Source organism: Rhipicephalus microplus, chromosome 10 (genome assembly GCF_043290135.1).
Source record: "Rhipicephalus microplus isolate Deutch F79 chromosome 10, USDA_Rmic, whole genome shotgun sequence".
Lineage (NCBI taxonomy): Eukaryota > Metazoa > Arthropoda > Arachnida > Ixodida > Ixodidae > Rhipicephalus > Rhipicephalus microplus.
Genome location: NC_134709.1, coordinates 62219826 through 62291914, shown reverse-complemented (window position 1 = coordinate 62291914; position 72089 = coordinate 62219826). Strand labels below are relative to the sequence as shown.

Here is a 72089-nt window from a genome sequence, read left to right as displayed (position 1 = left end):
GAATGAGAAATGCATATATGTCACTTTAAAATCTGCACAACTTTACGAACTGGAGGTAAATGATGCCACACATGACTTCTGTGTCATTATTATAACGTTTAGATATGTCGTTTACCTTCGTCATCTATTCACGTGGTGATACCAAATTTAATATCTGTAGAGCCAGATAAACGGCCATGAGTACGCTATGAGCGTGATATGTTGGCATGTGCTTACACGAGATGCGAGTCAGGATTATCATATTTGTACCAGTAATATATTTCGTCATCTATTGTCGTCACGTAAGATCGAATTCGCTTTATGTGGAGCTTGCGAAACGGCAGCGAGTGCATCATGAATGGCCCAATATACTCTGATGTAGCGCTGACATGCGCGCACGCTGGGCACAGCGACGCTACGTTAGCAAAGCGCGAGCATTCTCTAGTCTTATATCAGGCGCGACCAGCGTCCGTGTGCGCGGGCCGACGCCAACTGGCACGAAATGCGACATGCTGCCTTTCGCGCCAGTGCGTTACCCACGCAACACTGCGTGTCCCTCATTTCGTGACAGAGGGATACCGGACGCGCTGAAACACGCATGCGTCAAAGCAACGCAGCGCGGCGCGTGCCTGCGAGGATATGGCAGGACCGGCGCCTGGCGTGGCAACGCCGACGTGACGCTACAAAATGAACGCTGGTGAGCACGCGCACCGCGTCTCGTCGAAATGTTTGGCGCATTGATTGTGGCATGTAGTCATGTTCTCACATGACCCGCATCTCAGTATCATGTTTGCACTAGTCACATGCCTTCGTCATCCATTGGCGTCACGTAATACCAAATTTGTCATATTGATACGTGTATGGAACTGTCGCCCCGACACAGCTGAATTGGCACCCAAATGAAGAAGACGACAACGTGGTCGTAGTGGGTTGGACTCTCGAGATTTCCCGTTGGCCTGCTTGACTGTGCGCTCGCTAAGCCGTTAGCAAGACCAGCTCTCGGTGAATAAATCTTCCCCGTAACATCTTTTGGTGGAAGGCGCTGGGTCTTCACACAACCCGGTTCTGGAACTCCGCAGCGGACGCCAGCTTTGTCCAGCCGCGATGCCTGAAACTGGCACTCAGGCCTCGCCATCCGCGCCGGCTCCATCACCTGTGATTCCCCCCCCCCCCATCTTCTCAACCCTGGCACGTTTTCCGGGACGGACAGCACGGACGTCGAAGAATGGCTCGCATTATTCGAACGCGTCAGCAAGCACTACAGGTGGGACGAAACGCTTATGCTGGCAAATATTCTATTCTACCTACGGGGTACGGCACGCGCCTGGTATGAGACGCATGAAGAAGAATTAACCAGCTGGGACACATGCAAGCAAAAGCTTCGCCATTTGTTCGGTCGGTCAGTTGCTCGTCAGAAGGCAGCCAGGCAGGAACTCGCGTCGTGTGTTCAATCATCAACGGAGTCGTACGTCACGTACATCCAAGACGTACTGGCACTGTGCCGGAAGACTGACAAAAACATGTTCGAGGCGGACAAGATCACCAACGTGTTGAAAGGCATGGCTGATGATGCTTTCAACATACTAATGTGCAAGAACTGCACCACTGTCGACTCCATCATATCTGAATGCCGGCGATTTGAGCAAGCTAAAAGCAGGCGAATCACCCACCACATCGCGAGACTACCAAACACTGCTGCGACTTCGTCTTGCGAGGATTCTGCAGCGCCCCGTTCACTTGCGCCTCCTGCCAATATCGCAAGGATTGGTCGCCAGGAGCTGGAAGCCATGGCACCCTCTTCATATCAGCCCCCTGCGCAAGACAACTGGGCAACAATCTCGCTTATTCAAGCCGTCGTACGTCAGGAGTTTGCTAACCTGGGCGTCCAGGTTCCCCAGCCCGCCAGACTTATGCCGCAGCCCATGAGCACTCCCGTCCACAACGCTGACCACCACTCTGCTCCACTTGTCGTTGCGGCAGCTTCGACTCCTCGGTTTCCACCACGCTACCGAAATCCATCTGAGTGGCGCACGCACGATGATCGACCCATCTGCTTTTCTTGCTCTCGAGTTGGGCACACCTCCCGCAATTGCCGCAACAGGTGGTATTTCCGGCCAAGCTTTCGTAATGTAGATCACCGTCAGGACCGCGGACACTATTCGCAACCCGGTTTTCCTAATGACAATATTCTGGACCCTTCAGCTCGCTGTTCATTTCCACGCTACAAACCGTCCTACGCTGACGTCGTCGCCTAGAGAAACTGGTCTAGCCGCTCGCCGTCACCTCAGAGTCGGTCGTCACGCTCCCCTCAACGCCGCCGCTCTCCGTCACCGGCTTATTCTGCCCATTCCCCGGGAAACTGACGAGTACAGCTCCTGGAGGTGGCGCTGCGTTGACGACTCGGAACGAAAACCCTCAACCGGTTACAAAGTCAAGACGCAATTTACTTCGGGTGTTCGTTGATGGCCACGCCGTTTATGCTCTAATTGACACTGGTGCCCAAGTATCTGTTCTGAGTTCTACACTTCGATCTCGCCTGAAAAAGGTTCTCACACCAGCTATGTTCTCTACTGTTCGAGTTGCCAACGGAAGTCGAACATCGGTGCTTGGTATGTCCACTGCCTGCGTTACTGTTGCTGGCCACCACACTTCCGTTCTCTTCGCAGTCCTCAATACTTGCCCACACGACGTCATCCTTGGAATTGACTTCTTAACTGCCCACTCCGCCCTCATCGATTGTTCTACTGGTATTTTACGGCTCGAATTGCCTTTGTGCTCTGATTTCACTCCTCCAAGTCGCACTCGGCTACGATCCGTGGAGTCTCTACGGCTACCGCCCCAAACTGCTATGTACATTCCTCTGTCGCCCTTCCCGTCCGTTCCTGATGGAGACTATCTGGTAGCTCCCCTCATTGATTTGACCCTTACGCACAACATCGCACTACCACATACTATAGTGGTTGTTGCTAACAACACGGTGCTACTTCCAGTTCTGAACTTCTCTACGTCGACCCAAGTGCTTCCCCAAGGCATCACTTTAGCCGATCTTTCCACCCTTGATGAATGTTCGATTTGTTCTTTTACACCTGACACTAAGACCATGACGAAATCTGTCATCACGTCGCAAAATAAGGCGTTCCTCGACAAAATGATATCCAGCGACCCCTTACCTTCCCAAGTTGCGGCGCTCCGGGGTGTTCTATTTTCTGTTTTCTTACCTGGATATCTTTGACGTCGACGACCGTCCCCTGGGCCGCACAAGGGCCGTAACCCACCGCATCGACACCGGCTACGCCAGTCCACTCCACAAACGCCCTTATCGCGTTTCACATGCTGAGCGCCAAGTAATACAGACGGAGGTCGAGAAAATGCTGAGTAAAGACGCCATTGAGCCTTCATCGAGTCCTTGGGCCTCCCCTGTGATCTTAGTTAAAAAGAAGGACAACACCTGGCGTTTTTGCGTCGACTATCGCCACCTGAATCGGATCACCAAGAAGGACGTTTATCCTTTCCCTCGAATCGATGATTCGCTCGACTGCCTCCACGGCGCCAACTATTTCTCGTCCCTTGACCTTCGATCCGGATACTGGCAAATTTCGGTCAACGACCGCGACCGCGAGAAGATAGCATTCATCACACCCGACGGCCTTTACCAATTCAAGGTCATGCCTTTTGGGTTGTGCAATGCCCCGGCTACTTTTGAACGTATGATGGACTCTCTTCTTCGCGGTTTCAAATGGTCGACCTGCCTCTGCTATCTGGATGATGTAATAGTTTTCTCACCCTCCTTCGAAAGCCACCTGTCTCGTCTCTCGGCAATTCTTGACGTTTTTCGTTGCGCTGGTCTCCAACAGATTAAACTACTCGGCCACCTTGTTGACGCCACTGGTGTTCAACCCGACCCTGACAAAGTCCGTGCAGTCCAAGAATTCCCAATTCCGCGTTCCACACAAGAAGTTCACAGTTTTATTGGGCTCTGTTAATACTTCCGTCGCTTTGTCTTCAATTTCGTGGATATTGCTAGGCCCCTCACGGATCTCCTCAAAAAGAATGTGGCCTTTTCTTGGTGAAGGGAACAAGAACATTCCTTCGCGCCGCTAATTACCGCCCTCACATCACCACCTGTGTTGGCTCATTTTGATCCAGCGGCTCGAACAGAGCTTCGCACCGATGCAAGCGGCCATGGCATTGGTGCTATACTCGCTCAGATACAGAATGGCACCAACCGTGTGATAGCCTACGCTGGCTGCCTTTTGTTGCAAGCGGAACAAAATTATTCCATCACTGAGCGGGAATGCTTAGCCCTCGTTTGGGCTATTGCGAAATTCCGTCCATACTTATACGGACGTCCGTTCGCAGTCATCACGGACCATCATGCGCTTTGCTGGCTGTCGACGCTTAAGGGCCCTACAGGAAGACTCGGCCGATGGGCACTTCGATTACAGGAGTACACGTTCTCGGTTGTTTACAAATCTGGAAAGCTGCACAGCGATGCTGACTGCTTATCCCGGCCCCCTGTTGATCCACTTAGCTTCACTGATTTGGAATTAGATGCCTGCGTTTTAGCCATCACTGACTTTCTGAACGTGGCTGACGAACAGCGCCGAGATCCATCGCTGCTCACCATCATTGATCGCCTTCGATCGCGTTATGCTGACCCTTTTCTTAGCAGATACCTGCTCCAAGACAACGTTTTGTACCGCCGCAACTTACAACCCGACGGCGCGGAACTTTTACTCGTCGTACCGCATCACCTGCGAAAGGATGTTCTGCGACAATTCCACGGCACTCCAACTTCTGGTCATCTAGGAGTCTCCAGAACTTACGACCGCATTCGACGACGAGTATTCTGGAAGGATCTGTACCGCTCTGTTCGCCGTTACGTCACATCTTGTGACCTCTGCCAGCGCCGAAAGAAGCCTACGACTCCCCCTGCCGGTCTACTTCAACCTATTGAAGTACCAGCCGAGCCATTTTATCGAGTGGGGTTGGACTTGCTAGGCCCCTTTCCTACTTCTACAACTGGAAATAAATGGATTGCAGTGGCCACAGACTATGCCACTCGGTACGCAATCACTCGAGCGCTACCAACCAGCTGCGCAACTGACGTTGCCGACTTCCTGCTGTACGACATTATTCTCCAGCATGGCGCTCCGACTCACCTGCTCACAGACCGTGGTCGCTACTTTCTATCTCGTGTGGTTGATGATCTACTCCGATCTTGTGCTACCCGTCACAACTTCACCACATCTTACCACCCTCAGACTAACGGCCTTACAGAGCGACTAAACCGCACATTGACGGACATGCTTTCCATGTACGTATCTACCGACCACACTGATTGGGACATAGCTCTTCCGTTCGTAACCTTCGCCTATAACTCGTCGCGTCATGAAACAGCGGGCTACTCCCCTTTTTATCTACTCTTCGGACGTCATCTCCTACTGCCCTTCGACACACTGCTTTTATCAGACCACCCATCCTCCACCTCGTACGCTCAGGATGCAATCACCCGTGCCCTCACGGCACGTGCGGTAGCGCGTGCTCGGTTATCGTCGTCGCAGACAGCACAGAAGTATCTTTATGACCGTCGACATAGAGATGCCGTTTTTTCTACGGAATCTCTTGTTGTCCTGGGGCTCCCATCTCGACGTGTTTGCCTCTGCGAGAAACTACTATCGCGATACGCTGGGCCCTACCGAGTCATTCGTCAGGTCACACCTGCGACCGACGAGATTGACGCTACCACAAACTCATCCGCGGCTGCACCCAGAACGGAAGTAGTCCACGTTTCTTGTCTCAAGCCCTACAACGCCGACTCGCTCATTTAACAGGCACCGAGACGGTGCCTTACGGGCCGGGGTGATGTTACGTGTATGGAACTGTCACCCCGACACAGCTGAATTGGCACCTGAATGAAGAAGACGACAACGTGGTCGTAGTGGGTTGGACTCTCGAGCTTCTCCCGTTGGCCTGCTTGACTGTGCGCTCGCTAAGCCGTTAGCAAGACCAGCTCTCGGTGAATAAATCTTCCCCGTAACAATATGATAACCTAGCGAAACGGCCGCGAGCACATCATGAGTGTGGCATGTAGTCATGTTGTTACACGACACGCATGTCATGATTATAATGTTGGGATGTGTCATTCACCCATGTCGTCCGTTGGCGTCGCGTAATATCGAGTTTGGTACATGTGAAACTAGCGAAACTGTCGCGAGCGCATCATGAGCGTGGCATGTTAGTCATGTTGTTATATGACACACCTGTTATGACTTCATGTTAGGGTCTGTCGCTTGCGTTCGCCATGCAATCATGCCACACCGCACCAGTTTTGCAATATGCCGTGGGAACAAAACCACTGCAATAGCTGCAGGACCATGAAAGGTAAATCATGATATTTATGACATACATGTCATGATTTTCATGTTAAGACTAGTCAAATACGTTCTTCATACAGTCATGTTATGACAAGTCAAATACGTTCTTCATACAGTCGTGTTATGCCATACCAAATTTGCTATTGATACCATAATCGAAACGGCCAAGAGAGCTAAAAGTCGTAGGCGGCTAGATAGATAGATAGATAGATAGATAGATAGATAGATAGATAGATTGATAGACAGATAGATAGAGAGATAGATAGATAGATAGATATATAGATAGATAGGTAGATAGATAGATAGATAGAAAGATAGATAGATAGATAGATAGATAGATAGATAGATAGATAGATAGATAGATAGATAGATAGATAGATAGATAGATACGCTCAAAGTCGCCGAAGTTCACAAAGAAATGCTTCGCATTTGAAAGCTGGCTTCACGATTGCTTGCAAAGCATTGATGGAGCTTCCATTCTTGAGAGAAAGAGAGAGAGAGAGAGAGAGAACATTTATTAAGTAAAGCTTGTTAGGGAAAGTGGGAGGGTCCCATATTTCAGGAACCCTCTAGCCTGGACAGCCCGCTGGTCTCGAGTGACGAGTTGACGCTGGTAGACCAGGTCTGGCTGGGAAATTGCAGCATCCAACGCTTCAATGAGGAGGTCTTGGCCCACATATGGTTCAGCTGCCTGTAGCCTTGGGACGCTTACTTTGCACTGCAGTAGGAGGTGCGCCAGAGTGTCTGCCACATAGCAGTGAGGAGAGATGTAGGTATGCAACGGTGGCCTCATACGGTGCGATATACGCTGTGGTTGAACTTGTTGCTTTAAAGGCACCTGTAGTCGGTGCCTTCGTCTCCTGTGAGTTTTGGATGTTTCGGAGGGTATGACGTACGTTCGAGCCAATTAATTTGCAGTAAATCAGGATAAGTTATCGGTAAGCGTTCTCTTTCTTCTGCTTCTGTGTTTGAGTGGGAGGTGTATCGAATCTCGTACGGCGATGCCCGGTTTACGCATTCGCGGGCTGCGGTGTTTCCCGCTTCATTTCCCTCGAGATCTTCAGGACCCGGAACCCACATGATGCATGTGTAGGGGGCAGGATTGTCCACGCTTTTAAGTAAATTAATCGCCACAGTGAAGACCCCGCCTTTCAGGTAGTTCCGTGCCACTGTTTGTGAGTCGGTAAAGACTCCGATGGAATGCTCACCCGTCTGGGTGGTGAGTGCTATTGCAGCACCGTCAGCTGTTTCCGCGCGTATGACGAGGATGGCAGCCGATGCTAGTACCGTGAGCTTGTAATCTTGATGGTAATCGTGAAGGCTTTACGTCCCGAATACTTGGCTTCCACTGCAGCAATATTTTTGCCGTTCAGAGCATTTCCAATAAAAAATCGAATGATCCCACGTATACAGTGCGAATCGACGATATGCGAAGCACAAATGTGGAATGGTTATATGGCACGTTAAAAGCAGTTCAACGTTACGAGGCGGATGTGAATCATGCCGTTCAAGACTTCTATTTGATGATTATCATGTTTGGACGTATCATTTGCCTTCGTTGTTCATTCACGTCCCGTGAAGCCAAAATTGGTATATGTGGAGATTTCCACAGGGACGAAAGAAACCTATCAGCCCTCATTGTATTCATGTGTTACATCACACGCGTATCAGATTATGATATTTGGACGTGGCATATACGTTCGTCTACCATTCTCATCACGTGTTTCCAATTTCGGTATATTTGAAACGACCGATAAGCACCATGAGCGTAGCATGTAGTCATGTTTTACACAATACGTATGCCATCATTATCATGCTTGCATGTGTCATTTACCTTTGCCGTCCGTTCGCGTCACGTAATGGCGAATTTGGTATTTGAGAAGCTAGTGAAACTGCCGCGAGCGCATCATGAGCGTGGAATGTAGTCGTGTTCTTACATGACACGCATCTTATCATTATCTTGTTTGCAGCAATTATATATCTTCGTCATCAGCTCACGTCCTGTAATAACAAATTTGGTATGTGTGAAGCTAGCGAACGATCGCGAAAGAACTATGAACGTTACAGGTTGTCATGTTTTACATGAGACGGATATCGTGATTATCATGTTTGCACGTGTAATTTACCTTTGCCGTCCGTTCGCATCACGCAATGCCAAATTTCGTATATGTGAATACACTGAAACGGCCGCGACTGCATCATGAGCGTGGCATGTAGTCATGTTCTTACATGACGCGTAGACACCTCCGCAGTGGCATAGTGGCTAAGGTACTCGGCTGCTGACCCACAGGTCGCAGTATCAAATCAGGGTTGCGGCAGCAGCATTTTCAATGGGGGCGAGAATGTTGTAGGCCCGTGAGCTCAGATTTTGGTGCACGTTAAAGAAACCCAGGTGGTCAAAATTTCCGGACCCCTCGACTACTGCGTCTCTCATAATAATATGGTGGCTTTTGGACGTTCAACCTCGCATATAAATTACATGATATGCATCTCATCATTAGCACGCTTGAATCAGTCAGATACCTTCGTAATTCAGTCATAAAGTAACATACTATGTTACTCCATGATCCAGTCATGTCCCGTAATACCAAATGTGGCATATGCGAAGCTAGATAAATGGCCACGAGTGCATCATGGGTGTAGCGTGTAGCCATGTACTTACATGACACGTAACTTATGATTATCATATTTGCACCAGTCATATACCTTCGCATCCCCATTAACGTCGCGTAGTACCAAATTTGGTGCATGTGAAGCTAGCGAATTGAGCCTGAGTGCTGCATAAGCATGGCGTGTAGTCACGACTTACATGACATGCATGCCATGATTTACACTCTAGGGTCTGTCGCTGATATTTGCCATGCAGTTAGGTCATATATTATCAGTTTTGGATTATGCCATGAAAGAAACCACCACAAGAGCAGCACCATGAAATTTAAATCATGACATTCATGACATACATGTCATGATTCCTTTGATGTTATGACTGGTGACTTATGCTCGTCATACAACAAGTTCAAGTCAGACCGATTTCGGTATCGATACCATTTGCTAAGGCACGTTGCCGGGCTAGTTGATTGGGGTTCATCATTTATATGTGCACAGCGAACCACGATAATGACACAAAAACGAGACACACATACACACAGCGCTATGTATGTTTCTGTGTCAATCTTTTTGTGTCCTTGTCGTGGTGCGCTATACCCATATAAACGATCAGTACCATGAAGCAAACGGCCAGGAGAGCTAAATGTCGTAGGTGGCTAGACAGATAAATAGATAGATAAATTGATAAAAAAATACATAGATAAATAGATAGATAATTAGATAAATAGATAGATAGATAGATAGATAGATAGATAGATAGATAGATAGATAGATAGATACGCTCGAACTCACCAAAGGTTGCTAAGAAATACTTCACATTTAAAAGGAGTGCAATTTCGTCAACAGCCTCAGTCACCCTCACTCATAGCACCCGTTCATCTATACCGAAAATAACTCTGACGCCCGTTAGTATTCCTTGTAGTTTTGCGCGTTCCCCACTCACGCTTGTCCCGCGAATAATCGTGACCGGCTAAAGGTAAGACACGAAGTGCGTTGCGTTTCCCTCTAGTCGGGCAGTGGTGTTCTATAACTCCAACGTGCCATGAGTAGTCGACTGTAGTTCAAGTTTGGCGTCCAGTCAGGCACGCTCTCTGGATGTCACATCGCTTTCACTGGTTCTTATGTCACCGTTAACTACTACGGCAAGATCTTGAGCGCAACGGTTTGTTTAATCAATAATGACAGACGTCAGTCGACGGGTTGGATATATATGTATCGATAAGCGTCAACGTATATGCACCGTTTCTAGGTGGTTCTTTAAACACGAATATACATTGCGCAAGCACTCCTAAATCAATAAGATGTATATAGTTATAGGTTCTGCAAGAACACGTTTTACTTTTGTGTTTTACCAATTCTTATGACGGACGTGTAAATTATGCTTTCTTGTGTTCAGGGTAAACAAGGGTGAACTTACTAAATAGCGTCATTTTTAAGTGCTTCTGAACCACTAGGATAAATATATAACATAACGACATCGTCCAAAAGGTGAAGGTTACGCTTCTACGTTGTCTTCAAAGAGAGATTCACAGCTAAATCTGTGAAATACCATTGCTTGATTTCATCCGGCGCTTATGAACGGCAAATTGTGTGCTGCGAGCACCGGTACATCAGAATTTCTGCTAGGAACACCATGAAGCTGAATAGTACCTGGATTATCCAGAACTGCGCGAAGAATCCGAAGAATTCGAACTGGAGAGGCTTGGCTGCTTGAACGTCTGAGCAATCGGAATTATCATCTTGAACCACTTCGCTCTCTTGAATAGCGTTAAAAAACCTCCTTAATGGGCGATACACTGCTAGACCTTTATGCATGAGAAAGCCACTTATACGTGCTCTATAGTGTTCCTTAAACGCTCGGACTTCTGGGAAATGATTACGTGACTTGCACGAATGTGCAAGCGTTTCGTAGCAGACACGATCGCGTCTCCTAGAGCATCGAAGGCAGTCGATGATATCGTACCTCACGAGCTCCTTTGGATCTCCACGTTTAAACGATGCTTGTAGCTTGGACATCAGTGAGGCTGCCGACGAGCTGTTCTGTCTCAGCTCTTGTTCTATGGCAGTGTTTAAAGTAGCACATGGTGCGACCTCGTTTCTGTCTAGTGCATCTTCCAACTTTCGCAGTGTGTCTATTCGGTCGCCGGGTGCTTTAACCGTGATCTTCGACGTGAACTCACTGCGGAAGTACGAGGACAGAGGGAGTATCGGAAGGAACCACAGGAAGTAGAGTGCCACTGCGATGACAGCTCGGCGTGAGATGGGGCCCAGCAGAGGAACCGAGGTTGCAAGAACGGCAGCTAGCAGCAGCGTGACGGTATCGGCCATTCTCTGATAGGTTGGCAGCTGACGGTCCTCTATTTTGGCTAGCACCAGCGCAACAGAAGAGCAAGGGTGGACGCGAAGAGTGGCCAGGAACCGTAGAACACCTCAGAGAGCATGATGACACGATCGTCATTGATTCGAGAATAGAAAGTTTCGTGAATGAAAGCATTATGTGGAATGTCTGCATCGAGAACATTCTCCTCCTTTAATCTGGTAGAAAGAAACACAATGTCCCAGTTGTTATAAACAAATTCTCTCTGCCCGCTGCCAAGCATAGGAGTATACAGAATATTCAGAGAAATGTTCGTTTGTCGCAGACACCCGAGGAAAAACTCGATGATCTTATGGTCACAAGAGTGATTTCCACCACCATAGTAACGGCCAATAAGGCAGCCTACTGTCAACCGCTGACCAGAAAGGCGTTTCTCATTAGGGCTCTCTATTCTCAACTTCGATCGTATTTCTTCCATTCACGGATTATGACTCACCAATGACGTCAGGGGTAACACGATGCTTTGAATGAAAGTGCCGTTCATCTGCAGGATACCGGCAACTTGACACGCTGTGAGACGCGAGCTGGAGTCAATTTGACGAGGCCGGTTCACGTGTTTGAACATGACATAGAGCCAGGACACGCACATTCGTCTAAGCCCCTTCGAGTTAAGAGTGTGAAACGTGCGTTCGAGGTGAGATAATGGATCAACATCCACCACCACAGTTGTTCTGCCTTCGATTCGGTTCTTCAGTATGTAAGAATGGAGTCCTGTGTTCGCGAGGCTCCATGTTGTAACCGTTCCTTCGAATAGGCGCAAGAAGACAGCGTGATGTTCTTTCCAGTGTTTATCAGTCACCAGCAATACATCAGATCTTTTTGCGGACAGAGATGAGAGCGTAGAACTCTCTTGGTTTTTCAAGTGCCCTCTTGTAGCAACAGCAGAGAAAACCCGAAGCGTCACGAGCACCACTGCCGTCATAATGACGGCGGAGAGCACGGCGTTGGCCATTGCAGTGTTGTCGGTAATCGATCTAGGAGAAAGCTGCCTAAATAGGTCCTTTTTGACTGCTGCGAAAATAGCTCTGACGTTCACTCAATCTAAGATCAAGATTTATCAACTGTTCATTGAAGTACGCCAGTGAACTTTTTCTGCGGCGACTCCGTCTATGGGACCAGGGCAGCAGAACTTTGCCACAAGCAACAACGTTTTCTGGCAAGAAGATTGAGTTATGCCTTGGTGCAAGACGTCCGGTTGCTCTCTACAAGACATGAAATTTATAGGAGCCGCTCAAGGGAAGAGTCGGCATGGGAAGCACGTCAACCACCAATCTCGTCAACAGTGATCTTTTTCGCAGATTGACAACCAAGGAGAAAGTGTAAGTACAGTACCACACGGCTCGTGATCCGTGACGGTATTCTGTGAAGTTTCAAAATATTGTTGCACCCTTTCAAGTGAGCGCTGTGCCATTTCATGCAGGCTTTATTGATTCGTGCTTGAAGCGTTTTTTTTATACGGCAAGTGAGTACTTCTGGAACAAGAAGTGGCCATGAGTGATTCTATTTGTTTCAGCAGTTATCTAAATGGACTTGACGCAAGACTCAATGATAGTCTATCCCCTGTGAGTGATCAATTGTAGAATACTTGAGCAACATCAATCACGTGTGACCACGTTGATTACATTAGAGGTCGAAAAGTAATCAGAACTGTGAGATGATCCCTTGACAAAACGGGCAGGTGAGTTCAACGGCACTTGTTTCTACTATTCAAGCCTGTTGATGACCACCTGCCCAGTGAAACATGAAACGCCATCGGTGCGCATCTCGTTATTTCGGTACGAATGGATTACTGGGGATACGCGGTGTAGCAGTGAAATGCACACGTCTCACACAATTCTTGAACCTCGACTACGGAAGCGCAGCAGAAGCTTTGTGAACGATGATAGAGCTATGCATCGATTATTAAAGTTTCATGTTTCACTTGATCGCTTCGCTTGTGTAAGTTTTCGTTCTTGAGTCCCTGTGTGACGGCCCAATAGGTTGAACCACGGATCACCCTGAAAGCGTCCTATCAATCAATATCGTGCTTGGTTTCAAGTGGCGTCTGATTGTCTAATGCATGCCCTGATTCATCATTACAGTTCTTTACTTGCCCCAGCTTACGAGATCTGCTTTTGTTATTCTGTAATCACTGCAGCATATTCCCAGCTGACCCGGCTACACAGGCGTATCGAATGAACGTTTCAGCCAATCGAATTGATCCATCGTGGTACACGCGTGTCCGAGAAAACTGATTCATGCGAAAGCAACATCATGTGCTTGGGAGCTGCGTTAAGGTCTTAGGAGGTGATCATGAAGACACTTAAATTGCAGAGACGAGTGCAGCTAGGTTTGCCTTCTCGTTTTGTAATGGGCTCTTCGCAAACATTCTGCTCTCTCTAATGAAAGCCACGTGGGCACACATGAGTGAGTCACCTTGCCTAAAATTGCTCGGCAGCTCACGCTCAGTGGGCTGGATTAACTTTAGATCTCACGCCAAATCACTCAAAGAAAACCGCAGACACGAAACGGTCAACAACCATGGTATTTTTTTATTCTCGAAGGACCAACGCACCATGTCGAGAGAATGCTGAAAAAAGGTTTCAGAGAAGGTTTCACGAATTGACATTCCTTTCACAGACTTTTGTTTAACTCTCATGAGATGTCGACGTGAAATACAAGCTGTGTAGTACAGGAATGATATTTCTCCTTCATAACGGTTTTCGTGAAAGCCGGCCTATAGGAAGATAAAGTCTTTCCCACGCAAGCTGCTCACTAACATGCATTGTATAACGGTGTGTTGTTCAGAAGCAAGCAAGTGCATTAGTGCTGGTGCTACAGTGCATGTGCATTAGTGCAAGTGCCACAGTGCATTACTCAAAGTTCTTACTGCAAAACATCAAATCATATTTGTCGGTTCTGCTGGTGTAGATACAGTGAAGGCGTGATGTCGAGAACTCATGATCGGCACACTGTAAAAGATGACTGTTCTTCAGACAAAAAGAAGGGCAACTAAAAAATTGGCCCCGTATCTGCATATAATCTGCAAAAGTCGTTGAAAGACTGTAATCTTGTGTGTGGAGATAGTAAACAAAACATCTATTTGATGTTCTGCACAAGAAAATTGGTGAATGTTATTCTTGAGGCGCTAGGTTAGAGAGCCTCGAGCGTGCAGCGAAGGCGAGCGCATTAAGTCACGTCACACGAATGAGCGCATCAAGTCAAATGGATGGATGGATGGATGGATGTGGCTGTACCCTTTAGATCGGGCGGTGGCTAACGCCACCAAGCCGTAATACCTATTGAACCAAAAGCTATATTTATTTTTTTTTACTTAAAAAGTGAGTTTGAGGATTCGTACTTTGCAGTGAAGAGTTCAATTTTCACTCGTGCCTTGACTTTAGCCACCAATCAGATAACCTCCTTCTAGTTAAGTCTACCCGCTTAAAGTTTATTTTGCCCTCCCGGTCCCTAAACCCCAGTGCTTTGAAAAACTCTGCGCCATCATCCTGAACTATAGGGTGAAGCCCTTTACAGAACAATATCAAGTGTTCGGTAGTTTCTTCTTCCTCTCCACACGCACTGCATACTGTGTCTACCCCTTCGTATTTGGCCCGATATTTCTTGGTTCGCAGTACTCCCGTCCTGGCCTCAAACAGTAGAGAACTACCCCGAGTATTATCATAGATCCTTTCCTTGGCAATTTCCTGCTTAAACGTTCGGTAGATCTCTAGTGCGGACTTCTTAATCATGCCTATTCTCCACATGTCAGTCTCCGTTTCCTTCACTTTCTTCTTAACCGATAGTTCTTTTTGGTTTGGCCACCTGCTGTTTTCTAAGTATTTACCAGTCAACTTCCTGGTTCGCTTCCTCCATTTTGTATCGACATTCTTCATGTACAAGTAGCTGAAAACCTTCCTAGCCCAACGCTCTTCCCCCATTTCTCTCAATCGCTTCTCAAATTTTATCTTGCTGCTAGCTTCCCTGCCCTCAAATGATGTCCATCCCATATCACCTTGTACTCCCTGATTTGGTGCATTCCCGTGAGCTCCTGAAGCAAGCCTACCTATTCCACGTTGCTTAATTTCTAATCTTGCTTGAACTTCCAATCTCATGCACAAGACCGCATTGCCGAACGTCAGCCCAGGAACCATGACCCTTTTTCATATTCCTCTCACAACATCATACCTATTGTACTTTCACAGTGCCCTATTTTTCATGACTGCTGCATTCCTGTTACCTTTAGTCATCACGTATATTTCGTGTTCCCTCAGATACTCGGTCCCATTGCTTATCCATACGCCCAGATATTTGTATTTATCTGTTATCTCTAGCGTGACCTCCTGTATTCTAAGCTCACTACCTTCGTTGTCATTGAAAATCATGACTGCTGATTTTTCCTTACTGAATCTAAAATCTAACCTATCTCCCTCATTACCGCAGATGTCCATCTATCTCTGCAAATCTTCCTTGTTGTTGGCCATTAGCACTATATCATCTGCGTATATTAATGCTGGTAGTGCCTGATCAATAAGTTTTCCTTGTTTGACTGAAGAGAGGTTGAAGCCCAGTCCACTTCCCTCTAATTTGGCCTCTAATCCTTGTAGGTACAGCATGAATAATAAGGGTTACAAGGGGCACCCCTGCCTAAGCCCCCGATTTACCTCTGCAGGCTTGGAAACCTGTTTTTCCCACTTCATAACTACCTTGTTACCTTTATAGATACCCCTTAAAAGATTAGTGACTACATGTTCCACGCCTAGTGTGTCCAGTATTCCCCAATATTCCTCTAGAACCACGCTATTGTACGCTCCCTTGATATCCAAAAATGCTAGCCACAGGGGCCTGTGTTCCTTTTCTGCTATTTCGATGCACTGCGTCAGTGAGAACAGATTGTCTTCCAACCTCCTGTGTTTCCGAAACCCATTCTGCAGCTCCCCCAGCACCCCCTCATCCTCTATCCACGCCTGCAGTCTTTCCTTTATAATCTGCATCGCCAGCCTCTAGACCACTGATGTCACTGTTATAGGACGGTAGTTGTTTATGTCAGCTTTGTCCCCCTTTCCTTTATAGATCATGCTCATCCTGCTAAGTTTCCATCCATCGGGAACTTCACCATCGATTATTATTGTGCTCACTGCCTCTCTCAAAGCCTGCTTAGACTTCGGTCCTAATGTCTTTATCAGCCTAATTGGAATGCCATCTGGGCCTGTTGATGTACTACTAGGAACCCTTTTCTCAGCCCTTTCCCACTCTCGTTGTGAAAATGGAGCCATTGCACCACTTGATTCGTCCTTATCTATTGTGGTGCATAAAGTACTTCTTTGTTGAAATTTTTCTGTCACCCTTGTTCTTATATATTCAATAGCTTCGTCCCCTTCTAGTCTAGCACCTTGAGCTGTAGTTATGAAACTCTGCTCTAGGCTCGTCTCATTTCTTAGGGAGTTTAGATGGTTCCAAATATCGCAGCGGCCTTTCTATCTTTTTTATGTACTTCTGCCAGCCACTGAGCTCCCTTCCTTCTAATCTTTTCGTTTATCAGAAGGGATGCATTCCTTCTACAGCTTAGAAAGGTTGCCCATTTTCTTTCAACATCATCTGTCGGTTCACCCCGCTGCTTAGCATATCTGTGTTCCCTAGACGCTTCCTGACGTTTTGCTATGGCTCTCTTAGCTTCCTCATCCCACCAACTTTTGGGTTTGTGTCTTCTTTTCCGGGGTGACTTGTCACGCGTCTTAGCAAGCTCTAGCTCAAAGTGTCTAATTAGATTCGTGTATGTCCACACTGTCTTATTATCCTCCGTGATTACTTTCTCAATTTGTTTAGTGGCTATTTCATTTTGCCTTTCTGGATAAAAATTTTTCTGTAGTTGCTCATCTTGTCTCCTTCCCACTTTCACTGCTCTTCCAAAACTTAGCTTGATACGTTTGTGATCGCTACCCAGACTTCTGGAGCTACCTTCATCTATGTGCATTCCCCTGAGCTTATCTTACATCCTATGTGACATCAGTGCATAATCTATCGTCGACTGAAGCCTTCCTACCTCCCATGTTATTTGCCCTTCACACTTCTCGGTACTGTTGCAAATGATCAAATCAAGCTTTTCACACATATACATGATCATTTTGCCTGTCGGGTCTGTATACCCATCTATATCTTCTATGTGCGCATTCATGTCTTCTAGTATGATTATCTCGCACTCTCTTCCTAACTCCTGAATGTCCTGTGATATACACTCGACCATTGTCTGGTTTTCCTCTGTGGCCTTTGCTCCCGTCCACAAGTACACGAAACCAAGGAGTGTCATTTGACCTGCCACTTTCCCTTTTAGCGATAAATGTTCCTTGCACTCCTGCTTGACCCTTTGCCAGTCTGTACTTTTATGAATGAATGCCCCAATACCACCCCCCTTTCTGCTGCCTTCTGTTCTATTACAATATTCCCACGCGTAGTCTGGATTGTTCGGAGGTTGTTCCATGTCCCTGAGATGTGTTTCTGTAAACCGTATACCATCGGCCTCTCTTCCCTTAGCTGTTCTTCTATTTCTTCCCACTTCAGCCTGTTCCTACCACCCTGCATGTTAATATACCCTATGTCTGAATTGGCTCGGCGCTCGTGGCTACGTCTATTTATGCCCCGGACTCTACCTATCTTAGATATTGGTGCCACTTTGGAATCGTATCTGTCCATACCACCTGTCGAAGAGTCTCCCTGGTTGTTTTCCTCGTTACTAGCTATCCTGCACCCCGAAGGGCTCGCTTGCCCCCCCCCCCCAAAAAGCTACTGCGCGTCCTGCAAGTCGCCAACCCACCTCATGACCTAGCTGCCCATTGAAGTGAATTCTCTCTCGTTGAAAACCCCCCCACCTATGCACCTCTCTGTTTATTTCCACCACCTCAAAGCCTTTCTCTCGACTCATCCGCCATATCTGTTGGTTTGCATTGACCACCGCTCTTTGCAGGTTGCTATCACGCACCGGTACCTCCGGTATCGTGCATATCACTACCTGTACCTTAGGAGAAGTGGCGCGCATGTCATCGACGCCTTTCGCCAGTATGGCTGCTAGTCCTGCTGCATCTTCATTTAGGACATCGTTTAAACTGCCTGAAATTATCACGAGGTTTGGTCTATCAGCTGTCGTTTTGAGCTTTGCGCTCGCTTGCTTCATGACTGCTTCCAGTTTGCGTCCTGGGAACGCCCCTTCTGCAACTCTCTTGTCACCTCTTACCCTCTCTTTGATGGCTTCTGTGCATCGATTCAAATTCGAGTCCCCGGCGATTATCACATGCTGTGACTTTTCAGCTGAAGCGTTCTGCACCTGGGGGCTACTTGCACCTGTGATGCCGGCTGCTTTGTTCCCTCCCTGCCCCATTACTACCTCGCTGAAGCTGGGCCTTGCGACAGTTGAACCGGCTAAACCTGTTTTTTCCAAACTTGCTTGATTTTCCTTCTCCACCGTTCTGGTTGCCGGTTCCCTACTGTTCTCTCGGTAGGTCGCTTCTTTGTTCAGCTTCTCTAGCGCTTCCTCGGTGGACTTCAGTCTTTCTCCCATTGCGCTCGTTTTCTCTTGCTCTGTCGCGAGCGCAGTCTCGAGCTCGGCGATTCTCATCAGCAGTTCACTCTGGGCAACAATCATGTTCTCCATTTTTTCCTCGACCTCACATTGCCTACACTTCGCGTCAGCCTCTTCTCCATCCGCTTCTACGCTTGGGTCCACTTTCAAACCCACTCCACATCCTGAACACTTTACAGTCTTTTTAACCGTGCCTTTCTGACACCAATTGCCCCTATACTCGATAATTACTAAACTCGAGCCCTGCACTACGGAAAAAATTAAAAAAAAAAGAAAGTCTAAGCTCTACCACAAACATTTGCGTGTTCAATGTACGCGCACCTCCCCCACGGGGTGGCAAAAGAAAAAAAAAACACAACAAAAAAATTCAAACACACACACCCGCACTAACTAATAAATACCTGGTGACTGGCCCCGAAAAAGCCGTACCATAAAATGAGTGCTACGAAGGTTTCAACCGCTGCCTTATAATTATAAAGACAAGCTCAAAACATACAAAAATACTTATCTGCGTAGTCGATCCGGAGCGCTCAAAAAACACGTCCATCTTGACAGCCCGAACTGCCCACGTGAGACATCACACATGAGACATGAGCGCCATCTGGCAGGTTTCTTGGAAAACGGAGCGCGTGGCTCTGAGACGGGTGCACGCGCCCGTCTCAAAGGTGACAAAGTGTAGAACGCAAGGTGACGTGTAGGTGTCTTCAACGTCTCGTCTTAGCAATGCGTTGGAAACACTCGCCTTTTCGAGCAAGCGTTGCATGGTTAGCGCAGCGTGATAAGCGCTATGGTCCTAAAATTACTTATGTATGCCTTTTCTAGTAGAAGACGCACATGCAGAATATATACGGAATGTTATGGTGCCCCTTGCATGCGCAATATTTGCGTTTTAATTGACGATTGCACAAGTATGAACGCTAAAGCTTGAGCAATATTGGTGGGCGCTACGGATGTGGTCGGCCGTTTCAAGAACCCAGTGCCGTTAAAAGTGGACAAACAGACAATTGTAACGACAGACAGACAGACAGACAGACAGACAGACAGACAGACAGACAGACAGACAGACAGACCAAAATTTTTTGTCAAAGGTGCCCAAGAAAGACCATTGTCTTAAAAAAACCTTTTCGCATTCAGTGTAAAATGACATATTAGGGGAACATTCTCCGACACCCAGTGCCCACGACACCGGAATGACTGACGCAGCGTTTGCTCCAGTAACGTTGACCCCATTGGCTTCGCGACTCTTCACTACTGGTGTGACGTAACCCGCGGAGTGCATTTGGAAAAGTATGCAACTGGTGCGCTATCATCACCTAATACAAAAAGAGCCGATGGTGTGTTGATGTCCCCAAAACACTGGAAATGAACTATATGCTTGCTTCAGACGCCAATGCGAAGTGAACAGTGAATACGTGGAGCACTGGGAACAAGGTGCTACGTTCTTATTCAACGAAGGATGGAGGCAAGGCGAAAGAACCATAATAGTTGATGCCGATCCGGACTCTCACCTCGGTAGCGTTTACTTTACTGCGGAAATAGCGGGGTTTACCAAGATGCCCGCATCATGTTCCAATGATGCTTCAAAACGTACCCTTCAACCTGACCTCAATCGTCAAGCATGGTTCGCCTTCTAAATCATGCGAAGTTGCCGGTATCCTTTAAATGAGGGCACACACATTCAAAGCATCGTATGGCCTCTCACGTCGCAAACTAGCCGTAACCTTTGAATGAAAAAAATACGACCAAAGCTGCTGATATAGAGATGTAATGTGAAACGCTTTTCTGGGTAGCCTGTAACAGCAGCCTGCCTCGCCTGCACTTCCTGATATTATGGTAGACATTCGTAAGACTACCAAGACCTGGAACAGTCTTCATTATTTTTGGCAAAAAGCGATTCTCCTAGTTTTCTATATATTCTAAAGTCTGGACGCATGAGGAGAGAGACTGCGCATAATGACTTCAACAAAGTGTTCCCGTCCAGCATAATTAAGATGAAGAATGTTCATGGTCAGGACACTGCCGATGTTGAGGTCATACAGGAAAGCTTCTAATCTCTAATGAACGATGATTGTGTCGTTAAGCTCTGTGAAGTGTTCGACAAGCCTTGACCACTTGCACGTAGGCACGTCGCTGTCGTGGCTCAAACAAGTGGCGGAGATTGTGAAAGATAAATTCAAAAAGGACCTCTTCCCGGGTTTAGCATACAGGATTCCTCACGCTGTTTGTAATATAGTCTACACAGGTGAAGTCGGTGACGTTGGAACAACAGTTAAGCTGCACAGCTGTGTTGCAAAAGCACAGCACGTGCCAACAAATGTGCAGTGTCCACGAGCCATGACATTGACTTTGACAGCACCAAGATAATAGAAAAAAATAACAAAACAGGATGACTTTATCTGGCATCCCTTCAATATCAGGCCGCCGATATTAAGGCTAATCTCAACTCGGGTAATCGTGCCTCGACATACGTTCGGTGTTTACTTCACAATGAAGCTCATACAGCGAAAACCTCTCAAAGCCTTTCATTATTTGTGAGCAATTTAATAAGGACCCTGTGGCAGGGCTGAAACGTCACTTTTTTAATTTTCTTTCAACAACTGGTTAGTGCTTGTCGTTTCTCGCAATGAATTTTACAACCAGATCGGTTTCTGTGGAACCCTGGACCACTGTTAACCTATTTCCAGAAGAACTTTAAAAGTGTTCACAAATATGGACTCCGGGAGTACCACGGACACTAGGTTGATGTTCATCGTACATATGCTTGCAGACGGCTCTTCATTGTCGTAGTTTTTATCACCACCACAAGATATGAACAAAGCCTTCAATAGTGTGATAACGAGTATTATCATCTTCATATTATTATCGAAAACCCCCGATGATCGAGATATTCATAGCAATGTTTTACGGCGTCCCTTATATTATTATCACGCGTTTGAGACGTTAAACCAAAGATAAATAAATTCAAATATTTTCAACGCTCTCAACATTAGTATCGTCAGCATCATACTTGCTCATAGCTCCACTCCTTTGTCAGCTCTCGGCTTCCTATATCAATATCTCTCATCCACTTAAGCCATCAACAACGCATTTATCCTCATTTTCTACGATTTTATCATTGTCATCATCATCACCATTTGAAGTGCATTTGCTTGCCCACAGTTGTGCTTCAACGTACATATCAGCACCGTTATTATGGTAGCCGTGTATCATTAACCCTGCGTTCATCGTTTTCTTGACATCAAGCGCTTTCATCATTTATCAGCAACGTTGAAAATGCCGTTTTTCGCCCCCGTATCTCCGTCCATGCGTTTGTCATTGGTGCTATAAATTCAGTATATTAGGTTCAGCTAGGCAAGTTCGAAATCAAGTCATATATGTCTTCATCATATTATCTACATCTCGAATAAAACATAATTTTAAAACGTCCAAGTCGTGTTTATCCTTTTACGGATATGCTTTGTGCAGACCACTAGGTGATTGATTGATTTATATGTGAGGTTTAACGTCCCAAAACCACTATATCATTATGAGAGACGCCGTAGTGGAGGGCTACGGAAATTTCGACCACCTGGGGTTCTTTAACGTGCACCCAAATCGGAGCACACGGGCCTACAACATTTCCGCCTCCATCGGAAATGCAGCCGCCGCAGCCGGGATTTAAACCCGCGACCTGCGGGTCAGCAGCCGAGTACCTTAGCCACTAAACCACCACGGCGGGGCAGACCACTAGGTGAGTAAGTGGGTCGTGCTAGCATGCGGTGCTCTATCGAGTCCCACTAACTCGGTATGCCTGCCATTCAGAAATGTAGTAAACGCAGGGACAACATAACCTTCGAAATTTCAGTCACTCACAGTGCATCAACATATGCATGAAAACAAGATGAACGCAAGATATTTCTCTCATTTACTCGAATAAAGCGAGAAGATCAAAGAACTTAAGCATTTTAAGGGGCCCTGCAACTCATTGAGCATGGTACGAAAAACGTTTTCGAGGGGTACGTCGAAGATCCTGAGAACCGGTAAGCCTGATACCGGGCAGTACGTTCCCTGTAATTCACTATGACTTCTCAAAGTGAGCTTAACATTGTTTTCTCTTCTCTTTGGGGACGATCTCCAATGGTTCTTTCATTACCTATGACTCAAAGGCACACCGCATATAAGGACCCTATATTTCCAAGTCTGAGCAGCACACAAGCGAACGTTTAGGGAAAGTTTCACTGCATCGGAGATTCAGTGAGGCGAAAGGGCAAACCATCGAGCAAACCAAGAGGTGCACACAGCAGTCCACCTTTGAAGAAAACAGCATCGGAGTGCATGTCTGCCTTCCTGTGCCACCACCAGCTGCTACGAGTTTATCGCAAGAGCAGTGGGCAGCGAAAGCGCTGCTCGTTCGGCGCGTTATCGGCTCGATTCGCGATGGACGACCTGAAGAGCAGCAGCTGAATGTAGCGGCCGATGAACGAGCACTACCCACATCACGCACTCCACTTACGCGAAAGCCGTTCCACCCGCCGGCGGGCGATGAAGCGTGGCTGACGAAACACACTCCGATGTGTTTTTTAACAGCGGACCACTGAGAACATTTATTAACCTGCATTTTTTATATGACGGTGGGCTAACCTGCCGAATGTAATGCATCTCTAGTGGCACACTAAGTAACCTACAATATAACAATCCATCACACCAACAAAATAACCAACAGGAGAAGCGATAATGCTTTTACAAGGTACTGTGAAAGTGGTATCGCCTACGTTCAACTCACCATGAGTGGTCCATTAGCAAATACCCGCGGCGTCGTGTCCACAGCCACACACCAGAAAACACTTGTTTATGCACACCGCAAAACGCCAAAAAAGACTCGCTACTCTTGTCTGTGCGCTGGCCTAACCTTTCCTGCCATGCGGCGGTACCACGTGGCGTACCCTTGATCCAAAGACGAGCGTCCTAACCATACGGTGATTTATGTACAATATATAGCAGCGCATAGCAAAGCCTTGCATAGTATTCGCCTCGAGATCTTTGAGTGGCTCCCTATCACGCGTGACGTCACCAGAGGAACTGGGGTCCACACGACTGCTGCTCTGTTCGCAGGCGGTCGCTACATGATAGCTGCTTGACGCTGCCAACCCTGCCAGCCGTTGCTCTTTCTTTTTTTCGAGGTAATGAATGATAAGTTGGACAGGTTCATATGATGCGATTAGCAGTGAATGTTCAATGAAATGGCTTTGATGGTCCATCACTCCTGGTGTCACCTGCCAGCCATCGATGTGTACGCTACTACGTTTCACGCATGGCGTGGACTTCTTGGCATGATGGTTCTACGTCCGTGCATGTCATATTCGTATTTCTTGCTGACCCGTTTTAAGTGTGAATACACTTTAAAAGCGACCCCAAACCATCCACTGCCGTCGGCGGCGTCCGCAGTCTTCTCTCTATCTTTAAAACAAAGGGGACTTGGCGGGCCGCAGCGCGACGCTCTAAAGAATAAGCCACGGACGCGACGCTGATATCGGTGTCAGTAACGTGCCTTATACCCCCTCCCCCTTCGCTCGCTCCTCCGCTCTCCTCGCTCGCTGCAGCTGCGCGCGCACCGCTCTCTCGCGCGCCCACCGTCTCTCTCAGTCTCCCGTCGAGAGTGGGTCGTGCGATGGATGTCCTGGAGGCAACGCTACCATCAACAATGAATGCAGTACAACCGAATGCCGGCACTGCACCCGTCGTTGGAGGTGACGGTACCGCGGTGGTTTCGCCGACGTTGGAAGACAAGGCGGCGCTGCGAAGGGCTCGTGAGACCGAACGTAAGCGGGCGAAGCGTGCAGCGGATGCCGAACTGCGTGCTCGCGAGGCCGAGTGCAAGCGGGCGAAGCGTGCAGCGGATGCCGAACTGCGCGCTCGCGAGGCCGAGGACAAGCGGGCGAAGCCTACAGAGGATGCCGAACTTCGCGCTCGCGAGGCCGAAGACAAGTGGGCGAACCGTGCAGCGGATGGTGAACTGCGCGCTCGAGAGGCCGAGATGAGGCGTCAGCAATCAAGACCCGAACGCGGCCCAAGAAGCGGAACGACAACGCAAGCGTCAGGCGGAGAAGGGCGATGAAGGCCGGCGTCAAGACGCCGCTCGCAATCGTCAACGGCGAGAGGACATTCTCGAATCCGTTCCAGCTAGTGAACGTGCCGCGCGGGAGAGGGTGCGAGCCCTGGACTTTGCTTGACCGGACGCGTCGTGAAGTGTAAATAAATAATACTTCGTATATAATGTATCTGTGTACAAATGCTTCATGACAAACAACACTTAAATTCATTATTTACACTTTTATCATCATCATCAGTAATAAAACTCCCAAGCATTTCCCCGAGGGTGAACATGGTTAAGTGCGAATGCACGGGGTGATGCTATGAGGGGGAGTAAAGTTAAAATCCGTTGGCATTCGCCAGTGAGTTACCGTAAACTCCCCCGTGTGATCAAATTCCGATTCCCAGGAACCATTACACCATAAAGGCACCATAGTGTGATTAATAAATATAATAGTGCGAATTAATAAATACCCATCATAGCATCACCCCGTGCATTCGCATTTAACCATGTTCACCCTCGGGGAAATGCTTGGGAATTTTTCGGCCATGGACTGCAGCGTTTCGGCTTCGGCTACTCTGTGTGTGTGTTGCAAATAACCTTTGTATGCAGCATGTTGTACCTGTTTGGTTGCCCAATGTTGAAAAACATTGAAGTTGAAGGGGTGAGATTTTTTTATTTTCCGAATGCTTTTCACCACGCGAATCAGATTAACGATGCAAATCGGAATTTTTCTAAGTGAATAACGATGCAAATTGGAATTTCGCTAAGTGAAGGAAAGAATTCGACGACAAAGTGAGTCTAATTCATGACAAAGTGTGAATAAAAGGGGATATGTTTTATTGGGAGAAAGATAATAATTCTGCTGTGTCCTTGCAGTCTGCTTCGTCAATCCCAACAGAGAAAAGCAGCTGATAAGCTCCCAAAGCTGGGATTTTGTGTCAGCTGATATCCTACTTGTCCTTTTTGAACATAAGTGTAGCTTTGTATAATGGAAGTGCTTGCTCTCTTTAACACACGCACCAACAAACACACAGTGTAGTAGTATGAATGTAGATATAAGCATTGGAGAAACTTGGTTGATTCCATGCTGAATGGTTGTATCTTCTGTGATCTCCTATGGCAGCGTAGCTGTCGCCAATCGGCTCATCATCCGCGAGACGAAAGTTATAGCGCGAGAACAAAACAACGACACAGAGACAAGAAGGACACGAAAGACTGCCACACGAAAGCTGCCACACTTTATCATCCGCGATCTTTTGACACCGTGTATCTCTCGCCGAGTGGCGCCTGTCCTCCGATTCATTCGACCGTGTCCCCTAATTTTCACATCTCTCCTCTTCACTCGTGTGCGGCGAGTGCTTCGTATTCTATATATTTTCCTGTCTACTATTCTTGTTTATCCCCATCCCCTACAAGCAGCTTAGCCGTGTCGTATATAAAGCATACAGAAATTAGCTCCTTTTTCCTTTCCCTCAAGAACCACTACTGCAACAACAACAACAACAACAACAACAACAACAACAACAACAACAGCAGCAGGAGCAGCAGGAGATGCAGGCACTTGAGCATGCTTGCGGTGGAGGCGTGAAATCACAAAGCGGCTGCGGCAGCACCAGCGAGACCCAGAGTTGAGAGATCGCTGTCACACAGGTCCCGTTAATTAGGGAGGCGATCGCCGGGATAATTCCAAGGGCCGAAGTATCGGCCCCCCGAACCGCACCACGAAAGCGTGGACAATTCAGAAGCGGTCCTTTTTGGCGCGCCAGCGGACGCCGGCTGTGGCCCAAAGAACAATTCAGAGCCGAGAGTTGATAACAAAACACAATTATATTCTCAATAATGGCCGATCGAAAACCATACACAAGAATGCACACTCCACAATAGATGAGGACAATATGTCACCAATCAAACAACTTACTACACAGTACAATCAGCCACACTAGAAACAACGGACACAGACAACAATACACACTACAATGCAGTCGCATGCATTGAACAACCAAGACACTTAAAGACGAAAGAGATAGAAAACCTATTCAGTCCAAAGTTCTTGGAACAAAAGGTCTGGGTGATACTCTTCCGAGAATCACTCACTCAAAGTCCAGCGTTGTTGTCGTTCCGCAGCCCCCTGAAGTTTCTCTTCCGGGAAACCTCGCCGAAGTTTCTCTTCCAGGAAACCTCGCGTCTTCAATCGGCCACTCTCCAAGCTTCAAACTTCTTCGCCGGAAACACGTTGGCTTCACACACGCAGCTGTTGCCACGCGTCTTCGCTCGATAGCGGTAAACACACACTCTTGCCTGTAGCTCGAGTCGTCACCCCTCAGGTGGAAATCCTCTTCTTCTCCTGCTTTGTCTCTACGGACAAAACCTTCGCCTACTACACGGCGGAATCCCTACGCGCTCTGGCGCTAACTTCCGTCTTCTCCTCCGAAGTTTCTCTTCCAGGAAACCTCACGTCTTCTCCTGCTTTGTCCCTACGGACAAAACTTTCGCCGACTACACGGCGGAGTCCCTACGCGCTCTGGTGCTAACTTCCGTCTTCTCCTCCGAAGTTTCTCTTCCAGGAAACCTCACGTCTTCTCCTGCTTTTCTCTACGGACAAAACCTTCGCCGACTACACGGCGGAATCCCTACGCGCTCTGGCGCTAACTTCCGTCTTCTCCTGATCTCTCATCTCCGCTGCTCGGTTAAATACCTTCCGCGCGACATTCCAGAAAGTTTTCGTCATTTCGTCGGCGCGATACGCAGCGAAGGCTGGGGAGAGCCGCGAGACGGTACGAGGGCCGTCCCCGACAGATGACTCAACCCGGCAAAACACACCCCTTTCCTTCTAGAAATTTCCAGTGCTTGCTCGGCCGCTGTTGTGGGGTGCGGAGGTTCATCGGCGAAGCCACGCTTCCGAGGGGAGAGCGTCGCGCGCCCGGGGAGCCTTGGATGCTTGTTTTCTCTTTCTTATTTTTTTTCGTTGACCTCGCCGCGTCTCTCCCACGCGTTATCGAGGAAAGTTGGCGGCGCGCCCATTTTGAGCGCTCGTTCTGTGACAATGGCGAAGCTTCCAGCGCCGTCAAGCCGACATAACATGGTCCGTAAAAGTCAACAGACCTGCCAAAGTTGTAGCTTGAAGTTGATGACGCAGGAAATGTCACCATGAACGTGTACGGTGATAAATAAAGGGCATTTCTTTACATAACTTTAAGTCAACCCATGACTGCTTCACCCAATACTCAGGGTTTCGTTCACGGGGAGATTAGTGCAATTTTTCGGAAGTGTAAACTGCTACTGCTCTGTCGGACAAGTTGACATGACCGGTATGGCAGAGAGGCGGCTCCACCTAATGACGGGTACCGGAAACTTAAAAAAATGGTGTGTTTATGTGATTGCAGGCGTCGCACGACACAACATTGTACCCCTAACTGTATACATATTTTAAAGGTGGCGATAGAACGACACTGAACAATTATAGACCTGTCTCACTCATGTCGGTATGTTGTAAAACTTTTAAACATATAGTGGCAAAAATATTCGGGAATTCTTAGAACAAAATGAATTATTGTGCCCCTTTCAGCATGGATTTCGCGGTGGCCTTTCAACAGTCACACTACTGGTTGAAACTATACATAACTTGTGTATAGCTAAAGTTTCCTGTATGCAAATGAATGTTACATGTATCAATTTCTCAAAGGCGTTCGACAGAGTTTCACACCGTAAGATGCTATTCAAGCTTCGCAATGTCGGTATTAGTGAGACTGTTCTCAGTTGGATCAGAGCTTATCTAAGCAATCGACCACAAGCAGTTAGAGTGGGAGATGCTATGTAGGGAAATCGGGAGGTGTATTCGGGAGTGCCTCAAGGATCTGTATTGGGGCCCCTACTCTTTCTTTTATACATAGATGATGCATTATCAGTTGTCCAACTACCAGTAAAAATTAAGCTATTTGCAGATGACTGCCAAATCTATTGTCCGGTATCATGCAGCGAAGATCAAGTGAATATCAGTGCTTACAAACCCTAAACTTATGGTGTTCTAAATCGGATATTGAAATTAACATTAAAAAATCCACTTACACACCCATTACAAAAAAGAAGGAAGTGCTTTCGTTTGCATAAAACATTGGGGATAATATGCTGATGAAAGTCTGTAATTTTAAATACTTGGGTGTAACTATAACAGATAAGTTGAGCTGGCATCCTCATGCCGTGAACATATGTCAATCAGCATGTCAAAAATTGTGCTTCCTACGAAGGAAGTTAGGCCGAGCGACAAAAGATGTCAAGCTGCTTGCCTACAAAACGTATGTGCGTCCGAGATTAGAATACGCTAGCGCTGCGTGGAGCCCACATCAAAAGGTCTTAAAAAACAAATTAGAACGCATTCAGAGAATGTCAGCTCGCTTCATCTGCTCCAAATATCGAAGAAAGGATTCTGTTACTGAAATGTTAAAAGAATGCAAATTAAAATGACTAGAATTAAGAAGGCGGAAACAAAGGTTGAAACTTCTTTTTCAGATCCTGCATGCCAGGGTGAAAACAAACAGGGATGATTATTTGAAGCATTCTTACAAAAGGTTTCCAATAACAACGTGCACTACATTCATACAACCAATTTATGCTCGAACAGATATCTTCCGATTTTTATTCTTTCCCGGTGCTATTAATAGGTGGAATGAATTACCGAACAATATGGTGCTAATAAGAACTTTGAGCGATTTAGAGGTTGCTTTTGATAGGCATTTTGTTGAGAATGTATAGTTTGCAGTCTTTATGTATGTGTTTCCTTAGAAACGTTTCATTGGTCATAGAGATCATGTTGTAAATATATTGAGTGAAAAAGCATGTCACTGTGTTTCTCATATACTATGGTACATGTTACAGAGTTTATCTTGCAATTTTTCAAATATTTAATTTTGTGCAACTCATTTCTTCACCTTCCCTGTAACGACCCTAAAGTGAGGGTTAACAGTATGACAAATAAGTAAATAAATAAATAAATAAATAAATAAATAAACAAATATCAAAACCGGAAAGGTATTACTACCACTTTTGCAACAGTAATCTCGATGTCTTACAACGCCAACGATGATTGTGTGCAATTTTCCGAAAAATTTTCCCTTCGCACTGTTCCTTGCTTTTGTTTTCTCGTTCTCATCATTTTCTTACTTAAGGCTTATTTTTTACTCCAACTGTGGCACTTGTGTCCCTCTTTGAGGATCCTTCATTTTCCGTAACATCATTACTATTCATTATTACATTTTCTTGTTTTCATTTGTTAACTGCCTATGAATGCTTTTTGCGAAATAAGGTTTTTGTTATTTTCTATATTATATTCTGACAAATGAACAAGGCCTGGCTGTACAGATGCAGGCTGGGATTGATAAAAAATAGTTAAATAAAATTTCCAAGACATTCAAAATTCTTTAAAATCTGCAGAGAAACCAAGGTATATAGTTAGCATGGGCACTACCTCAATTTTCTGAATACCTCCAAATATCTTGGCATTAACTTTACTGAGAATATAAAGTGGAATCTTCACATTAAAACCATTTGCGCTAGGGCATTTAGATGGTCGTGATACTAAAAAACGAACTTTCGAGCCCTCACCAAGGCACTCTAAATTAACCGCTTATATACCACTCGTCAGGCCATTATTGAAGTACACGTCAGTGAGGTCATCCTACACTGCACCTGACATAATTGAGCTTGAGGCCATAGAAAAAAATCAAATACGTTCGTTTTTTCTGAATATGATCGCAATTTTTCTCCTTCATCTCACGCATGTGCTTTATAGTTAGAGCCACAGGCTTGTCGGCACACGCTGGAGGGTATCACTTTGCTGAATATAGGATTGTACAAGGCTACAGTTTCATTTAGGTTCCTTTCTCTTTACGTCATTTCCCTAGGCGTGCCACACGCCAATCACATGATTTAATATATTGTTACTTTTGGGTCATTACTTAATTGATTTACAAATGATTGTTTTCTCAAGAATTGTTGACATTCGAAACAGTCTAGATGGTTCATCGCGAGAAAAAAACCTCATGAACAGTTTGACGCAGAAATGCTGAACGACGTATTGTGACACTTTTATTATGCATTTTATTATTGTTGTTCAACTTACTAACTCATGTACCCTCTCCTGCTATGTTTCGTCTATCACAGCAGCAGTATTTGTAAATGATGAAAACAAATAACATGACCATTCGCGATACGTCTGCGCGGTATAAAACTGATATCATCACCACGAAGAAAACGCGACACGTACGCTGGGCTCGAGCCACAGGGTACAAGAAGAAGAAGAGAGCGACTACGCCATGGCCGCACCACAGCTGGACCCGTCTCCGATGTACGATAACGAAACACCCGTTACATCTGGGATGGCGAAGACGCCACCCTCGAAGCTTCATAAATCGTCCCGTGGGGTGAGTTTTCGCGTAATGCTCAACAGGGCTTTAGGTCTACCCTTTTCATTTAACCACGCGATTGGGTTTCCTGATCCTAGCGTTTCCTGATCCTCGAGTCTGGTTTTACAATTTAATGTATGCTAGGGAAGGTAAAAAAAAAGATCACTGCCGAAGCAAGGTTGCGACGAAATGAATGACGTCTAATACGGCGCTCTTATTGGCACGAGTGCTTGAGTGTGACGTAGAGAATGACGTAACTGATGGAGCAGCCAATGAAGACGTCTAGCGTTTCTCGTCGCGAATGGTTGTTAGTTTCGCCAAGCTATACACAGCTTTTGCTGTAAAAGGTGTAGCTGGGATAGAAGCGTCAGTTGTCGAAACCAATGTAGACAGCATACTGGCGACTAGGCGGAACTCGTGAACACTTCAAAAACGTATGAAGTATCTGGACGCAGCGGCTTTCACAAAAGAAAGGCTTGAGTACCATGAACTATAGAACCATAGTCTTGAGTACGCCACTCGTTTTCTGCGAATGCGCAAAACGTTTGAAAACTTACGTATGCACATTGCTAGAGACACCCCACTCACCCTAATAAGGCATGTGTACATGAGATCACTTTGATAGCACACGTTATCTCTCTTCAGGATGGCCCAACAAGTTAAGTAGGGCGCCGTTGTGATACGGTGGTTGAGGTGCTCGGCTGCTGTAGCAAAAGTCACGTGTTTGATCACCGCATTTCGGTTAAAGTGAAGTTGTATAGATGCCCTTGTGCTGTACGATGTTAGGATACGTTAAGAACACATGATCAAAGGCTTTGACACTTTTTTCTAGGCGCGCCTTGCAATCATAGCGTGGCATTTGCACGTAAAGCAGTGCTAAGAATATTATTACGACAATATTTGTTATCATCATTATTACTAAGTTCGAAGTTAATGACATAAAACTTCTCACCTAGTCAGATAGTCGGACAGTGCTATGCCGCCCTTCACTTTTTGTCTAGCACAAACATGAGGAATTGCCTGTCAAATGCATGGGTATTACAGCAGGTGACGTGAGGGAACTGAAATGCATGAGACGTGAGCCACCCTCCTCTGTTTACTCTGTTTCAGCAAAGATCTTCTCAACGCACATATTCCAAGACAAATATAAAGGTATGTGAGCCGAGCATTTTTTAATGAAAAGGGAATTAGCGCTGCAATACGAACTCCAGCTTTAGATGGTGGGGGCAGACCCACATTCATTTTTGTGTTTTCCTGAATCACTTAGTGACGCGAGGTAGCTTGCTCATTCTCGTAGGTGCTGTAGTAACATGTCCATCATACATAATTAAGAGCAAGCGTCGGCAACCTTTTGACGCGGAGTGCCTAGTTCCGTGAAACTGACTGGCCAGGTGCCACACAGAAAATTCTGTAGGAAGGGAAGAGAATTTGCACGCACAACGTCTAAAATCGATGAATCAGCACTAATGGGTGCAATCGGGCTGAATACCACGCTTATCTTTAGCGAACACCTTATTTTAGGTCAAAACTGCTATGTCGACCTTCAGAGAGGCAATGGCAAGGTGGGAGAGTGACGCCTTGCCGAAGGCTGCAAAACACAGCCACGCTTGCGTCCCATCTGGGTGCCGACTCCCGATCTACACCATGGTTTCCACGCTTCGTCACGGTAACCGCAGGAGTTGTGTACTCGGCTACTTCTCAAATGATGGCGAGTCGACGTTTGTGGAAAGCGTGTGGTAACGGAGAAAGCGTGTGTTATTGTGGTCAATCATTACACGTGAGCCGTGACCACTGTGGCCGTGACCCTCCCGCAGAGGGTGGTTGCCGCCTGCAAGATCTGGAATTTATGGCCTATGGACAATTTTCGAAGATGTGCTTAAGCACTATTTACACTCCGCAATCGCTAAGCTAATCATAGGGCAGGAGGTTCATAGGCATAAAAATAGCTGCAGTAACAAGTTCAAAAAACGTTCACTTTTTCAATTTTTTAGTTTCAATTTATTTACATTCACATAAATCATACATGCTTGCATAAGTATACAAAAGGAGTTCTCAGAGGAGTTGGCTGAAGGGGGTCCTCCTAGATGAGCTAGTTGGTTCGTGAATATTGTGATAAAATAGCACAGATGATGGGATGAGGAATGTACAAAACAGTGCTGTATTTCGTAAATTCTTAGTCCCCTTGGCTGCACCGGTTCTCCACAACAACACATCCAGCTTTTCTATGACGTTGTCTGTTTTACATCTCAAAACACGTGCGAAGTACGCAAAAACATTTGTCGCAAAAGCCGAAGATATCGGCTCCCATCAATTCAAAAAATTTTCGTCTGACGAACCCAGGTGAGAAGCCCATTGATATCGTCTAACGAAGAGTCGTCCCCGTCTTCCCTGGCACGAAGACCCGTGAGGGCCCCTCGGCACCTGAAGGGGCAGCCACGTCCTAACGCTAGGCAACCAGTGGAAGTTGTGTCCCCATATCAACCACGGGTGGCCTCTAGCATCGACAGTGACGAGGTTAGTCGTTATGGCTGTGCCTTTAAGCAAACCTTGGGGAGAACTGCGAAAAAAGGGACATTTTGTAAACACTGAAGTGCGCTCGGCGACAGCCTGTGGCCATTGAGACGGGGTTGGTCTGACTGGAACGCGATGCGTGATTCTCCCTTCTTCCTTGAGTGGGCGGATTGTGGCCTTATTACGGGAAAGGTGCGCGTGCTGGGAGCCATTATAGATAAACTGCACTGCTGCAACGAGATGTCGGGCTAAGGAGCGTTGCCGTGCGCGCCGTTAAATCATTACGAGATGGCTGAGAGAGGGCAAGTGGAGAGACCCTTAGTATTCTCAACGATTAAGCATTTCGTGCATATTATAAACCAGCGCTGGAACACGCGACCCCGGTGTTAACCACGGGCTATGGTTGATAATATTACCTTTCTTGTATGTTCTGATGTTTAGATCACTATCTTTCAGAAATGTGCGTTCTATACTATATATATGAATTGGGTGATGTTAGCTTGGAAGACTTGAGGCACACCTAAAGGTTTTATAGGGGTGGCGCTTTATCCTGCGGTTTGGCATCGCAAGTTTAATTTGCTGACACAATCAAAACAGACGTTAAGGCTTGTGCGGAAGCTCTTCGAGGTAGCGTATGCCTGCATTCAGGGCACGGAAATATACAGCCGGTCATCGGGAGTGTGGGGAACTAATGATTTTCACTTTAATATTTAGGCTAGTGATGAACTATTGCAATAGTTTCAAGAATCAGTCCTAAGCTGAGAAAGTGCTTTCAATAGCACTAAAAGATAAAAGGAAAATAGCCTGAAGATACCACATTGAGAAATCAAATAAGAGGATGGGTCAATACATTGTTGATGGGGGATCTGTGATAATTTTTTATAGCGAAAGCTGCAGTGAAGTCACGACTGGGGTTAATTTTGGCGCTGCAGTCTGTCGCCGCATCCTCCACCAGTAAACTTAACCACCATCACGTGACATATATGGATAAATTAAAAATATATAGAGGACAGACTGCCAATCTAAACAGGGCCATCTGCGTGGCAGCGCAGCTTAGTTACGCCTGAGCTATCCAGCTGAGCTACCACTCAGCTACTCCGATGCTTGAAAGTGCTCTGCAAACTGACCCTGTGTAGGCTTGTTACCGGGCAGGGAATCACGTTAACATGTGTGAGAAACCCTTTTAGAATGAGAATCGCTTAACTACCGATTCATAAAACGCTCCAACCCTTTACAGAAGCCAATGGCGGAATCCTTCATTGTCGTCAGACACAGCATCAGCAAAGTGCAGAAGATTCATTAAAACAGTTTAGCGGGTATGCCACTTTTCCAATGAGTGGCGAATAATCGCATATAGTGGACGCGATTCTCCACTGCGCAAAACCATGATGGTCTTGGCGTATCGGGTACCATATGCGCTTGCAGTAGTTATCCCAAGAGTGTTGAGAAAAAGACTCTAGAAAGACCACTCTTCAAGCTTTCGCTGTGGCTCTGCTGCTGTCGGCGGTAAAAACATTGGTTAAAAAACAAGACAGGTGTGCAAAGACCACCCCATAACAGGATGACACCTACAACTAGCAGGTGGGGATGCCAAGTACGGGATCCCATAGCCGTCTGCTGCTGCTTGGTCTCCTCGAAGCAAGGCCTTTTGGACCTGAAGGCAAGAACAGCCAAACAGGGCTGCCTCCCAGTCCGCCCGGGTAGGGGTGGGGATTGGGGGTACAGCAGGGTTGCAGCAGCAGACCCATATCATGTGGTAGATGACCGAATTAACACTTCTCCTCACAGTATGAGCAGCTGCCGGAAAAGGCGGTATTGGAATGTTTGAGTCCTGCTGAGCACAACATAGTGTTCGTGAGGAGTCTGAGTAAAAGTGGCTCCTCCTCTTTGATTAGGCTTTTGCATGGCGTGGATAAAGGCTGTGGTTGGATTGGTAATTTTGCACAATTTCGCGTAAAGAATGCGCTATATTCAATTCAAGGTCATCCTGATCAGGGGAGGCGAATGGAAATGCCAAATGGGAGAGCGTGCGGGCGGTGGCATCGCCTTCCTCATTCCTTTCGAGTGCCATGTGTTGAGAAACCCAGACTATTCGGCGGGGTGCAGAGATAGGTCGTTGCATTAGTCCATAGGCTAACAAAGTGGCACAGCCATTTACGATGCTTCGACAGGTGCCACGAGGGTCGGAGATGATGGTCTGCGATCTGGGGTGACAAGCTGCTAATGCAAGCACCTTCGTCCGCGTGGATTATGTCCCGGGCTCAAAACGTGATCTCATTAACTGTTTGGCTCTCGCTTACGACAGCGGCTGGGTACCATCCGCCATAGTGCGGGCTGGTGGCGCCCACCTAGAACGCACCGAGTTTCGATCCATATTAGTGGACCAGCGCCTCCCCCCACGCCAGGCGCTGGCCATTGTGGTCTTCTTTTGTAATATTGTTTTGAAGAGGGCGCACGTGATGGGTGCTTCGCGTTTCGCGGAAGCATCGCTGCTCATTGAGTCTGCATTAAGAACCGTTGGACGTTGTATAGGATGTTTAATACTCAGATAAACGCATAAAAAACAGCGATTATTACTATTGGTGCACGGACATGGAAGTTATTAGCCTCCGAATTTCAAAACCACAGCAGTCGTCTAGGACAACGCTTCCTATTGCGCTAACCTTAATGTAGGTATCAATCACAATGGGCCCTCTATAGCGATATACGCGAGGTCTCACCTTATGTTGATTTGTTTCCGCATGCCTAGTGTAATTTCGCATGTTTCTTACATCTATTGTCTAATATACGGAATCCTAGTATTTATGAGGAGAAAAAAATTGATTTTATAAAGTTGAGCGCTTAATACCCTGGCCAAGCTTGGTCCGTGGTGCATTACACGACACTTATTGGTTAGATTAACCAAAATGCCAGACCAATGTCATCGCTTCCACGTTGTTAAACACCACTTCCGAATACAAAAATAACATTTGTGCATCACCATAGTACGAAATCAAACTCGTTTATCTAATGAAACGAAATTAAAACAGCCTTATTTTGAGCGTCGCCACTTGCGAACCTCTTTGCTTGCGAAGCGATACCGGTGAATTCCCAATTATAGAAGTGACCCAAGCGACACGCTCAATTTGTGCTGCAGGGTACCGTAAAATAATGCGGTACATAGCCTCTTGGAAGTAGGGAAATTGGAAGCTCGGTAGATAGATAGGCAGTAATGCTAGCTTGCATGTCTATTTCTGCGAACATATGAGATTATTTGTGAGAATGTTGCTCTGTTTTGTCCAACCAGGGAACGCATTGCACTAGAGGCAACAATGGATGTGCAAGCGTCAAACAAAAAAAATTTACACGATCTCCCACTAAAGGAAACCACGAGTAGTATGCAATGCCGTACGTGGGTTAAAGTTCCTTTCATCACGGGCACCTTGCTAGATGGTAGCGCGTCCTCTAGAGTGGAGCACATCATAATTTCGCTGTATATAGTATTTGTTGTTGTTACTCGACACCAACTCTTGTTGGAACACGGCACACGAGAGCACGTCGACTCGTCGCGCGTCTGCAGAATCTCGTTCCCCGATGCGCCATCACGTGATTGTTGAAAGAGTGTAAGGAAGAAAGGCCCCAGCGCTTTACCGAGACCCTTACACAGGTTAGAACGTGCTAGCGCGTGAACGCGTTCTTGCAGTGCTTGGGTCACTGCTTGGGCATGCGCAGTGTTGCGGTCCCGCCACACACCACCGAAGTGAACTCCATCATAAGCTGCTTCGCGTCCAAAAGTGATTGAGCTCGATTCACTCCAGTGCATAAAACCAGAGCCACTATCTCAGCAATACTGAGTGTATCTTGTCTCACACTTTCGTAGAATAACAGTGCTGTTCACTTACCAAGCCTGTGCTTTTATAGTACGAAGCCATGTAGTCAGTGATATCGCTTCTTGCTAGAAAGCCCATTAAAATTCCCGCTTTCATTGAGGTTTACGAATCTTACTTGTGACTGTGCCATGGTTCGCATTTACTGAGCAAATTTAACTGCTATTGCAATAAATTTTTAGGCAAGAAAAAAGTCACAGCTTTGCCACAAAGACGAAGTACTGAACGTATTAGCAACAAATTTGAAGGTCACGCACAGAATGGCAAGCAGATCGAAACGTGCCCCACGTTTTAACGCACAAAAGACACACAAAACGTACTCAAAGGTGCAGATCAACGCGAATAAGCGTCTCGGTTGTTACTTCGTTATGTCTGAAAAGCGAACCCTTTTCGCAAACAGAGGTTGTGCAACAATTTCAGTCACCTTTGTGTGCCCCATAACTACAAGAGAATCGTTCCAGTGTGAGCCCTACGCCAGCCAAGATGTATGATCTTCCCCGCCGGGAGATAAGGGTGCGCAAGGGATCGTCCACTCCCCTTCCCTCCGCGGGCCTAAGCACGCGTGAGAGCCGCTGTGCGCTCATTGCGCCATCTTGCTGATAATGCTGAAAACACGATAGCTTCGCCCTCCCGAGGTGCTCGCCAACAGCTGTAAATGGTAGATATAAATAACTTGCCGTTTGAACGTTGAAGTAGGTACCTTTTAGTGGCTTACTATATGTATGTTCGTGGTGATGCTGCGACCCTTAACATACATATCGTAAGAAGTGTACTAGAGATTTGTGACGCCTTTGAAGAACGAGTAGCAATCATGCAGATAGATTTACAGAAAGCTTTTAATTAATTTGTGAGGTTTAACGTCCCAAAACCACAATATGAAGTCCCAAAACCACCAGAAAGCTTTTGACCGTGTCTCCCATGAAGTATTGTTCAGTGTGTTGAAGCATGTGGAAGTTGGTGACGTAATTTTTGATAGTTCGAAGATGGCATATTCACAGTGTGTAACGCAGTTGATAGTCAATAAGCAGCTCAGCGAAGAAATTGAAACACTAAGCTCTATCAAACAGGGATGCCCGGCCTCAGCATTGTTATTCGCCATCTACCTAGAACCCTTTTGCTTATCAATCATTCAACACTCAAGTGTGCAAGGCTTTCAGTTACAGAACACGGAGATAAAATTACTCGAATATGCTGACAATGTGGCAGAACTCTGCCAAGATAGACAAAGTATATGTGAAATCGTTTACATGGAAAATAAACTTTGTGACATGACGGGCAGTGTAATTAACTGGCATAAAACAACTGCCTTTTGGTACGGCAATTGGGATGTGAGGCCCGAGGTATATCTTAACAGAAAATGGGAAAGCAAGCGCCTAAATTACCTCGGTGTACCCTTGGACAGTTATCGCGACAACGCGGATTACTGGAAAGGTGAAGCAGAAACCCTAACGCAAAAAACAAATGCCTGGGGTGGTCGGGGTCTGTCTATATTCACACGTGCGACTGTATGCAACATGTTTTGATATCGAAAATCTGGTATGTCATGCAAGTTATCTGTATGTCACGCGTCAATGTACAGAAGCTTCACAGGATTTTTGCTGTGTTTGTGTGGAAATCGCCGTGGGAACGTACAAGCCGGTCTAATTTATTTCAGTCCGTTAGCAATGCGGACTCGGTTTATGTCATTTATTTATTAGACAAGTTGTCTCTCGGTTTATTTTCCTTCGCGATCAAAGAAACGAATTTCTGCAAACAGTGATAAAAGTAAGGCTGTCATCACGCATCCCGGATTTCGTTGTGTCTACAAACAGTGATATGTGCCGATATGTGACTGGTTTTTTGAGAGAAGTTATACCGTCTTTTGAGTTTTTGAAAGTGCGCTTTTAGCTGGAATATTTTGCCACTGTTATGCGAAAAAATCTGTACAGGGATCTCCGTGATGTCTTGTTCCCAACACCTTTGTACAGATCTATGTTCAATGGAGGACCCGGACAGGATGTTTTGAAAAGGGTCAAAAGGATGAAAGTAAAAACAGGGGCAACAACTTTCTTTTTTTAAATTGCATTCCGGGACTCTCTCCGTAAAGCAGTAGCTAGCGGACAAGGGAATCGATGTACCATAGACAACCAATTGTTTACTTTGTAAAACACCTGAGACAATAGACCATGTGTTTATTCATTGCTGGGACGCTGTCTTTCATTGGGACATCCTTCAAAGAGCATTAAAAAAGATTTCCCCATTACAAGTCATGGCATTCGTTCTCTCTGTGTGGATGATGATGACGGCATACCATACGACATGGTTATGTTAATTAGCCTTCACAGCATCTGGCAGACCACAATGGCTTACAGACATCTTGACCAGAACATACGTCCTGTCCGGGAGAACTTCATTGCAAATATCCGGAATATCAATGAGGTGTATAAACAACAAGAACCTCCCAGCTGGCTAACAATGTTAGAGGAATCGTGCGACCTGAAAAAAATTTAATGTGAGCACTTGGGATCAAACATTGGTCCAAGTGTATTTTATCATTCATGTTTCTGTGTGAACACCTGTAAAGAAAAACAGGTAATAAAAAAACCTTTTAGTGGCTTAGTGGTTAACGCCTCTTATTGACGACGTGGAGGTCCCACGTTCGATTCCGCGTTTCGGAGTCTTTATTTCTGGATTTTTTTGTGTCTTGCGTTTTCATATATATAGAAACGAATACATATACGGTGCATGACGTTCGACACCAACTTCGACGTCAGCGGCATTATCCAGGCGAGAGTGTCTATATAGCAATTTTCGCAATAACAAAGAAATCATGGATTGGCAAATCCGCACTTCTGCACTACCGCATCACGGCGCCATGACAGACTATATTTGGCAATGCATGTGCAGCCCTTGCTGTTTAGGTCGGTACTACCATATGCACTTTTCTTTAGTGGTGGTAAGGAATTTTGTTTTCCAAATTCAGAAAAGGATTTTAGAATTCTTGCTTCCCAACAGCAATCAAAATATAAAGAAACTAAGTTTTCTTTTTTATCACTGACACTGATGCTACGAATGAGTGCGCTGCTATCAAACTGAAAATAATAAGGGAGCCTAAAAAGTGCTAGAAGTAAACGCTCCTTTTTCTTGTCTGTTAGTTCCTGCCAATAACGTTTTACTAAATATCGGTCTGCCATGCGGAATACCAGAATGAGACACACAACCCAAGTTTACCATTCGCGTACAGCTCCTGTCGGCGAGTTTGTTCGTAAATCGCCATCCAAAGCGACAATATAGCACTGGTGTGGTCATCCACCACGAAAGAACTTGAAAGTATGCTAATCAAAAGCACCATCTCTGAGCCTATCCTGAGAGCGTGGTCTTATATGTCACCATAAATTGTGAATTTCGTTTTTTATGCCGGTGAACGCTGTTGACGCCAAGTCGAACATGATATCCATATATCATGTCGTTTACTGCAAACGAGACTGGCTCTCTTCGATGTAAATATTTCAGTGTAAGCAGAACGTGTATCCAAAACATATATACGACAGATTATCAGATTGTGCTCGCAAAAAAATGCCGACGCGATGATACATACACGGCCAACGATACGAGATCCGCTTTAAGGTTAGAAAAAAAAAGCCTTATATATAGGTGATTGTTGCATGAGTATAGATGTTCAGCATCCGGTGGCACTGTGAACGGAGATGGCGCCAGCAGTTGTGTTATCAAGTGGAGATCAAGCCAGGATGACATCACGTCGTAATACCACCGATGACTTGATGATTGGCGTCGTATGATGAAGTGTTCAATTAACACCATCGCCTGGTCAAAGCGGGACCGATCGCAAAGGCAGTGTCAAGTCTCACGAGATGCAGAGAGCTTCAAAAAAGGAAAAGGGGAAATAAAGATAGGTAAAATATTGTGGCATCTTTCGCTAAACGGAACCATGCGTGAAAGCGAAGCAGCAGAGATATGGTGAACGGCACCCACAGAAGCCCATCTACGTCGTCTTAAGCAGGTGCGCCAACATTAAGAACCTCTACTTGACTAACGCTGCTGGTAAGCATGACTATAGCCCTCATAAACAGCCGGCCCCACCACGTACAGGCGTGAGACATCAAACGTCATACCGTGCTATCTAAAGCAGGCGCGCTCTGTCTCATAGAAGTGTGGAACGCCGCATGACCCACGACCAAGGACTACATAGTGATCGCGTGAACTGAGGAATCGTCTTGTTTCCTTCGCCGCTGACTCAGGAGGGATTAGGGGAAGATAGGGGGGGGGAGAGACGGAGAGGAGATGTGCATGCGCAGTGGGGGTGGATGCCGCCACAGGGAGGGAGGGACACAGGCTATGGAATACTCTACTTCGCATCTAAAACGCCATCTCCTGATATGGTCACTGTAATTATATGAAAGCTGTTAGGAGAGGTTTCTTTTTCATCGGCGTTTTCATTGCAGTTAGCTATGCGACTATATTTTTTTCAATTGTATTAACGCATTGTTTCTCCCGAGTCCAACCCAACCTCTTACCATGGCGACATTCTAAGAGCTGTCTCTTGCGCTTTAGTCGCAGTCATACGCAGGTCTCCAGAACAGTCGTTGGTGGCAGCTGCTGTGGATGCTGTCCTCAACAGTTTTCATCACAGCACTCATCCCGATGGTCGTGTTCTTGACGTTCTTCACGCGCCCGGGAAGGGCATTCCCGACCTCCATGGTCATCCCTGGTGTGGCTACAAGGGTCACCGGCGTGTCCTCGCCTTTTACCATACCGAAGGTGAGACAATGTATAACGTGACTTTTTGGTGGAGTGGCAAGAACAGGCACGTATTCCGTGAACGCGAAAGCATTAAAGAGTCCGTTTCCCAGAAATTCCGCTGTGGGCGTTGGCGTGTGCGTTGTTGGTTGTGAGTGGGACTCATCTTGTGCGTGACCGTGAAATCGAAAAAAAAAGATTTAAGTAAAATGAATAATAAATATTTCTGAGTCAGAATGGGGATAGATCTGGGTTCGTTAACGTAGAAAGCGAATGTTATACTAAAAATATAGTGAAAATGACTTTCTGTGTTTGAAAATCTAGTGAAAATCACGTTCATGTTTTAAAAACACACAACACACGCATGCTGAATGCTGAATACATGCTTCACAGTACATGTAATATCACAGAAATATTGTGCTATACAACATTGCATTATCGTGGGGCATAAGAAGATGTGATTGTCATAAGAACGTCAGAGTTTAAAGCCAGTCACTCATTAGAAAAGCCACATACGTTACTGAGCGTATTATATGTTTTCATATCACGCGTGCAACTGCTCGTGGTAAAGCATACTACCTAATACACAGTATGCAGACATATGCCAAAGCTTCTCTGACACAAGTCATCTTCATGTTTATCGATTAGATTGCAGAAATGCCAATTTAAATTTCTCGAGTAACATGATACAACAAAAGAAGCACAGCATATCCATAGAGTGAATGATGACTAAGGTGAAGCGTCCATTCATATGTCCGTGTGTCCATCCGTCCGTGCGTCTGGACAGACAGGCGGACGGAGGCACAGACACACGGATGGATAGACCGACGGACGGAGTGACGGAAGCACGGACACACGAACGGAACGACGAACGGACAGATGGACACGGGTGCACGCACGCCTGGATAGAGGGAAGGGCAGACGTACAGACGGACGGACCAACGGTCGAATTCCGGGACAGTTGGAAGCATAGAGGACAGACACGCAGACGGATCTACAGAGGCACAGACGGACGCATGGATGGACAAACGCAGCACGAACGGACAGACAGGTGAACGGACGGATGAATAGAAAGGTGGACGGAAGGATGAACCATCAGACAGATGGATAGAAGGATGGAAAGAAACTTGGGCAGACAGATGGAGGGACGTACGCACGGACGGACGGAAGCACGTACAGATGGACAGATGGACGGACGGGTGAACAGACAGACTTACGAACGCTTGGTACTACTCATCATCATTCACTCCGTGAATATGCTCTGAAAACAACTAAAACCATCTAGTTATATTATTCCAAGGACATATGCACACAACACCATCTATTGACCAAGTCATAAACTAGAGGTGGTACTGACTACATTTTAGATAAATACGGAGGAGGGAATTATTCCCGACTCAAGAAGCTTCGCCCCTAAATGTATGCACCAAGGGGTTGAAGTACGGGGCAGGATTAGCGTAAGGATGTATTTTTTCTTCTTACTGTGACATTGGCCTTGCTGACTTAGAGCCCGTGTTCACGTTCACTATAGAATGCGTTGTCTGACAAAGCGATGGGCAAGTAGGAGCCTCGTAAGGCAGAAGACGGGTCACGTGATCGACGGCGGAGACTGTAACTGAAATTCGGAATGAATCAGTTCTGTACGGAACACATTACATTTTATTGCAATTTTTAAATTCATCAATTCATAATATGAAACTGCAACAGTCTGGGTAATTAAATTATATTTTCTGGTAATTGAATATCTAACAATTGCATCTTGTTGCAAAGTGAGCTGTAACCAGCAGTGCAGTAAGGAACTAAATTTGCGAAATATAGGATGACCAGGAGGGGGTGGAACTTTCTTCGATGAACGTTGTCGTAACACCAGTGCATGTGTTGCCAGGTTAGTCCTCTTCGATGCCTTCGTTTTAATTACTGCAGTATATTGAACCGTTCTCCTTGGCAATCAATATTGCCGACAACGAGCACTTTTTGTGTACTTTTTATGTGTCATTACCATTCACGCACCACTAGATTTTTGTACGCGACATACTGAAACTATGGTATTATAATAACGGCTTGTCGTTTTTTGTTTTGTAACAGACATCTGCTGGTTTGCCTCGTGTGACCGTTGACTCTGATGAGGGCTTTCTTCTGCAACCGGGAGAGACAATACAAGATTTCTGCAGCAAGGAGATGGAACTGGACGAAAGGCCCCCTGCGCCGTCGGCCCCGGTGCCCACGGGAAAGTCTCTGAATACGACCACAAAGGACATACAGCAGCGACCAGTCATCTGCGTCTTTAACGCTAAGTGAGTGTCAGATTATGCATTAAGTCAGCAATCAGACTTGTATTTGGGCCCCTCGGACTATTTCCTAACCTCACGTCAAAAGCCTCTCATGCCTCCTTCTCTTCTGGAGTTCCTTGAGGGAGCCAGCATTTCCTAAAAACTTCTGGAACTGAGGTGGCATAGAAAGGCTTCAGCCTTTCTTTGCCAGCAGCCGCCTCAGTAAAGTTCATCGTGTGTCTCACGTCTGGGAAAAAGATTACGTGTGAAATATGGACTGGAAGCTCAATTGTAGGCAAGAATGACAATATTTCTTCGCATAGCGATGAATATTAACGCGCACATGTTTTTTTCGCGATATGGGTCTCAGCTTTTTCCACTTATTTAACGTTCACCTGTTATACCTGACAAAGACAGAATGGTCGGGAAACTTTAGACCTCATTGCTTTCAATGATGCATTTCAATGACCTGGTTTGTGAGTGCAAGTAATAAGAATAGTTTACAGCGTTTTAGACGTGGGTGAGACTAATTTTCATGACAGAGCCGCGTGAAGCTTATGAAAATTCTCTAGTTTGGTCCTATGTTGCCTCCAATATTCTTCTTTGATTGCATTCCGATCGAGGGCGTGTTTCTAACCAAACAATACGATCTTACAGTATCCGTTCACAAGAATCCAAGTCCTGATCGGATGCAGACGCATGTGGGCGAATTCTTAGTAGTGTCAGAGTGCGGTGCCTCGGGGTTGAATTCATAGTTGTCGCGAATGGTTGGAATATTTGAAGATTATCGGTTCCTCTTGATCCTAACTCGTAAGTTCCATTTTCGGAGTGATCATGTTTTTTAGACATACGAACCAGGGTCGTACAACAAAAAGGGTTCTTTTGAAGCTGTTTGTCCTACGCTTTAAAATACTCTTGCTGCAACAGCCAAGGCACCAGCTTTCAGGTGTTGGTCACACGCCGGTAATACGGAAGATTACTAATCTCAACACTGGATGTAATTCGCGGCAAAGAAAAGGAAGGTTTCCTAGGCATACATTGTAGCACATGCAGATGGTAGAATGATAACGCATACGCTTCAAATATAGAGTTTTTGCGAGCTTTAACTACGTACGCGACACGAACCGCCTTAGCATGCCCTCAGATACTGTTTGATATGCGATCAAGATTACATTCTTAGCGCGCTAACTTGAAGTCCATGCTGTTGCTTTCAGATACTGGCGGCTCCAGGACACCTACCTCCCTGACTTTATCCCGGTCCATTACTGCACGGCGATACTCTGGTATGGCTATGCTGTAGACGTGAAAGACGGCAGCATCGTGTGGAAGTACCCGAGTGCAAAGACGTACAAGAACTCCTTGCTAGTAATGCTTTACAACGGCCAACTTTTGCACCGGGGCAACAACATCTCTGTGTACTTCGCTTTGGGCGGAGCGCGCGAAGACAACGCCAACTTGTCTTTAATGGTCGGTAACCCCGAAACTCGGCGACGATTGGTGGCGTCCGTTTGGCTTGAGCTTAACAACCCGTTTCCACCGTGGACGGTAAGATTCATAGTATACTTGCCCTCATACTTGCTAGAGTGATAAGCTATTGTCTACCCAGAAACTGTTGTGCAAGGTTGTGGCATGTTCGGGCAGCCTCACTAACCCATGGACGGTATGAATCATAGTTGCCAGTATACCTGCCATCATATTTGCCAGAGTCATACTCACCAGTGTGACTCATGACGTTCGCTTCAGATCTAAAAGACGTACACAGATCCAATGGATAAGTGATTGCGCGAACTTCAATCGCGACGCTGTGCATCAGAATCAGTTTAGCGTCATACTAAAAAAAACAGTCGATACCTTCCAGGCCTTTCAGTAACAAAATAATGCAAATAACATTATCTAGCGCTTTACGTGCCCGGGCCTCTTCTATTTTGCCTGCATCAAAATGCGACTGCCACGACCGAGATCGAGTCCGTGACCTGCGGGTCAGCTTTTGAGCACCCTAACCGCTACGCCACCGTGGTGGGCAAACATAGATACACTGTACAGTTACAGTGACTAAATTTGTTGTTCCTGTAATGTGTTACCTAAATAATTACTTCTTTGATCTCGTAATTTGCTAATGATGAATTGATTTAGGAAAACTACTTTCAAGGAAGTTGTTCATTATTTTTATATACGCGTTCTAATGTAAAATAGAATGTCCGCTTTTCTTAGGAAAAACATTTTGCTAAGATGTAAGAAAACAAACAGAAGTTTCGTACGAATTTTAAACTTCGATCGTGGGAACGAGCGAAATACACAGAAAAGACAAAAGGAATCTGAACAGAAATCCTTCAACAACGCTTCTGGAAGGCCACAATCCTCACATTCAAACCAAGCTGATTCAACAATGCCCATACGCTTTGCCGACTATGAGACTGATAATCAGCATGATGGAGCTGTTTGAAAATCATAACATTATAACCGGGGGAGGAAGCTTATTTAACTGATGCCAGCATGGCGGTCACTTCAGGTAGCCAACTTTTCTTCGTTTTTTACTCTTTTGAAGCACGTGAGCCCTACGTGTCAAATTTTCGACGGCTCATGCTCTGAAGCATGCACCGTTCTGCATATATATATATATATATATATATATATATATATATATATATATATATATATATATATATATATATATATATATATATCTCGAACATCGCAGAAGACGCTGCCACAATTCGCGTTCGTAAAGCCGCCAAGCAAGTAGCAAGAAAGCCGCGCCATGGAACGCCGTCCTGCACTCACCACGATGCTACGCCACGGGACCGGCACGAGACTCGAGGGGCAGAGGAAGAGACCGACGAAGTGGGAATCAGCGAGCAAGAGGCATTTTAGGCTGACCATTTTTAGCTTTGACTTTACGGGCACAAGTTCGCCCTAAATAAAGAGTTTATATAGTACCAGGTGCTATAATTATTTGTAACAATCTGGTGGACGTGCCGGGTATGATTCCAAGCCCACCACAGGCAAGGGAGAGAAGCCCAGATCCCAGAAGATTGATGCCAGCAGAATTGACACCTGTGCACCAACGCACGAGTCGGCGACTACGTGGTGAGCAGCCCGAGTTTGGCCCCCTAATTGACCCATCAAGACCTGTCGAGACCTCAAGCACAAGCGTCACTGCGATGGCCACCCAGTCGCTGCCATCTCCATCTCACCTCATTGTGGATTCGCCACGTACACCAGAGGTCTTCCACGGTGAGACCTTTGAAGATGCCGAGGACTGGCTTGAAGGCTTCGAGCGCGTTGCACGATTGAATGGTTGGGACGAAGCCCGAAAACTTCGTTACGTTTACGTCGCCCTGCAAGATTCGGCACGTACGTGGTTTAGAACCACGAAGCATCCTTGCCGTCGTGGGACGACTTCCGACGAGAGCTAATCGCAACCTGTCCGAACACGGACCGCAAAGAGAAGGCAGAGGCTGCTCTTCAGGCAAGGAACCAACGGAATAAAGAGAGCGTGGCCATGTACATAGAAGACATGTCGCGGCTCTTCCGCCAAGCCGACCAAAACGTGGCCGAAGAGAAGAAGTTGTGGCACCTAATGCGCGGAGTAAAAGAAGAGATTTTTGCAGGCCTGGTGCGTAATTCACCGCGAACTGTGGCGGAGTTCCGGTCCGAGGCATCGACCATGGAAAGGACACTACAACAACGTGCGCGACTGTACAACAGAGAATTCAGCGTCTCTTCAGTCAGGGCGGAGCCAACAACCCTCCCCACCAACGTTGACGTCCTCCAAGAAATGGTGAGGGCTATTGTTAAGGAGGAGCTCCAGAAACTGCAACTCTCCAAAGTCCTCCAGTGATGCCATCATTCGCAGACGTTGTACGTGAAGAAGTGCGACAAGCAATTATTCAACCGCAGCCTCAGGTGCCACACCACACGCAACTGGAACCTCAGCCAAAGCTGTCGTACGCGCAAGTTGTACGGCGAGACATGAGACGCCCGAGCTTTGCACAAGCTCCCGTTATGCCACCGACCTTTCCTCGCAGTACGCCACCGCCGATGCCAGAAGCCAGACCCCGCAAAAGTGATGTATGGCGCACGGCAGACCGGCGGCCCCTCTGCTACCACTGTGGGGAGGCAGGTCATCTTTATCGGACATGCCACTACAGTCGGGTCGGCCTACGTGGCTTCCCAGTGAATGCACCTTGCCCTCGTAACGGTGAGCGCCCTTTCGAAATCGAAGAATAGTTATCTTCGCGCTATGCATATCCAAACACTCAGCGACATGAATCGCGGTCGATTGCACCAATGCGCCATAGGTCGCCGAGTCCACACCCATCATCTACTTTCCCGAGGCGTCGTTCACCAAGCCCTCGACGGGAAAACTAGAAGCAGTGACCTATGGAGGCAGGGCCGCTGATTTTCAGAAAACTGAAAACCCTCCATCGCTAACCGGATCAGTCGACGACACTGACACAATGACGGACAAGCGCAGTTATGGTGACGTGACATCCGAGCTACAAGTCAGAATCGACGACGTCAAAACCATAGCGTTATTAGACACAGGTGCAGACTACTCAGTAATAAGTGGCATGCTCGCAAAGAAGCTGAAGAAAGTGCTCACTCATTGGACCGGACCGCAGATATGCACCGCCGGAGGGAATTTAGTCAGCCCCATAGGAATGTGCACAGCGAGAGTGGGAATAAAAGACCTTGTGTACGTCTGCAGTTTTATTGTTCTCCCCGAATGTTCCCGTGAGGCAATTCTGGGCATGGACTTCCTGCAAGCGAACAGTGCCATCATCGACTTGCAGAAATCCCAAGTTTCTTTCTCTACAGAGAACGCTGTTGCCGTGTGTCATGCAGAGCAACCAATTGTTTCGTCTCTTCGTATTGTGGATGAAGGTGTGACAGTGCCGCCACGTAGCAGCGTGACAGTTTCTGTGAAAAGCGACGTTTTTCGTGAAGATGCCGGACTAGCTGATGGAAATATCGAACTGCTACTCACAAAAGGGATACGCGTGGCGAGAGGTCTAGTGAACCTGCGGAACGGATACACTGATGTGCTATTGACTAACTTTACCAACGAGGTACAGCATATGGCGAAGGGAGCAGCCATAGCATCACTTCACGACTACGTAAAAGTTTCAGATGTTTGCACCTTAGGAAAAGTACCCACAACGCCCTCAAGAGTGGACAGTGTCCTCGAGAAAATAGATATTGACCGAGAACTTAATCTCTGCAGAAAGACCAGATTGTGGAGTTGATCAAGGAATTCGCAGTGTTTTTTCTCTTCATAGAAAGTCGCACGTACACCTGTAGCAAAGCACCGTATTGTAATCGAAGGGCATCTTAAACAGGTTGTCAGCATCCATACCAAGTAGCGCCGAAAGAAAGGGAGGCGATAAAGAAGCAAGTACAGGAGATGCTCGACGACGATGTCATGCAGCCCTCCAAAAGCCCATGGGCATCGCCGGTAGTACTGGTGAGGAAGAAGGACAACACCATGCGGTTCTGTGTTGATTACAGAAAACTCAACCTCGTCACGAAGCGAGACGTGTACCCACTCCCACGAGTCGACGATACGTTGGATAAACTGCTCAATGCTCACTTTTTTTCATCGTTGGATCTAAAGAGCGGGTACTGGCAAATAGAAGTCGACGAACGAGATCGGGAAAAGACGGCGTTTGTGACACCCGACGGACTCCAGAGTTCAAAGTACTCCCATTTGGTTTGTGTTCTGCTCCCGCTACCTTCCAGAGGATGATGGACACTGTGCTCTCCGGCCTCAAATGGCAGTCATGTCTTGTCTATCTTGATGACGTAGTAATTTTTTCCACTACGTTCGAGCAGCACGTACAGAGATTGAGAACGGTACTGGACGCTATTCGTATGGCTGCACTTACGATCAAACCCGAAAAGGGCCACTTTGGATTCCGGGAGCTTCGGTTCCTCGGGCACATTGTCAGTTCTCACGGTGTCCACCCAGATCCGGATAAAATCACTGTGGTTGAAAATTTCCCAAGGCCAAGAGACAAAAAAGCTATGCGACGTTTCGTGGGGCTTTGTGCCTACTATAGGCGCTTTGTTGAAAACTTCTCCAAGATTGCGGAACCACTGACACGGCTTACGAAGGAAGGTGTACCATTTATCTGGCACCAAGAGCAAGAAGACGCCTTTTCTGAGTTACGACGGCGTTTGCAGTCACCTCCCATGCCCGCTCATTTCGACGAAGATGCCAAAACAGACATTCATACGCACGCCAGCAACGTTGGCCTCGGTGCTATTCTTGTTCAATGGCAGAACGGGGAAGAAAAAGTTTTTGATTATGCAAGCCGCACTCTTTCAAAAGCTGAGTATAATTATTCAGCTACGGAAAAGGAATGTCACGCAGTTATGTGGGCCATCAGTAAGTTCCGTCCATATTTATACGGTAGACCACTCCGAGCCATCAGTGACCATCATTCATTGTGCTGGCTTGCGAACCTCAAGGATCCTTCCGGAAGACTTGCTAGATAGAGCCTGCGTCTACAAGAATATGACATCACCGTAGTATACAAGTCTGGCCACAAGCACAATGACGCGGACTGCTTGTCACCAGCGCCAGTTCAGACCTCGTTTCCTGAGCATGAACAAGACTCCACATTTCTTGGAGCTGTGAATGTGTCGGAGATGGCTCATGATCAGCGAATGGACCCAGAATTACTTCTGCTTATTCAATACTTAGAGGGGCAGCAAGTCGATGTACTGCGAGTTTTCGTCCGTGGACTACGTTCCTACGCGTTCCGCAACAACGTTCTCTACAAGAGAAACTTTCAACACACCAGTGAAACGTTCCTACTGCTGATACCATCATCACTGCGAGCGGAAATTTTAGACGCGTGTGATGATGACCCATCGGCAGGTCACTTGGGCATTAGTAGGACTTTGGCAAGAATCCGCCAGAAATATTACTGGCCAAAATTGATGGATTCAGTACAGCATTACGTAAGATCATGTCGAGAATGCCAAAGACGCAAAGTACCACCCCTAAAACTAGCAGGTCTTTTGAAACCGATAAAGCCACCGAAAATCCCGTTTGAGCAGGTCGGAATGGATTTGCTAGGATCATTTCCTATGTCATCGTTTGGGAAGCGCTGGATAGTTGTAGCAACCGACTACATGACCCGGTATGCTGAGACGTCATCTCTCACAAAAGGAACGGCAAATGAAGTGGCTCAGTTTTTTGTGACCCAGATAGTGCTGCGACATGGCGCACCTAAAGTCCTTATAACTGACAAAGGAACTGCGTTCACTGCCAGGCTAGTACAGTCTGTCATGAAGCTAACGCACACCGACCACAGAACTACCGCATACCATCCGCAAACTAACGGGTTAACTGAAAGGCTGAACAGGACGCTTGCTGACATGATCGCGATGTATGTGGACGTCGAGCATCGGACTTGGGACACCATATTGCCGCATGCTACACTTGCATACAATACCGCAGTACAAGAGACAACCCACTTCACGCCATTTCAACTTGTTTATGGTCGGACAGTAATAACGACATTAGACGCGATGCTGCCTGTCAACAGCACGAATGTAGAGGACCCTGACATAAGCGAATATGTAGAAAGGGCAGAAGATGCGCGACAACTAGCACGAAACCGCATCATTCAACAGCAGGACATCGACGCACACCGTTATAAACTAAGACGAAGGGATGTTCAGTACTCTCCTGGAGACCAAGTGTGGGTCTGGACGCCTGTACGTGCACGTGGTCTATCAGAAAAGCTTATGCAGCGCTAGTTTGGCCCTTACAGGGTTCTTCGTCAGCTAGGCCCATTAAACTACGAAGTGATCCCTGAAGGTCAAGTAGGCACGACACGACGCCGGAATCTCCCGGAAGTTGTACATGTAGTACGGATGAAACCGTACGACGACAGGAACTCAACAAGTGAACTGACTCCCGTCGTCTAAGGCAAGGACCAGTCCTATTGTTTAGAAACTGTCAGCCGGCTCTACGCATCGGGGCGATGCGTGCTAGGAGGGGGACTAATGCCACAGCTCGAACATCGCAGAAGACGCTGCCACAATTCGCGTTCGTAAAAGCCGCCAAGCAAGTAGCAAGAAAGCCGCGCCATGGAACGCCGTCCTGCACGCTCCACGATGCTACGCCACGGTACTGGCACGAGACTCGAGGGGCAAAGGAAGAGACAGACGAAGTTGGAGTCAGCGAGCAAGAGGCATTCTAGGCTGACCATTTTTAGCTTTGAGTTTACGGGCACAAGTTCGCCCTAAATAAAGAGTTTATATAGTACCAGGCGCTATAATTATTCGTAACAATATATATATATATATATAGAAGGGAAGGCACGTCAGGTCTGGGTATTTTCTATAGTGAATGAACTTGCAGATAGCACATTGGAAAAGGAAATATTATTTACTAACGTTTCAGCCGTGGCACGGCTTCGTCAGAGTAAGTAGGTACGATACAATGCAGCCGCGTTTAGGCTCACGTGATGAACTCTCGGTACAGCAGCTAGGACAATCAAAGTGAAAAAAATGGTAATCTGTCAGAACCTTGCCACAAGGTGCGTGTGTGTGTGTGTGTGTCTGTGTGTGTGTATGCGCTGTTCGTACTATGCTGATAGTGCAGGAAAGCATGTTCTGCGAGCAGCTAACGCTATAGACAGTAAAAATGAACAGCTGTACTTTCACCGAAAGCGACCAGTAGACTCTTACTGAATGGCTGTCACCTCAAGTAACAACCTCATATTTTTATGAACTAAAATTGCTAATTATTTGCGTCTTGCACAATAAAAGTTTATGCAAAAAGGTTGCCATTTTTTAAATAAAACGCTGTACCCCGCTAAAAAGGGAGTACTGTGCGTGAAAGAGTTCACGAAAAGGCTGTTTTGAAACACGTCCCCAGTGGAGAATCCACCCAATAGCTATCATCCTGGAGTTTAATTTCTGTGTCATTGATGCTGCTTACCAACGACGTCTCGAATAATATTCATATTCATATTTATTTCAGAGAATTACAAATAAAAAAATGTGCATTTGTTCTGCCTAGAAGAAGCCAAAAAGGCAGGAATGCCTGATTGAATGTCACGCCCTTTGTTAAGGCTCACATTATTGAGTATTTAAATTCATATTTCAATTCAGTATCGTTTGAGGAATTTGTGGCAAAGTCATTAGTAATACTAAGAAATTGTAATTAGTTTGAAATGTAATACTACCATGTGTTGTAACCTGAGCGAAATTCATTTTTTTCATGCAGTGACTATCACAAGGCACCTTCTTGATTGATTGATATGTGTGGTTTAACGTGCTAAAACCACCATATGATTACGAGAGACGCCGTCGTGGAAGGTTCCGGAAATTTCGTACCTGGCATTCTTAGCGTGCACTAAAATCTGAGCACACGGGCCTACAGCATTTTCGCCTGCATTGAAAATGCAGCAGCCGCAGCTTGGATTCAATCCCGCGACCTGCGGGTCAGCAGCCGAGTACCTCGGCCACTAGATTATCGCGGTGGGGCAAGGCGCCTTTTTGCATTAAGTAGCTGCATAAACAAGTCATCACCCATTCGAAGAAGTCACTTTCTCGAAATTTAACTCTCGCACGAAGCAAAACTGGAACACATAGGTAGCGTTTCTCAAGTGTTGCGTTAGGAAACGCGGTGATGATCTGTGTAGTAGACTTCCGTTATGCACAGTAACCTTTACCATGCCATTCTTAAACATAGCTGTGGAACATTTCACCAAGATCAGTAATGCAACTGGGTCGTTAATGTTTCACGCAGGGAGTGAACGTGGACTGGGACTATCCGGGAGAACCATGCAACCCCGGAACGGGCAGCGGCGCCTTCGTAGAGCTAATCAATGACCTAAAGAGACAGTTTATTGATGTCATCATAAGCGTTCCACCAGTGAAGTCACGGCTACATGTCTACAGCCTGGACAAGGTCATTGGTTTAGTCGACTTTATCATCATCAAAACACACCTGCACACTGCGAACCCATCAATGCGTGACGTCGTCAGATGCAGCGGGGATCACAGCGACGCGGCTGACGTCTTCAACGCGGCGCTCAACAGCCTACCCAAGTCGGACGACGATTGGCGTCTAGGATACAGCATTTCGGTGCGTCAGGGTGGCAGTATTCTTTTAGACTGCACTAATAGACATCAGCATGCACTGATTACACACTACTTGAAGAAAGTGGTCCTGATTATCGATGGTGCGCCACCTGTCGAGCTCCATTCAGTGCGTGTGGGCAAAAATATAAACGCGTACAATCGTGTATGAACTTGTGCTGGATCTATATATACTTCACAGTATATGCATAATGCGCTTTACAGAAAATGAAGCCTTGCTGCCCTTGCATATAGTGTTTATTTAATAGGCAAATAAAACATAAACTTTTCTTCTGCCACACAACTTTTTCACCAGATATACGTTCACGTATACGTACACTACACATGCAATACCTCAAATGTTTATTATAATTTTTCAGTTTCACTTTATTGACAATTCTTTGCAACATACAATTACACTGGTTTCAGTTTAGTATACTGCTTCAAGTACATAGAGACTACAAATGAAATACACGCTAATATATCCCTATAATTCTTTCAAGTATCTACAATTATAGTGGCTTCCAGTTTAATACTCCTTCATGTACACAATCGGTTAATAGGAATGAAATACAGGCAAATATATAGTTATGATTCTCTCAAATATATACAATCACCATGATTTCACTATATACGCCTTCATGTACACAATCGTTCCCAAGAAGTGATGCACACAAAAATATATATGGATAGTGTTTTCGAATGTATACAATCACAGTGGTTTAAGCTTTGTATTCCTGGATGTATAACAATTGGTTATGAGAAATGATGTACATGCAAACATATGTGGGTTTTCGCACATATAACTTTAGCGAATACCTAAGAAACCAATACAATGATCAGAAACACAATAAGCTAAAAACGAACACAAAACTGAGTCAGGACACACAAAAACAAAAGAGGTAATGCATAATTATGGCTAATGACACAGCTGGGTCACATTATGCCAAATGTCCCAGCCATTTTCGCAACCATCTCAAATGTATTCGAAAAACTCGTGCTGCATTGAAAATAGTGAACTTGTGGAATATTTAGGGGAGGAAAAATATTTGGTCACGTGGCTGCCTTCTGAACTTCCTTGAATGCCGTCTAGGTGTTGTATGTGAAAAATTTTATTCTAAAAGCACCGCTCCTTCTTTCCATATGAAACTCGGTCTACGTGTTACGTAACAAGAGCTTAATTTAGGAGAGTTGGTTCATCGTGGTTGTGTGTTAGTCACAGCGCGACAACTTTAGGAAGAGCACCGACTGTCAACTGAATTTAATGAATGTGCTACGAGTGCTTTTATACGGAGTACAAGAACCGTGTTCATGCAGGACGACACGTGTGAGCACTACGAAAATAATCTTAACTGTGAAAAGAATACTTCCTCTCGGAAAGGATAAGTGAACGTGTAGTGATGCACTGATCATTGGTTTACCTGATAAAAAATACTTCTACAAACGTTAAATTGGCATTAAGTAAACCAATTCTCGTGTCGAATGGGGCAAGATTGACTATTCATGTTGCTGTTTAGTACACACACTTTTGAAAGGTTGCAAGGGGTGGAAAACAACACGCTAATATCATATCTGCTGGCTATTTTTTTAATTGTGAGACACCTGATGTGGTATAACCTGCAAAGGTTTTGGTCATTGTTTTTTGTTGGTCCTGTCTTCTTTAACTTTACTTTCAGCAGGAGGGTTTTGCAAACGGGTGTGATGATTCTGTTGGGACACCCAGCATCTTTTAGACTTTTAAACTGGTTTTTAAGCCTGACCTCACCCTTGTGCTAACATGACTTCTGAAGGGTGGACATGTGGTATCAATTCCTCTTTCTACTAATTTTGAATGCCCACTATCAAAAGGCAGAACATTTTTAGCACTCCTGGGCTGATAGCACCAGCCAATACCCTAGCAGCATCATCACACTTGTTTGCGAAACCCTCCTGCAGAAAGTAAAGTTAAAGGAAACAGGACCAAAAGTAAAAGAGAATGACCAATCACCTTTGCATGTCACAGGGTACTACGTACATAAGGTGTCTCACAATTTTAGGAAAAGAGCCAGCAGATATGACATTGTTGTTTTCCACCCCTTGCAAGCTTTCAAAAGTGCATGTACTTACAGCAACAGGAATAGTCAATCTTGCGTCATTCGTCACTAGAATAGGTTTACTGAATGCTAATTTAATGTGTATGAGATACCGCTAAGACGTGGAAAAGTAAACATAGGACAAACTGGGCAATGCTTCAATGATCAAGCAAGACAGCATGCTTTAAATGTTAAGAAGGACTATAGTAGTCTCATGGCCGGACACCGTAAAGAATGTAAGTGTAGTCCTAGGTTTCATAAAACACGGTTTTTGAAAAAAAAGCAAGCAGAAAATTGAGAGATTTTAGAACTCTTTATCAGGAAGGCCAAGGATCAATGCATCAGTACACCTTCACATATCTTTTCCGAAAAAGAGTATTCTTTTCTCGGTTGAAATTATTTTGTCATGGTCACACATGTGTTGTTGCAGATGAGCCCTGGTCTTGTGCTCAGTATAAAAACGCTCGTAGCACCTTCAATAAAATTCAGTTGACAGCGCTCTTTCCTGTCCTTTTTGCGATAAGATTTTTATTACAGAAAGAATTTAATTTTCTTACAGTTTAGGTATAATGATGAGTTTTCATTGTACCACAACATGGAGCAAAATGCATGTCAATGCGGACAAAAATCACGATTTTGTGAAATTCGTGATATTTTCTCGTATATTTCAGCAGCTTGAGAGGTATAAAGATATTTTTCACTCAAAATATACCTTCTGTGGAGTAATTATTCACTGCTCAGATATTCATACAAAGTGCAATATTGCAATAAAATATGCAAACATAACACATTTTGGCTTTATTCTTGGAAGCGAATGTAGCAAAAAAATGCACTATTATTATTGAGCTTCAAATACCTTACAGAAGCACATTTACTTAACAGGTAGAACGAATTTGCTTTAGAAAAAATAAGCGGTAGTTTTAAAATGAAATTTTCCACAAACACACACAGACGGCATTATGCCAGGAAGTTATAAGCCAGCCACACGAACAAAACTTTTTTTCTCGCTGAAATATTCTAGCAGTTCACTGATTTCAACGCAGTAAGTCAGCACATTTTTTTTCGTATACAATTCAGATGGTCGCCAAAGTGGCTGGGACGTTTGGCATGGAATGGTCCAGCTATATTTAAGCAAAATAACTTACACAAATAACAATATTTGTTCATCTACCATGACCACACTAGAAAAAGTTGTTCAGGCATTGTGACACTAAAATTTTCAGCGTCGTACTGCCTGAACAACTTCTTTGATAAAATCCAAACTCACGCCGAGAAAAAGCCCCTCAATCACGATGGTTGTTAAAGGCCTTGCGGCCGTAGACAATGTTCAAAATAAAAAACATCAACTCATCAGTGCTGTCACTCCTTCTTCATCATTACTGACACGGAAGATTTTTCGGTTATCCATGTGGAGGTTCAGGAAGTAGGCTTGCTCTAGGCTGGGGCCAGGGTAGACTACGCAGGACGTCAGCGACACCCTCTCATCCTGTAATAAGAGCAAATATGACTTCTCATAAAAGGATGTTCGTGCTGTTCTGGCAGCACCATATATAAAGAATGCGTAGTGTGTATCCTTCGAAATGGCGCGTAATTGACATTACACTGAACTCGAAGCATACAACCCATACATTCCAATAATTTCGTATGATAAAGATAAGAGTTTTCCAGCATACAGCAAATTCCCGAAATGAGGTGAAGTGTAAGACTACAGCTCAAAAATGGCACTTACGAAAGCCTGAACTCACTTAAGAATCAAATTCCTTCTAGGGTAGTGAGCCAGTGTGAAAAACAATTCTTAAAGTACAAGGTTCAGAACATGTAGCTATAATCAAAACGCACAAGAAACTCACCTGTTTATGTACAAACAGTGAAGACATCTCTGCTTTCTCTTTTACATGAGAACAAATGATCTTGGGCGTGGCACTAGCGAAGAGGTCTGCAAAAAAAAAGTAAAAGATTTACTGACTTTAATCACGCCTCTAACAATCTGAGGAATTGTTACAAATCACCAATCAGTGCAATTCTAACTGCCTCTATAAGGGCATCAAAAATGAACAATTTTCTCGTTCTTTCTACCCTCACAAGACGCTCCGTCAATGGAATCTAATCCAAATTTGACGCTGTGCTTCCTATTTGCCTGCTTTCTAGACGTAGGGCTGCAAACATGTGTTTTGTGCACCTAATCTAGCACAGAAAGTCGTCATCTATAATTAAATCATCTTAATTCATTGTAATTTGATAAAAGATGTGATAGCTCGTCCAGTTTTTAGAGAGTTGCGGGCCTGCAATAGGCACTGCCTAGCACGTATGAAAGTATTTCTTTAAAAATTTTTTTTCAAACCTTGCTTTCAGAAAAAGCGTCTGGCATATTTCGACAACCAAGCCCATCCTCTGATGGCAATCAGGGGCACGCTATTAGCGATTATTGACCACGGGATTTACAAACGTAACCCGTGCCTAAATACCCAGTTAAACACAATCAAGCAAGTAGGAGCGCTCGAACGACACCAACGCGCGCGCACGCCATCTACGTTGCAGCAGCCATGGCTTATGCTAGAGCTACCGCACATAGCTCCTACAGTCACGTATACTCTCTCGATTTTGTTATAACGCCGAACGTTATCGCAGATGAAGGCAAAGCACGAAAACACCAAACAGAAACGAGGGAAAACAACGCACGGCGATGGCCACAACAACGCGCCTTTGGAAGTCTGCTAGACCTTTCCCTGTTGCTGGTGACACTTGTCCTAAATAGCTTAAAAGACCGAGGCGCACGTGCTGGGAGCATCGCGGCGTATCAGCACTTCCAACTTTACCGTCTTTAAGCAAAAAAAAGCCATTTCGTACAGTGCGCCTCTGTACATAATTTTTTCTTTTTTTCTTTTTTTACGCTTACACCTACAGAAGCACGTTGCACATTTGAGTATTAATAGAAATGTTATTACGATGTAGCCCAAAGCACATCTTAAAACAATATCAATCACTTTGTGCAGTGTAGAGACAATGTGTGACCAGCAACTAATCCCGCCCTTGTTAAGTGATCACATCACTCACTGTATGAGTGATGCAGGCACTTACACAACATCGCGCATAGCAGTGTGAACTCGTTAAGTCCCACGTTTAATCGGGCATCTGCAACAGGCCCGCGAACGCATGCTGTTGTAAATGGCTGGCAGCCTACTTCGGCAGAACTGCTGCAGGCGCCCAGCTAGCGCTGTATGATTACTACCTACGAAAACAGTACACTCACCGTTAACAGGCCCACGTTGTCCGTGTCCGCCACTCCATGAATATTCCTTAATCCGAGCGTCACTTCGAACACGGTGTCATGCGTGACCACCATTGAATATGCGCCTGTTCGCTAGAACACACACAGCAACCAAGACCCCAGACCAACGCAACGCATTTGAAAGACGATGAGACAGAGAGAGAAACGTTGAGAGAGGGAAGGAGGAGGCAGTCTGGCGGCGCCGCCGCAGCTGTCGACGCAGGTGTTCGGTGACGCAACTATTCGCTTATCTAAGCCGCCGTTGTGGGAGCAAAGCTGGCCGGGGTTAGCGGGGGGGGGGGGGGGGAGCGGGAAACCCGCCAGGACGGCGCCGAAAGGCAAATGCTGTGTCGTATACGGCGGACGGCCGTTCGACGCGGATCGACCCCTTGTAGACGGCAACTCTCCTTCCAGCCAGTCGCACAGCGACGCAGGTTATTTACCAGCCTCGGATTCTTTGAGTATTTTGACGGAATGCGATTGCAGCGGGCGAAAAATAGTGAAGCAAAACTTGCGGAAAACAAAGTTCACCATGGAATGGCCAGAAACAATAATTATTTCGTCCTCGGTGGCATTAGCGGGAGAGAATCGCTACACCTTTTTCCAGAGGAATTTCTTCTCGCATTGTCTGTGTCTGGCAATTCCGCGTATGGTGCCGCAAACACTGAATGTGTAGTCGAAGCTGGAACAAATTAATCCACAGTCGCTGATGTTTAGAAGGCTTGTCACGCACCACGAAACGTGCCGAGGTTGTTATAACAAACTTTTTGCTGACCGCATGATCAGCACATAATTCCTTATGGTTGCCCAATGAGCTAGCTAAGCACCTGTACCAAAGGCAGGGCACGTTCTTGTTAAACGTTGTTAATATAAACAATGGTTGTGCATAAGTGCAGTGACAGCTTTCCGTGTGAATTGGTCATAACCCACGTTTTCGAGCGTAGAAGCGCCTCAGCGGACCTAATCAGCTACCACAGCAAGTTCGTAAGCAATGATGAGGTACGAAAATGTGCATCTGTTTTCCATGTACTGAATAGTCCGTGTACAGTGCGTTGACCAGCGCCATTTCTTAGGCCACCTTCCATATAGACTCCCAGTCCGAACAGGTGTGGGACCTCAAACACTAAGAAGCAGTGCCCCCCCCCCCCCCCCGTACACACACAAGAAATTTGAGGGCACACGGGCTGGTACACACGCATACTTATTCACAGGCGCACACACATACACGTGTACACACATACGGCAACACACACACGCGACCGTAAACGCACGCATGCAAGGGCGTACACATGTGCACAGGCACGCTTAACACAAGCACGGACTCGCACATACACGCGCACGAACACATGCACGGGTGTACACACAATCGCGCTTACACGCGAATACATGCGCAGGCTCACGCACACACACTCATACTCGGGCGAACATTATGTTCCTGTATATAATCCACAGCAAACATGTAGCTTATAACCAACGCTAAGGTGAGCTTTCGTAACGTGGATTGCAGTTAATTGCCATTATAGATGAAACTCGATTTGCTTCTGCTGGCATTCTGCTGTATTCGGAGAGCACCTTCACACATTCTAGGTCTAGGCGGTCGTTTAACGCAAGGTCCACATATTCGTGCAGTAGCTACGCTGCTCGGCCGCCAATCCGAAGGTCGCCGGTTCGATGCCGGCCGTGGCAGTCGAATTCAGATGGAGGCGAAAAGGTAGAAGCCTGTGCACTGTGCGATATCAGCGCCCATTAAAGAACACCAAATGGTCAAAATCTCTAAAGCTTTCCACTACGACGACCCTCATATTCATATCGAGGTTTTCGAGACGTAAAATCCCAAATATTATAATAATGTGTTCTTCTTATGCTGCATATTCCATTTGATGAATCGTCACCTACACCCTTCTCAGGTACAAAAGCACCCTTAGAGCCTATTTTAGGGTGTTATCGAGGCAAGCACCCAAACAAATGGGTGCTTTTTTTTCAATCGGCCATTTATGGGTGTTAAAGGGTGTTGCAAAGGGTGCTTTCTCGTAAAAGCACCCTTTTTACACCCTTTTGGGTGTAAAATTTTTTACTGTGTAGGTGTACGCTAGATGACGTTAGGGGGCTTCCAACGCCATAATATAGGCAACTAAGGGGGGGGGGGGGTACGCAAAGTCTGCGCCACGCCTTTATTCAGTTGGACCTGTCCAGTCATTCCTGGAAGCGCAAAGTTGTATCCATGAACGTTTTTGTACAAATAATGGCCAGGGAAGGCTCATGGTCTTGCCTTCAAAGAGCTGTTGTCTTTCCGCCGTTATTGTGGGAAATCTGGAAACCAAAGGCAGGTAATTGGAAACCAAAGGCAGGTAATTGTAAAAAGCACACCGTCGCTTATTTTTCACGGTCGTTTTCATTGAGAAGACTGATCTTAGGTGACGACCAATAAGAAAGGGAAACTCATTAAGATAAAACTTGTCCCGCCCCCCCCCCCTTGTAGAGAGAACCCTGAGAGAACAATGAGCACTGTCCATATTATGGCTACAAGTTGGCCCTTCCGATTATCACTGAGTAAGTCAGTCAAACGCTCTCCTCGGTATATCTATGGATGTGAGCAGCTGGTCTTTCAACCTAATGATGCAGGAGAGTTTTCAAATCGCCTCGCGAATTTGGCCGGGTGATCTTGAATGCCACAAATGACAACGTCGCCTCAACGGGCGTTTCCGCTAACAATGTATAGCCATTAGTCTCCACTTCGATATGTTCAAATGCGCAACACTGCACAATGTTGGGTTCACCGGAACTCGCTCTTTTATACGCTGTACTCACGTCTCTCACATCTAGGTAAAATGCGGGAAGCTTTCGCGCTTGACAGCACAACTCTGGGCCATCATGTCCGCTTTAATTAAGGTCTCGGAATCGATTTCATACTGGTTGCGCCGACCCACTAGAAGGGTACAGGGCGCGAATCTCATTGAATAGGTAGTAAAGCTCATGTTGTTTTTCTTAAAGTGATAGCAATTACGAAATCGTTTTATAGAAATTCTGGTACCTGCGGTTCACGTCGTTCACTGTCGGCCAATATACGGCGCTTCCAATAAGCAGAATATCGCAACGGAAGCCAATAATGAAGACTCAAGCCCCGCGCCTTCTTTGTGTAACCACGCGTTCGAACACATAGACTTTAGATTAGGCGAAACTGCTTAGAAAAAAAATGCCGTATCCTGCACTCAGTTGCGCAAGCGTTGAAACAGCAATACCGCACGATTTTGAACACTAATATGATTGCTTCTATGGTTTGTTTCTAGGCCTTTGCTAGGTGATGCATGTTGTTTTTAAGTCGCCTTCAGGTCACTGCTAGACTTTAAATGGCTGATGCTAGGTTGTCTTCCTCTTAATTCTCCCCAAAAATAAATTCAAATTAAACCAGAGGCAGACACACCCACTACAAGGGCATGCAATCATTGGCCTAGGTCTCGCATCATTTCAGGGTGTCACTACGCTGTAAAAAATAATAAAAATATTGATTCAAGAAGCTACACTTGCCACAAGCATAATATCGGGCTTAGTACGACACACTAGGGTCCTTTTAACCATCTGAAATTCGTTAACTAACTTTAACTGTCCGGAGGAAACTGGCGCGACTGCATTTTTTTCATAAGATATTTTTTCACAATCCATCAATGAAGCGAGACCTCATTTCACAACCGTCATACCACTCATCGCGCATTGATCATCAGCATAAGGTTGCCATTCCGTTTTGCCGCACCAAATTCTTTTCAGCAGCCTTCTTACCGAAAACAGCCGCCGATTGGAACCACCTTCCCTCTTCCGTTGTATCAATAACAGACCCTTTGTTATTCAAGACTGCAATTTCTCAGCAATGCTTGTAACTATACACAGTTTTCATTATCTATCTTTGTCTTGTATGTGCTTGAATTCTTATACATTTTTAGTTGACTTATGTTGCCTTCCTGATTTGCGCATCTGATACTTGTTTCTTTATTTTGTCTTTTTTTCTTGTGTGTTATATATGTTGTACCCACCCCCTCTGTAATGCCCTACGGGCCCTGAGGGTATTCTAATAAATAAATAAATAAACTAGCACTTAACTCTGTATACACATGCGTGGTTTGCATTTGGACCCCACCAGAATGCTGCCGCTTTTGTCGGGAATCTGACCGGTGGCCTCGGGCTTCGCAACGCGGCCTGTTATTTGCTGATCGACTATGGCGGGTCAGCTAGGATGCGATAAGAATCATTAACAAGTTCTAAAGTGAGCCCACCATTAAAGGGGAAGTAGCAGAGGGAATGGAAAATTGTTGAAAGCTCAATGCCACTTCTTGTCCAGTAATGATCATGGTGGCATAATTCAGCTATAGTATAGTCTCCCAATGTGTCTCTGAATGGTGACCACAATATGTTTGATGCTATACAATATAGCAAAAATCTTCTTGGACTGGACTGTGCTCGCAGGTGGCGCCGGAGACGTTCGTAGCACCGGCCGCTCAACTTGGGGCTCCCGTCCTGGGCACGGCGCCGTGGGACAACCAGACCCGTCAACCCGGCCGGACGAGCTATGCGTCTGTTTGCCAGGAGAAGCCAGTGATGAGAACGAAATCGCACCCGCTGTGCCTCATGGTCGCCCGTCAAATGGACAACCAGAACGTGCTCCTAAGCGACATTCGTGAAAGCGTGGGACGTTGGCACTGTTGGCATACATACGTACTTACATACTTACATACATACATACATACATACACACATACATACATACATACATGTAGGTATGTATGTATACATATACATACATACATACATACATACATACATACATACATACATACATACATACATACATACATACATACATACATAGTTACGTACGTACGTACGTAAAACTCCAGTGGCTTCAGTGCCGTAACGTCACGATCAGTGATAAAACAGCGGTGCTGGCGACAACATATTTCCATTTTACGGCTTCACATGCCTCTATAGTAGTTTTTGCCACTAAATTACTACACGAAAGCCCAGCCTTCTTATCGAGATTCACGGATCCATAGTCGCAACACATGTAACGTACAACAGCTACTCCATACTGGGATGGAGGCGTGCACAATCCGCAAAGGATTTTGGTTGTTCTTGAACTTTCGCAGAGAAAGCCATTGCTTGCGTGTGTCACACAAGTGTCATCATGCCAAACACTAAGAATGCTTAACAGAGTTTCTGCAAAGAGTTAGTCTGTCAGTCGGTCGGTTAGTGGGTTAGTTGGTTTCTTGTTTGGTTCGTTGGTTTGTTGGTCTGTTCACTTGTTACTTAGTTGGCTTCTAATCAGTCTGTCTACAGAATTTTTCACTAACAATGTCAAAACTTTTGACTCTAGCCCTTTCAACAAAAGTGTACCCACAAGCGAAACTGTTCGTACAGTTTCAAATGTGGCACAATGTGGCACAATGTGGCAATGTGGCAAATGCACAATGTGGCATTTTAGGGGCGACGCTCCTCAAGGTCAAGGCTTGTCCGTCGGTGCCGTTGGCGAGCGTCGCAGCCGAGATGACGATGACGCAGCAGACGAAGAAGATATGAATGACGAACTTGGACGGCTGGCTTGAGCAGCACATGACATCTCGATATCTATTATACTATAAATATCGCTGGTAGCAACCAACAACTACCACAGGAGCGCGCGCAGGTTTGTCTTTGCCGACTTCAGGTTAGATGCGATCACGCAAAGCAGTAATAATGAAGGCAAAGCGAAATTCACAACTCAACACAACATACCAGTTATGACCAATAAACATTGTAGATAGCTGTATACCGCTTTGTCACTCATTTACACGAGTGAGTGGTCAGAGTCACGGGTGATTTACAGTAACACCGAAGGATCCCGCTGCTTCGCCCACTCACCATCATTTACTTCTTAGATATAACATGTTTTTTCTTGTTTAGGTGAATGCCTTGCTCTTGATGAAAACCCTGCAATGACGTTTGTTCAGGTTGCAACTTTCTCCGACGAGCGGGCACTTATGGAACGCATGAACCTGACGTACTCGAGCAACATGGCCTTGGCACCTGTGGCGGTGTACGACATCGACCTGGACGACTTTGCCGGCGAATGCGGGAACGGCCTGTCGCCGCTCATTCGAGCCGTGGCCACAGGTCCCGGCTGACTTTTTCGGTGACGTCATCAAACGAGCGCCAGATGACACGTTCGACGCCGTGCGAATAACTGTTGACGAACTTCATGACCGTACTATATGCTCTTTATTGTGTTGCGGGGCTCAGAAATTTGTGCGCGAATATCGTTGTTTTCTGAGAAAGAAACAGAATTTAAGAGCTCGACAAAATAGACCTGATTTCTCGAACTTTAAGGCCTGATGTTGCATTAGCACTATGGGGGACATTTCTCACCGTAACGTGGACGCGAAATAGCATGCCTGTTTTAGGTTTTATTTTGAGAATGATAAACGCTTCTATCGCTAAATTAAAATGATGTGTGAACGACACTGGATAATTTTAACAACGTCGTCAGAAAAACACGAGATTGCTGATCCTGATCATTTTGTGTGACAAAATCACAATAATAGTCACTAACGACCGTAAAGCGGTGTAAGTTTTAGCCAAAATCATTGTACAAAAACAGTGTAAAAACAATGTAACGAGGATAAGTAAATTTGTCTCCTCGAGCATTATTGAAGATGTGGACTGGATAAAAATAGTCGCCCAGGTCTTGCAGCAAGAAGGTTTGCAAAAATACGAGAGCGCTGTCGTTGTCGAAGAATCGTACGTGAAATTGCTAACTGTTGCCGGAACTAGGGTGAACTTGCACGAAAGTTCACAAAAATGTGTCCAGAGTGCATAAGTGAAAAGAATGGTGTTGTCTTCGCGTTGTATTGAAAACTTTTCATTGTGCTTTCTTATACCTGTCCATCATTCTTACGATGACGGAGAATGGCTCTTTCATACTGCCCGAATAATCTCTACTAACTAAATGTAGTGACCCTCGACTCGTTAAAGCGGTGTCCCCAATGTTCACCTTTATATTGACCCGTGTCTACATGTGGACAAAAACGACAATGGGGGGATTTAGCGGACACCAGGTAGTGGGCCTCTGGCTTGACGCGAGAACGAAGAAGATCTTGTGGCTCAGCTGTTGAGAACACGCTGCTTTTGCTGCCTCAAGGCGTACTTGTGCTTTGTTCGCGTTGTACTGCGACACTGGTGGAGGTGCTGGCCCGCGACCCCGCCTGATGCTCCACACTCCCACGGGGAGCCGTTCATCCAGCTCAGAAGCAGTTGTCGACACTCCCGTGCATCGCTTCAGTCGTCGCTTGCGAGGCCTCCTTCCAGAGTTCACTCTCTCACAAGAACACTCTACAAAGCACCGCTCAGATCTACCAATGGCCACCGCCAATCCACAACAGTTACTACGAGACAGTAGTTTGCCAACCCCATCTCAGGTAACCTTTTTTTCACCGCTGGTGCCTGATCGCTTTGGTGGTGGAGCAAATGAAGACGTTGAAGAATGGCTTGATCACTATGAACGTGTCGCTAACACCAACCAGTGGTCCCTTGAACAAAGGCTTTCCCGCGCCTATTTTTATCTCGACGACAGCGCTAAAACTTGGTACGAGAACAGAGAAGGCAGTTTGTCGTCATGGAGCGACTTGAAAAGAGGAATGATTGACACATTTGCCGATGCCGACCGGCGCGAACGTGCGCAGCATTTACTCGAGCTACGGGTTCAGAAACCCAATGAAACGGTCGCAATGTTCGCTGAGGACATGACCCGTCTCTTCCGTAAAGCTGACCCGCACATGACCGACGACAAAAAGTTGCGCTACCTCATGCGCGGCGTTAAAGAGCAATTGTTCACCGGACTTTTGCGGAACCCGCCAACCACCGTGACAGACTTCATCAAAGAAGCTACGGCTATCGAACGGGCGCTTCACCTACGATGCCGACAATACGATCGCTTGTCCAGCAGCTCCCACATGCAAGTCGCCGCTACGGCATCTGAAAATCAAAGCTCGTTGCGCGATTTGATAAGAGAGATTGTTCGCGAAGAGGTGCTGAAGTTCCGGAATCTGGTCACGGAACCACCCACGGCGTCTGTCGCTGAAGTCGTCCGCGAAGAAATACGCCAAGCGTTTTCAACAGCTGATCCTACTGACGATCAGCGACCTATGAGCTACGCAGCCGCGCTTCGCCGCCCGCCGGCCGTTGCGCCGTCGTACCGCCAGCCATCGGCAGCCGTTCCTTGGTCGCCACAAGAACAGACACCGCGACGACCTGCCGTCGTACCGCCGTACGAAATTCCGCCGCACCAAGAGCCGTCTCCCAACGGCACACGGCATTTGCCACATTACGAGCCGTTGCGGCGTCCACAGCTTCGTAAAACACACGCCTGGCGCACTGTAGATAGGCGCCCGCTTTGTTTCACCTGCAGAGGTGTAGGCCACATTTCCCGCCATTGCTGGCACCGCGTAGATATGTTTCGACCTCTTCGGCAATGGTCTGACGATCGACGCGCCAACGACGGCTACGCACCACGCCGGGACACTCATTCTCAAGGACTACCCTTGTCTCAGTCCCATTTTGACAACCGCCGTGCCAATAATGACGACAGTGTGCCTGATTACCAGCCAGGTTTGGGACGTCGACCACGCTCTCCGTCTCCGGCATAATCGCCTTCGTCGCGCCACCGAACTACAGCCGACGTCAGTGGAAGGAAGTCACCAAGTCCACGCCGGGGAAACTGAAGGCGGCGACCTCCGGGGGTGAGGTTGCAGGCCGTCAAGGCGACGAAAAAAAGCCCCCGTTACTTGTACCACAGGACGCCGTAAAGCCGAGAAGTTGTAACACCGACGAAACTGTGACCACAGATCTTACCGTTTCGGTAGACGGACAGCAAGTAACAGCCTTAGTTGACACCGGCGCCGACTTTTCTATCATAAGTGAAAACCTTGCCGTACGCCTCAAAAAAGTGAAGACTACGTGGACGGGACCTCACCTGAGGACAGCAGGCGGCCAGCTGTTGATGCCTGTCGGAAGGTATACAGCAAGACTCGACATCGATGGCTCGGCTTTCGTGGCGACGTTCGTCATCCTCACCTCGTGTTGCAAAGACTTGATCATAGGGATGGACATCTTAAGAGAATATGGTGCCGTCATCAACATCCCGGACCGTTCAATTACATTCCGCAACAGCTCTGGTTTAGTTGACTGTTCAGACGCAATACGCAACACTTTACGTATAATTGATGATGATGTGGTCGTCACGCCCCGGTCATGCACTCTTGTTTCAGTAGAAGGCGACGAAGCGTTTGATGGCGAAGGCATTGCTGACCAAATTGGCTCGCTGCTATTTAGTCATGGCATTTTGGTCGCACGAGGTATCGTCCGTCTCACTCGTGGACGCACGAATTTACTTCTGACGAACTTTAGTGCTGAGCGCCGGCACCTTCCGAAGGGCACAGCTATCGCTTCGTACGACAATATTGTAGAAATGCAAGGCAGTTTATGTTTGTCGGTATTGGACGAAGAGCCTAATCCAGAACCAGACCCCATTCACGATGTTGGCACCACTCTGTCAAAGGACGAGCGACAGAGACTTCTTCAGCTGCTAGCCAAATTCCGCGACTGCTTTTCAACGACATCACGAGTTGGTCGAACACCTTTGACAAAGCACCGAATAATCACCGAGAACACGGTGAGACCTATCCACCAGAACCCTTATCGTGTAGCTTCAAAGCAACGCGAAGCCATACAACAACAAGTCGCGAAGATGCTTGCAGATGACGTCATTCAACCGTCACAGAGCCCCTGGGCATCGCCTGTAGTGCTAGTAAAGAAAAAGGACGGCACCCTGCGTTTTTGCGTGGACTACAGGAAGCTGAATCGGGTGACCAAGAAAGATGTGTACCCGCTCCCACGTATTGATGACTCCCTTGACAGACTTCGGCACGCTCGCTACTTTTCTTCTATAGATTTGAGGAGTGGTTACTGGCAGATCGAGGTAGACCCAAGAGACCGAGAGAAAACCGCTTTTGTGACCCCAGATGGTTTATACGAATTTGAAGTCTTGCCTTTCGGTTTGTGCTCCGCGCCCGCAACTTTTCAAAGGCTTATGGACACGGTACTTTCGGGATTGAAGTGGAAGACGTGCCAAGTCTATCTGGACGACGTTATAGTGTTTTCGACCACTTTTGACGAGCATCTTATAAGGCTGGAAGTTGTTTTACGTGCCATACGGTTCGCGGGCCTAACATTAAAACCAGAAAAGTGCCATTTCTGTTTTCACGAACTTCAGTTTCTCAGTCACGTCGTCAGCAACGCAGGCGTCCGGCCCGATCCTGGAAAAATTGCCGCCGTCGCACAGTTCCCAGTACCCTCAAATAAGAAGGCTGCCAGACGCTTCCTAGGCCTTTGTGCCTATTATCGCCGGTTTATCGCAGACTTCGCCCGCATTGCGTCACCACTAACTCGTCTCACAAGAGATGATGTTGCCTTTGAGTGGAAAGAAGAACAAGAGGCTGCCTTTAATGACCTGCGTCAACGTCTCCAAACGCCCCCTGTGCTCGCCCCGACGATGCTTCACACAGACGCTAGCAATGTAGGTCTTGGGGCTGTGCTTGTGCAACGGCAAGAGGACACAGAAAGAGTGATCGCCTACGCAAGCCGAACGCTAACACGCGCAGAGGCTAACTATTCAACAACAGAGAAAGAATGTCTCGCCGTAGTAAGGGCAGTAATGAAATTTCGCCCGTACTTGTATGGCCGACACTTCAAAGTTATTAGTGACCATCACTCCCTTTGCTGGTTAACTAATCTAAAAGATCCCACCGGCCGATTAGCACGTTGGAGCCTAAAACTGCAAGAGTTTGACATGACGGTCGTGCACAAGTCAGGCAAGCGACATATGGACGCTGACTGTCTGTCCCGTTCACCTATTGAGTCGGCAACCCTACCCGTGGAGGAGGAAACGGCATTTCTTGGTGTCCTCGACACAACCGCCATTGCGCAGCAACAACGTGACGACACTGAGTTGCTTGGCTTAATTAACTACTTGGAAGGCAGATCTCAGAAAGCGCCAAGAGTTTTCGCAAGAGTATTGTCATCGTTTTGTTTACGGGGCGGAGTACTTTACAAAAGAAACTTTTCGTCGACAGGATCCGCCTATCTGCTCGTCATACCAGCAGCCCTTCGTACCGAAATACTCAAAGCATGCCACAACGAGGTGACCTCTGGCCATTTGGGTTACATGAGAACGTTGGCCAGAGTACAGCAAAGGTATTACTGGCCAAGACTAACCACAGCCGTGAAGCACCACGTTCGTACCTGTCTCGACTGCCAGCGACGCAAGTCACCACCGACTAAACCAGCTGGCCTACTGCAACCCGTGCAGGTCCCAACAGCTCTATTCTACCAGATAGGCATGGACATTTTGGGCCCACTTCCTATGTCCACTGCAGGAAACCGCTGGGTTATCGTCGCGATGGATTATCTGACCCGTTATGCCGAGACAAAAGCTATTCAGAGAGGTACAGCAGCGGAGGTGGCCAGGTTTTTCATCGAAAATATTGTACTGAGGCATGGTGCACCAACCGTCGTGATCACAGACAGAGGAATCGCATTTACGGCAGCTCTTTTGGATCACGTCGTGATGCTGAGTGGAACAACGCATCGTAAGACCACTGCCTACCACCCACAAACAAACGGGCTGACGGAGCGTCTGAACAAAACCATTGAAGACATGCTTTCGATGTACGTAGACATAGAACACAAAAATTGGGATGAAATCTTAGCTTACATAACGTTTGCGTACAAACACGGCCAAGCAAGAAATGACCCGCATGACCCCGTTCAGCCTCGTTCATGGACGAGAAGTACGAACTATGTTAGATGCGATGCTGC

General features: G+C 46.3%; 1 protein-coding gene across 1 annotated transcript; it reads left to right on the top strand.

Moving 5' to 3' along the window:
• The first annotated feature begins 31252 nt into the window (after positions 1-31252).
• Positions 31253-55158, top strand: LOC142774273 (uncharacterized). The gene is made up of 7 exons (XM_075874666.1): positions 31253-31381; positions 32474-32515; positions 33704-33877; positions 42292-42498; positions 44563-44771; positions 45962-46292; positions 54523-55158. The coding sequence occupies exons 1-7, from the start codon at positions 31274-31276 to the stop codon at positions 55024-55026; spliced, it is 1575 nt and encodes a 524-aa protein (XP_075730781.1). The 5' UTR covers positions 31253-31273; the 3' UTR covers positions 55027-55158.
• Positions 55159-72089: the final 16931 nt, after the last annotated feature.

What these genes read in the sequence shown, in the direction of transcription:
- LOC142774273 (XM_075874666.1), top strand. Translation starts at nt 31,274, where the DNA reads ATGGCCGCACCACAGCTGGACCCGTCTCCGATGTACGATAACGAAACA. An exon ending in CTAGCATCGACAGTGACGAG is followed by an intron (nt 33,878 to 42,291) that starts GTTAGTCGTTAT and finishes CTTGCGCTTTAG; the next exon opens with TCGCAGTCATACGCAGGTCT. An exon ending in ATCTGCGTCTTTAACGCTAA is followed by an intron (nt 44,772 to 45,961) that starts GTGAGTGTCAGA and finishes TGTTGCTTTCAG; the next exon opens with ATACTGGCGGCTCCAGGACA.